At 47.3% G+C, this 72089-nt stretch overlaps 1 protein-coding gene across 1 annotated transcript; it reads right to left on the reverse strand.

The window, feature by feature from the left end:
* Window positions 1–24172: 24172 nt before the first annotated feature.
* Window positions 24173–34755, reverse strand: LOC123085964 (RNA polymerase sigma factor sigB). The gene is made up of 6 exons (XM_044507660.1): window positions 34350–34755; window positions 33303–33854; window positions 29084–29314; window positions 28847–28987; window positions 24693–24890; window positions 24173–24612 (listed from the first exon to the last, which is right to left on the reverse strand). The coding sequence occupies exons 1-6, from the start codon at window positions 34587–34589 to the stop codon at window positions 24319–24321; spliced, it is 1656 nt and encodes a 551-aa protein (XP_044363595.1). The 5' UTR covers window positions 34590–34755; the 3' UTR covers window positions 24173–24318.
* Window positions 34756–72089: the final 37334 nt, after the last annotated feature.

A 72089-nucleotide genomic window follows, 5' to 3' on the forward strand; every position in this document is an offset into this window, starting at 1 on the left:
GCGATGGGCCCAGACCCCTGCGCCATAGGATTTAGACCGGCGTGCTGACCTCTCTATTGTGCCTAGGTAGGGCTGCGACGTGTTGATCTTCCGAGGCCGGGCATGACCCAGAAAAGTGTGTCCGGACAAAGGGGATCGAGCGTGTTGGGTTATGTGGTGCACCCCTGCAGGGAAGTTAATCTATTCGAATAGCCGTGATCTTTGGTAACAGGACGACTTGGAGTTGTACCTTGACCTTATGACAACTAGAACCAGATACTTAATAAAACACACCCTTCCAAGTGCCAGATACAACCCGGTGGTCGCTCTCTAACAGGGCGACGAGGAGAGGACCGCCGGGTAGGATTATGCTACACGATGCTACTTGGTGAACTTACCATCTACTCTCTTCTACATGATGCAAGATGGAGGTGGCCAGAAGCGTAGTCTTCGAAAGGACTAGTTATCCCCCTCTTATTCCGGCATTCTGCAGTTCAGTCCACATATGATACCCTTATTCCATTTGATACCAATGCATACATATGTAGTGTAGCTCCTTACTTGCGAGTACTTTGGATGAGTACTCATGGTTGCTTTGCTCCCTCTTTTTCCCCTTTCTATACCCGATTGCTGCAACCAGACGTGGAGCCCAGGAGCTAGACGCCACTGTCGATGATGACTACTACTACTCGTGAGGTGCCTACTACTACGTGCAGCCCGCTGACGACGACCAGGAGTAGTTTAGGAGGATCCCAGGCAGGAGGCCTTCGCCTCTTTCGATCTGTATCCCAGTTTGTGCTAGCCTTCTTAAGGCAAACTTGTTTACTTATGTCTGTACTGAGATATTGTTGCTTCCGCTGACTCGTCTATGATCGAGCTCTTGTACTCGAGCCCTCGAGGCCTCTGGCTTGTAATATGATGCTTGTATGACTTATTTTATTTGTAGAGTTGTGTTGTGATGTCTTCCCGTGAGTCCCTGATCTTGATCGTACACGTTTGCATGTATGATTAGTGTACGATTGAATCGAGGGCGTCACAAGTTGGTATCAGAGCCGACTGCCTGTAGGAATCCCCCTTCCAAACTCCTTGGCCGAAGTTGAGTCTAGTCATTGCAAAACTTTTAACTAACATGGCTGTGCGGCTTACGGGCCCACGTCGCCATTGGGTGGTATTAGTATATTTTACTCCTCGTCTATACTCTGGGACTCTGATCTCTCTCCTATTCGGGTTAAATGATTTGCTAACTCTAACTCTAGGTTCTCGTAAATACTTTCTCCCGGAGAGCCCCTCAGTCCAAACGATCGACTGCTTCAACAAAAGATTCTGACAATACTCTCAGATGTACACCCGAGAACTTGTGTTGATTTCTTTTGCAATCCCTTAACACCGTTGAATCCTTATGGATAACCGTGTACCCTCGCCGTTCATACTTTCATCCCTAGTTGTTCTTGTTATTACAAGATACCCGAAAGAATTCTCCGACTTTCGAGAATCCTTTTTCAACTGCCATGCAGCTCTTTTCCGCCTAAATAACCCTACGAATAATTCCTCAAACTTATCAGGGGTTCGTTCATCCCCAGTTGATCATATGTCTCACAAAATTCTTCGAATGCAATTGGATCTCCTGAATATCCTCTGCAGCCTAGTGCTCCCGAAAGTCTTGTCTACCCGCATTATGGTTAAATCCATATGTCCAGCAATATTCATTAACATCCTTTTTCATTGTCTTCCTGAGCCTATCGATTCATTATGTTGCGATTGCTCGCAATCATCAGCCGAACCCTGAAATTTGACCTTCCTGCTCATACGTCATTCTAGACATGGCTGGACCTCGGCCAATCATGTTGTAATTGATTGTCCACCTAGTTCCCTTCAACTTGAATGTTGAATTATTCAGCTGTTTCTATAATCTAATGCCTTTGCATTCTTTCCCTCTTCTGATTGAGTACTGATACTCACATTAGATCCATTGAGGACCGCTGAATCCTTTGTTGAATTATTATCTGGCAATGTCCTTCATATTCAAAATCTCGTGCGCTCCTCCCCTGATACATATTGCCTTCGGTAAATTGTATCCTTTCCTTTTGTCAGCCATGCTTTACTTTCGAGCTTGTGTTAATTACTCCTGAAGCTTGTGTTATATGTTCCTAAGGTGCCCTGATGGGTTGAATATATGCCTTCCCTAAACTGTATGGACTCGAAAGTTTTTCACGAGTCATACTCTTCTAGTGTTATGCCAATTAAATTTTCAACACTATAACTTCTTTGAAAGCGAGAGGTGAATGGAAGGTTATGCATTGAAGAAGTGGGAGTCGACCTTGAACTTAGTGTTCATGCCCATGGACCCGATGTGGAACTTATCATCGAAGCTTCTTGCAAAACTTTTAATCAGTTGGATAATTCTTCCGGTGTCTTTGAATTGGATCCCTTGCAACTATGGTTTCGACCATATTGATATTCCTTGATTCCTTTTCTCAGACAAGTTAAAGTACTTGTCTTTTGCAGATTAATACACTTGTCAACCCTCTATTTTGCTCTACCTCCAAGTATTACCCTCTGGTATCTCGATAATATCACTGAACCATATTGCTTATTATGATCCTTCATCGAGTATTATCCCTCACCGATTCCAATGTTTCCTGGTTCTGAGTTGTTAGTCACTCGAGGACACCGATAACTAAATCGGGTTCGCACCACGATTAAACAACTCTTAGTAATCTCCTTTACTCATGAGTTTGTCCTCGAGCATGTCAATCCTAGCCTGATCAGCTATCATCTTGTGCTAAATTTAGACTGTGCCACCTGGTCCTTATTCCTAGAGCACAACTTTCGACGATGAGCTAAGCTTACGTCGATCTTCCTCGTCTTATCATTCACCTCGAACAACAAGCTTGGTTTCGAGTTGATGTCGTACCCATGGTTCCAAAAACCTTTCGCTTCATCATTCCTTTGACTTGATGTCGTTGCCGATCGATTACATCTTCATGAGATCTCTCGAAAAATGTGTCGTGATCATCAGCAGCATTCCGAGCTCTTCCAGGATATAAGTTATATTCATGATGAGAGATTCCATCCTTCTCCCCTTGATGATTTTTATTAACATCGACATAATTCTTGCATTCACTCCGACACAAAACTTGTTCATGTTTTGTGTTGCACCTAGAGTTCCTTTCTATCCAACTTATATTAGGATTCTATCTTGGAGCATTACCATCTTTTATGTCAAAGATGTTGAGAGAATTGCTCCAGCAATTAATTCTTGCTATAGTGATACTTCTCACCATCACCATTCTTTCTTGGTCCCCGTGTCAATTCTAACCGAGACACCAATAAGTGAACGATATTGTTTGGATTCTGCCCTTCTAGCCACCCTATTGCTTTGAAGTTAACGGTCGATGGTTTCATTCTAAGTCTATTTCTTATTGAATCATCATTCAAACATTGATCGTGCTACCCAGTCTAGATTTCAGGGTGCACCCTTCTATCATTGTTAAATTGTGTATGTTTTCCTCGAGCATACATCATTATACCATTTTATCTGACAAATGTTATCCCCTTGTTCACATGACTGTGGAAATCCATCTTTTTGGAAATCTCGATGAATTGTCGCTGAGTTCATCAGCCACCTCCTCATCCTCTCCTTGGTTTAACGATGAACTCTTGTTTCGGAACTCGCTTCCATAGTTCATTTCCCGAGAGTCTTACAATGACATCTCGTCAAATTTGTGTTGCACCTTTTCTTCTGAGGCATCCTGAGTCTAAGGTATCCTAACACCAATCAGATCTGAATCTTGGTTAGATATGATTGTTGGAACATATTCCCAATACTTATAACACTGGTCTTTTATATGACCCGGTAAGATGATGTCATGCCTAGCACACCTGGCCGTAGGACCTATTGATATAGTTCCCTTCTTAGCAAGGTTAGCGATTCTTCCATGAGGAAATCATAAGACTTATTCTATAAGTTGTTCCTGATGGATCCTTTGTGCGTCCAAATTCTAACCCTTACTTGATGGCCATGTCAATGCTATCTCGAAGCATGTCCGTGGTACTCCGATTTTTAACAAAATTATTTGAAGCCCAATGCTAAATGTTTCTTGCTCAATTACCCCAAACACCTTGTATGGGTAATGTCATGATATTTATCTCCCCTTTCCTAAATGGTTTTCTATGTTATATCCTATCATGGATATCATGCTCTGCTTGTCCTTGGGAAGGATATACCCCTGAAATATGTGTTTAAACACATTTTTCCTTTCTATTGTTCTGTTTAATCTGATGCTCACATTTTCCTTTCCATTGGTTTGTTTGACCTTTCTGGTGTTCTATATGATCTAAGCAGTAATATTCTCCTGCTTATGTAAACTCCTCGGTGTACAATTCCGTCAGCAAGACCCTATTACTATTGTTGTTGACATTTCGGTAACCACCGATGGACGAGAACTTTGCCTATGGGTCCGCCTTGTTCAACGAGCAGGAAAATGGTTCTCCTCGTCCCTCGCCCTTGGTACCGATATTGTTGCTGACATAACCGACAGACTATCCTCTGACATGCCTTGCTTACATGATCATGCAAGATGTCACCGCCCTTCCTACTTTTAACCCACATGGTGGGCCCATAACCCATAGTTCTACAAGATCAAAACCTGACTCTCCTGTACACCCTGTTTTCAAAGTTAATCCTCGCACTTGGCTTCGTATGCAATTCACGAGCCACATTCCTAGTGATCTATTTTGGTATCAGATGCAATACTTATTCATGTTGCCTTGAAACCCTTTCACCTTCTGACTAGGCATTGAACGATAGCCTGGTTGCTTGAAACTTCTTATTGTACCTTCGAACTTTACTCTCGATGTCTATTATTTGTTCAACTCGAGGGGTACTCATATGCTCATTCATGGGTTAATCCCATATTATTACCCTTATAGCATTCTGTCATTGCCGATCTGCCCCGTTACCTATTCGTAAGTATGATGGAACCCCCGAAGGAAGAATGGCGACTCCATAATGGTGACTTGAAGTAGTGGAATGAAGACATCAATATAATCGATCGATCCCTTCGAGAAGAGCAGCCAAGATCGAGAAGATCCGTTAGGATTTCGTAACCAGACTTTTCCCCCTTACTCCACCTCTTAAATCTCGGGACGAGATTTCTTGTAGTGGAGGAGATTTGTGACACCCCGATAATTAAGCTACAGTAACCACACGCTAATGGTGCCATGTCATCACAAAAATTTGCTAAACCTCACTTTGATTCTGACCCAATTCAAATTCAAGTTTAGATTAAAGTCAAAAAAATAAAGTTTTCAAGTGGCATAATAATAATGTTCGATGGGTTACAAGTATTCACTAACTAATTAATGTGTTAGGACCAACATTTAATGGATTTTTAAATTGCCTCTAGAAATAATTTAAAGTGGCCAAACATCACTTATTATGACCATTTAATTATAATCTAAATTTCAAACTTTTCCGTTTAACCTCGAACTTTTTGAGCAACACCAAAATATCGAAAAGTAATTATGGGAAAATTTTCAACATTTACTAAAACCATTTAGTACGAAAACTATAGGCTAAATAGTAGAGAAATAAATAAACAGTAAAAGAAAAGAAACGGAGGACCTAACCTACTAGGCCACTTGGCCCACCTAACTATAACTGGCCCAGCCCACCCCCTGTTTTCCCCTTCCTCCTGCTACAGGAGGCAGAGGAGATCGTGGAGGCCATCCATGGCACCCCGGCCAGGTGCCGGCCATCCACGACCTTCCCCATAGTCTACAAGACCCTGGCGCCCTTCCCCCAAACCCTAATCCCCTCCCTGGCTGCCCCCAGATCCATTTCTCCTCTCCCTCACTCGTCCTCATCTCCGCAGCGATCGCAGTCGTAGCCGTTGCCACGGCTTTATCGTCCTCGCGGCCGTCGTCATCCCCGCGTTGAGCTGGGACGTCCAGGGGCTTCACCACCATCTCCTCCTTCATCTACGCTATTGGGTTGGATCGGGGAGGCCCTGTACGCCCGCCATCATCGTCATCTCCGTCGCGTACATCTCCGGTCGTCGTCGTCGATTCCGACAGCTCCAGTCCACCCCGGCCTCCTCGACCGCGCCCACGAGCTCGCTGTGAGCTCCTCTCCCAGACCCCTCATTTGCCTGCTTCAATTTGTGGCCGTTGAGTCCGCAACCGCCTCCGACCGCCACTGCCGCACCTGCTCTGCTCCGCGCACTGCATGTGCCGCTGTCGCACGCCGCCGTGCCGCACTGCACATCGCCGTTGCCGCGTGCTACCGTTGCTCTGCTGACGCTCGCTACCCCGGCTTCCGCTAGCCGTGTCGGCCGCGCCCCGCGCTCACCCGTGCCTGCCTCGCCTTCCCCAGTCGAGCCTGCGCCACGCCAATGCCCACCGCTCTGCTTATACTGCTGCTAGTTACTCTAGTATGGCTAGCTTTATGAATATTACACTGAGTAACCCTCTGGGCAGCCCCTAAACTGCGGCTAAAAAATTGTTAACAGGAGTAAGAATAATATTTGTAGGTAATATACTTGTCAAAGCTTAAATGTTTCCATTGGACCAAATCAATTTGATGCATGGATTAATTCCCATAAAAATCACAAAATGCTATCTTTTCTAAACAGAGAACAGAATTAATCCCTAGCACTGTGTGTGTGCGTGTGTTGTGTATGTATGTGTGTTGTGTGTACAGCGTGCGTGTGTGTGGTGTGCGTGTGTGGCCGGCTGGACTCTGTTTACTAATGGCCGGCCCTTGTTAATTAGGCTATGTTTAGCTTAGGATTAGTTTAGTGCTAACTAGCCCTTTTAGCAAATGACAAGTGGGTCCCATTTAAATAGATTAGACAAATAGTTTGGAAATTATTAAATCAGTGTCATATGGGCCACCACCTCTCCTTTTGACTAGTCACATTGACTTGGTCAATTCGGATTTAAATTAAACAGAAAATTCTAGAATATTGATAAAACTTTGGAAAATTATAGAAAATTAACCGTAACTCGATGGAAAAACTTTGTACATGAAAGTTGCTTAGAACGACGAGACGAATCCAGACACGCGGCCCGTTCGTCCGCCACGCATACCTAGCAGAGCGAACATGCAACTTTTCCTCTCCGGTTCATCTGTCCGAAAATGCGAAACACTGGGGATATTTTTTTGGATGTTCCCCCCTCATCGGTACCACTTCATACCGCGTTAGGGCACACCTAGCATCACGCTTTGTCATGTCATGCATCGTCATGCATTTGTTTGCATTATATTTATTGTTTCTTCCCCCTCTTCTCTCGCTAGACACCGAGGCCGACGCTGCTGCTACCCAGTACGACTATAGTGTTGACGACCCCTCTCTCTTGCCAGAGCAACCAGGCAAGCCCCCCCTGATCACCAGATATCGCCTACTCTTCTCTCTACTGCTTGCATTAGAGTAGTGTAGCATGTTACTGCTTTCCGTTAATCCTATTCTGTTGCATAGCCTGTCTTTGCCACTACTATTGTTACCTTTACCTGCAATCCTAAATGCTTAGTATAGGATGCTAGTATTCCAACAGTGGACCTACACTCTTGTTCGTCTGCCATGCTGTACTACTGAGCCGTGATCACTTCGGGAGGTGATCACGGGCATATGCTATATACTTGATACTGTTACATTACTTAAGTTACTGTTCGGGGATGGGGGCTAAAGGGGCAGGTGGCTCGATCCCGGTAGAGGTGGGCCTGGGTTCCCGACGGCCCCCGACTGTTGCTTTGTGGCGGAGCGACAGGGCAGGTTGAGGCCACCTAGGAGAGAGGTGGGCCTAGCCCTGGTCGGCGTTTGCGGATACTTAACACGCTTAACAAGATCTTGGTATTTGATCTGAGTCTAGCTACTGGCCTATATGCACTAACCATCTACGCGGGGACAGTTATGGGCACTCGACGTCGTGGTATCAGCCGAAGCCTTCGTGACGTCAGCGACTGAGCGGCGCGCGCCGGATTGGACTGGAACGCCTGCTAGGCTAGGTTTGCTTCCGGTCGCCCTCGCAACATGCAGGTGTGCAATGGGCGATGGGCCCAGACCCCTGCGCCATAGGATTTAGACCGGTGTGCTGACCTCTCTATTGTGCCTAGGTAGGGCTGCGACGTGTTGATCTTCCGAGGCCGGGCATGACCCAGAAAAGTGGGTCCGGATAAAGAGGATCATGATGAAGCCATGTACCTAGGGTAGGGGCACGGGCCTGTCCAAAGAGCCCTACCCTGGGACATCCCTAGGAGAAGTCACCTTTCAATCGACTTGAAGGTATCCCACTCGACGGGTTCAAGACACTCGACCATGAAGCCAACCACTCGACCATGAAGCCAACCACTCGACTGCCAGGAGACCTAGAGTCACTCCGCAGGCAAACGGTCGGCTACTAAGTAGTCTTTATGGTCATTATCACACTTTATTAAGGGCGTTACCGGTAACGCCCAACCTTAAATATACCTTAAACCCTGCATTACCGAGGGCAGGAGGGGGCCGGCGAACTCTACATAAGCCACCCCCTCCTCAGTATGAAGGGTTCGCACCCCTGTTATTCACACGCCAGTAATCCAGTCGACCGCCTCCGGGCACCGAGACGTAGGGCTGTTACTTCCTCTGCGAAGGGCCTGAACTCGTACATCTTGGTGTGTTTACAACTTCCCAATAGCTGAGATCTAGCCTCTCCATACATACCCCCCTACATCACTGTCAGAGTTAGAACCACGACAGTTGGCGCCCACCATGGGGCCGGAATCTTAGCACCTGATTGGAGAAGTTGCGATTTTTCTGATCCCTTTGATCATGGTTTCGTGCGGAGTTTTGGTGGTGGGCCGCGAGATCCGCCTTGGCGCGCTGACGTTCATCGCCGACGACTCCGCCTGACTTCAGGAGGCGCCACTCGACATCGACGCGCTCCCCGTCCGCGGTGCGACGCATTTCCGCGCATGCGTTCCTGGCGTCCTCCTGCGGCAGTCGTCGACCCAGTATCGGTCGGCCCCCGTATCGTCTCCCGGCTCTGTCTCCCACCGGCGCAAGCGCTCCGGTCGGTCGAGACTTCAGAGGTGGGTGAGGCATGTCGTGGCTCGCCAGTCAGCCACCCCACAAGTCGCGGCAATCGAGCCCGACGAATCCCTCTGCGGCCTGTTCGACCTGTCGACTGGCTCCGCGGAGACCGCATCCGAGTGCGACATCAGCGACCCAGCGGCTGAGATCCTGGCGGTCGATGGAACGCACAGTCCTCTCGGTTTCCCTCGCGTTGATGGAGGCGCGGGTGGGGGCGACCTGTCGCATCCCCACGATGAGTATCTCCCCGAACCTCTCACGTCATTACAGCAAGAGGAGTTTCACCGCCGGAACACGGACGCACTCCGCACTCCTATCGTCGGAGAATCCCCCGAGGCTCGGGCCTTGGAGGACGCGCGCTTGGCTAATTTGGCCGAGCGCACTCGACTGGAGAATCTCCAGCGAGCACTCGACGAGCAAGCGCGTCAGCGGGCTCCCGAGTCTAGTCGACGCCAGCTCTTCTCGCTGACGCAGGTATACCGAACCCCAGTTCAGAATTTGGCCGCCGCGGCCCGTATAGCAGAATCGATTCAGCCCTCCCAGTCGGAGGCTGGCAGGGGCTTGTTACAGATCAGAGCGTTGCTCCGGGCGGCGGGAAACCAGAATTCCGCTGTTTCTCAATCGCGGAATAGGATCCACAGTCGATCCGTTGCAACAGATACAGTCCAGTCGGCTCACAGCCTGTGGTCGCCTCCGAGGCGTGAGGGACGTAGCGACCGGCATGATCAGTACAGAAGGAATGAGCAGTATGATCACCGATCCGATCATGATGATCGACGTCGAGTGCCAACCCCTCCCCCGAGGAGTGGGTCATATGCGCCTCGACATCGAGATGACAGGCGCCCTCATAGCGTTGGGCAGAGGATTCCCGTCGACCCCAGGGACCCAGGCTTTGACGCGAGATCTGTCCTCGTTCAAGGCTTGGTTGACAGGAACAGGGCTCATCGGGAAGGCCAGAACAGAGATGCGCCCGCCAGCAGCAGAATACGTGTTTCAGGGCCAGAGTGTTTCAGTCGAGCCATCAGGGCCGCGGTGATTCCTCCCAACTTCTGGTTGGCGACTGGAGTCAGCAAGTTCACCGATAAGTCTAAGCCTGACACTTGGCTCGAAGATTACCGAGTGGCTGTACAGATTGGCGGTGGCAATGATGAGGTGGCTATGAAGCATTTGCCTCTCCTGTTAGAGGGCTCGGCCAGAGCGTGGCTGAATCAGTTAGCACCCAGCAGCATCTACACTTGGGAGGATCTCTCTCGAGTGTTTGTCACAACCTTTGAGGGAACATGCAAGCGACCCGCAGGCCTTACAGAATTGCGGTCTTGCGTGCAGAAGCCGAGTGAAACTCTGAGGGATTACATCCAGAGGTGGATCACTTTGCATCACACAGTTGAGAACGTACCGGATCACCAAGCAGTTTGTGCCTTTAAAGAAGGCGTCAAGAACAGAGAGTTGAACCTGAAGTTCGGTCGGACCGGAGAAATGTCCCTGAATCGGATGATGGAAATTGCCACCAAATACGCTAACGGAGAAGATGAAGATCGACTCCGGAGTGGCAAGCAGAAAGCAGTCGCCCAGGAAACCGGAGGCAATTCCAGTCGGAAGCAGAAGCGGAAGGCCGAGCCAGCCGCCCCTGGGGAGGCCCTGGCCGCAACCCAGGGAAATTTCAAGGGAAAACCCAAAGGCCCCTGGAAGCCCAAGAAAGTCAAGGATCAAGATGGAAATGATGTTTTGGATCTGCCATGTCACATCCACACCAAGAAAGATGAAGAGGGTAATTTCATTTACCCAAAGCATACCACTCGACAGTGCCGGCTCCTGATCCAGCAGTTTCAGGGCAAACAGCCCAAAGATAAGGAAAAAGAGTCGGACAGAGTCGAGGACAAGGAAGATAGCGACGACGGATACCCCCAAATCAATTCCACCCTGATGATTTTTGCTGATGTCGAAAGCAAAAGTCGACTGAAAGTCATTAACCGTGAGGTGAATATGGTTGCTCCGGCGACACCCAGTTATCTGAAGTGGTCTCAGACTGCCATCACATTCGACCAGTCCGATCACCCTACGCACATTGCCACCCCTGGGAGGCAAGCTTTGGTGGTCGACCCAGTTGTCGAAGGCACTCGACTGACCAAAGTCCTGATGGATGGTGGCAGTGGCCTGAACATATTGTATGCTGAAACATTGAAAGGGATGGGCATTCCGATGTCCAGGCTCAGTGCCAGCAACATGAGCTTCCATGGAGTCATTCCTGGAAAGAAAGCCGAGTCACTCGGCCAGATTGCTCTCGACGTGGTTTTCGGTGATTCAAAGAATTACCGCAGGGAAAAGTTGACATTTGAGGTTGTGGACTTCCAAAGTGCTTATCATGCTATTCTGGGCCGGCCAGCTTATGCACGCTTCATGGCTCGACCATGCTACGTGTATCTCAAGTTGAAGATGCCCGGCCCCAGAGGTGTGATCACCGTTACCGGCAATTGGAAGAAAGCAGAAGAGTGTTTTCAGAAAGGATCGAAGATTGCTGACGCTCAGATGGCAGTTGTTGAGCTACAAGAGTACCAAAAGACTGCCGATCCGAGTGAATTGCTACGAGCCAAGAAGCCTGCTTCAGAATCTGCTTTTCAGTCGTCCGGTGAAACTAAGCCAACTCACATTCACCCGACCGACCCCGACGCTGCTCCGACTCACATCTCGACGACGCTCGACTCCAAATAGGAAGAAGCGCTCATCCAGTTCCTCCGTGAGAACTGGGACGTCTTCGCATGGAAGCCTTCTGACATGCCTGGAGTTCCCAGGGGGCTGGCTGAGCACCGTCTACGAGTCGACCCGAAGTTCAAGCCTGTGAAAGAACATCTTCGATGGTCCGCCGTCCAGAAGAGGAAAGCTATTGGCGAGGAGGTGGCTCGGCTCTTAGCAGCGGAGTTCATCCGAGAGATTTACCACTCCGAGTGGCTCGCCAATGTAGTCATGGTCCCCAAAAAGGACAAGTCACTTCGCATGTGCATTGACTTTAAACACATCAATCGGGCCTGCCCGAAAGATCATTTCCCTCTCCCCCGCATCGACCAGGTAGTGGACTCGACCGCGGGGTGTGAGCGTTTGTCTTTTCTAGATGCTTATTCAGGGTACCATCAGATCCGTCTGTATGGACCCGACGAGATCAAAACGGCTTTCATCACCCCATTTGGGTGCTTCTGTTATGTCACCATGCCCTTCGGCCTCAAGAATGCTGGAGCCACGTTCATGAGGATGATTCAGAAGTGTTTACTCACTCAGATCAGTCGGAACGTAGAAGCATACATGGATGATATTGTGGTTAAGTCACGGAAAGGTTCCGACCTACTGACTGACCTTGCCGAAACCTTTGCTAACCTCAGGGGATACGATATCAAGCTCAATCCATCAAAGTGCACATTCGGAGTTCCAGGTGGAAAGTTACTCGGTTTTCTCGTTTCCGAACGAGGAATCGACGCCAATCCCGAGAAAGTTGGCACCATACTCCGGATGAAGCGCCCTGTGCGTGTACAGGATGTCCAGAAACTTACAGGTTGCTTGGCCGCTCTAAGTCGATTCATTTCTCGTCTCGGTGAAAAGGCGTTGCCTCTTTACCGACTGATGAAGAAGTCTGACAAGTTCGAGTGGACTCCAGAAGTTGACGCAGCGTTTGCAGAGCTCAAAGCTCTGCTCTCCACCCAGCCGGTGCTTGCTGCCCCAATCAGTAAAGAGCCTCTGCTGCTGTACATTGCGGCCACGGGACAAGTTGTCAGTATAGTACTCACGGTCGAGCGGGAAGAAGAAGGAAAGGCCTTCAGAGTTCAGCGCCCAGTATATTATGTGTCTGAAGTTTTGACCCCTTCGAAGCAAAGATATCCCCATTACCAGAAGCATGTATATGGGATCTACATGACCACGAAGAAGGTTGCACACTACTACTCTGACCATTCCATTACAGTCGTCAGCGACGCTCCACTGTCAGAGATCTTGCACAACAGAGATGCAACTGGTCGAGTGGCTAAGTGGGCGATTGAACTCCTCCCCCTAGATATCAAGTTTGAAGCAAAGAAGGCTATCAAGTCCCAAGCAATTGCAGATTTCGTCGCCGAGTGGATTGAACAGCAACTCCCGACTCAAGTTCACTCGGAGCACTGGACCATGTTCTTCGATGGATCTAAGATGCTGAACGGTTCCGGTGCTGGGGTAGTATTGGTCTCCCCCCGAGGAGATAAGCTCAGATACGTTCTCCAGATTCACTTCGATTCCTCCAACAATGAAGCAGAATATGAAGCACTCTTGTACGGGTTGCGCATGGCCATTTCACTCGGCGTCCGGCGCCTCATGGTCTACGGCGACTCAGATTTGGTGGTTAATCAGGTGATGAAGGAGTGGGACGTCAGAAGCCCAGCTATGACTGGCTATTGCAACGCAGTAAGAAAGCTAGAAAAGAAATTCGAGGGGTTAGAGCTTCATCACATCCCCCGACTGAAAAATCAAGCAGCAGATGATCTGGCAAAGATAGGCTCCAAGAGAGAAGCCATTCCCAGCAATGTGTTTTTGGAGCACATCCGCTCGCCGTCAGTCCAGGAGGATCCCTTCGCAGAAGAAGCCCCGCAACCGAAAAGTGCCACAGATCCGACTGAAGTCGAAATTCCTGCTGTGGTCGACCTAGTCATGGAGGTCTTGGCTATCACTCCTGACTGGACGGTACCATACATCGCGTATATCTTGAGGAAAGAACTCCCGGAGGACGAGGAAGAGGCTCGACAGATCGTCCGCGGATCCAAGGCCTTCACAGTCATAAAGGGACAGTTGTATATGGAAAGCGCGACTGGAATCGGTCAGAAATGCATAACACCAGAAGAGGGTCAGATGATCCTTAATGATATCCACTCGGGGACCTGTGGTCACCATGCGTCCTCTCGGACCATTGTGGCTAAAGCATACCGAGCAGGATTTTACTGGCCAAGAGCAAATGAGATGGCAAAAGAGATAGTCGACAAGTGTGGAGGTTGCCAGTTCTACTCCAACATGTCACACAAGCCTGCATCAGCCCTGAAGACCATTCCACTCGTCTGGCCCTTTGTTGTCTGGGGACTGGACATGGTCGGTCCACTGAGAACAGGCAGGAGCGGATTCACGCATGTGCTTGTGGCAGTCGACAAGTTCACCAAATGGATTGAAGCCAAGCCTATCAAGAATCTTGATGCTTGCACTGCTATCAGTTTCGTCAGAGGGCTGGCGTTCAGATATGGGGTCCCGCATAGCATCATCACCGACAATGGGTCGAACTTCGATTCAGACAAGTTCAGAGCTTTTTGCGCCTCTCAAGGCACGCGAGTCGACTACGCGTCGGTCGCGCATCCTCAGTCAAATGGACAAGCTGAAAGAGCAAATGGTCTGATTCTCAAAGGATTGAAGCCTCGATTGATGCGTGATCTCAAGCACGCAGCAGGCGCTTGGGTCGACGAACTTCCGTCGGTTTTGTGGGGGCTGAGGACCACCCCAAACCGATCGACCGGAAGAATGCCATTTTTTCTGGTTTACGGAGCCGAAGCCGTCCTGCCGAGTGATCTACTTCACAACGCCCCCAGAGTCGAGCTTTATAACGAAGACGAAGCAGAGCAAGCCCGGCAAGACGCAGTCGACCTCCTAGAGGAGGAGAGGGAAATGGCTATGATCAGATCGACCATCTATCAGCAAGACTTGCGTCGATTCCATGCCAGAAATGTGAAGAGTCGAGCCTTCCAGGAAGGAGATTTGGTCCTCTGAGTGGATCAACAGAAACCACACAAACTTGCTCCTACTTGGGAAGGTCCCTTCATCGTCACCAGAGTCCTCCACAATGGAGCATATCACCTCTACAATGTTGATCACCAGACCGACGAGCCACGAGCTTGGAATGCGGAACTACTCCGCCCCTTTTACACTTGAGTTCTCCCTTGGACGAGATGTAATAAGAAAAAATTTCTGCAGTTCATTTTTACCAAAGACAAGAGCGTCCCAATAATTGCTGTCACTCTTGTTTGCATACGAAATCCCCCAGTGGGTGACTTAGCTGCGAATCCGTTTCGCCTAAGTTTGAAAAAATCCTACCGAGTGGAGAGCAATCCTCCCACTCGGGGGCTTAGCTGCAGTCCAGTACTCGCCTAAGTTCTCTCACTTAGAGACTTAGCTGCAGTCAGGCACTCGCCTAAGTTTGAAAAAATCCTACCGAGTGGAGAGCAATCCTCCCACTCGGGGGCTTAGCTGCAGTCCAGTACTTGCCTAAGTTCTCTCACTTAGAGGCTTAGCTGCAGTCAGACACTCGCCTAAGTTTGAAAAAAAATCCTATCGAGTGGAGAGCAATCCTCCTGCTCGGGGGCTTAGCTGCAGTCCAGTACTCGCCTAAGTTCTCTCACTTAGAGGCTTAGCTGCAGTCAGGCGCTCGCCTAAGTATATAAAAATCCTACCGAGAGGAGAGAAAACCTCCCACTCTGGGGCTTAGCTGCAGCCCAGTGCTCGCCTAAGTGTTTAAAAATCCTACCGAGTGGAGAGCAAACCTCCCACTCGGGGGCTTAGCCGCAGCCCAGCGCTCGCCTAAGTGTTTAAAAATCCTATCGAGTGGAGAGCAAACCTCCCACTCGGGGGCTTAGCTGCAGCCCAGCGCTCGCCTAAGTATATAAAAATCCTACCGAGAGGAGAGCAAACCTCCCACTCGGGGGCTTAGCTGTAGCCCAGTGCTCGCCTAAGTGTTTAAAAATCCTACCGAGTGGAGAGCAAACCTCCCACTCGGGGGCTTAGCTGCAGCCCAGCGCTCGCCTAAGTGTTTAAAAATCCTACCGAGTGGAGAGCAAACCTCCCACTCGGGGGCTTAGCTGCAGCCCAGCGCTCGCCTAAGTGTTTAAAAATCCTACCGAGTGGAGAGCAAACCTCCCACTCGGGGGCTTAGCTACAGCCCAGCGCTCGCCTAAGTGTTTAAAAATCCTACCGAGTGGAGAGCAAACCTCCCACTCAGGGGCTTAGCTGCAGCCCAGCGCTCGCCTAAGTGTTTAAAAATCTTACCGAGTGGAGAGCAAACCTCCCACTCGGGGGCTTAGCTGCAGCCCAGCGCTCGCCTAAGTGTTTAAAAATCCTACCGAGTGGAGAGCAAACCTCCCACTCGGGGGCTTAGCTGCAGCCCAACGCTCGCCTAAGTGTTTAAAAATCCTACCGAGTGGAGAGCAAACCTCTCACTCGGAGGCTTAGCTGCAGCCCAGTGCTCGCCTAAGTACAAGACACAACCCAATCCGCGAGTCGACTGCTACCTTCCCCTTCGGAGCTGTGCCGCAAATACAAGGTTATTCCGAGTGAAGATCAAGATCCACTCGATGAATCAAACCATGAAGATATTCAACGAGAAATCAAGATCAGATAAAGCCTAAAAGGTCCCAGACCTCAGATCAAAGTACTCAAGCCCTCGGCTCGGCGGAGTTTAACGGTTACAAATCCACTCGGCATTCCGAGGCAAATTTAAAGTGAAGCATAAAAGTTTTTCATTCCTCAGGAGGAGGACTGGAAGGGGCGACGAACTCGTCCAAGTCGATCCCGTCTGCAATACGAGTGGCAGCAGCAATAAAAGTCTCCATGAAGTCCTAAAAGTTATGCTTCCTGGTATTGGCAACTTGGATGGCGGCCAGCTTTTCTTCTCGCGCCTCCTTGCAATGGACGCGGACCAGAGACAGAGCGACATCAGCACCACATCTAGCAGAAGATTTCTTCCATTCCGCCACTCGACCCGGGACTTCATTCAGTCGGACCATCAGGGACTCGAGGTCGTTCTAAAGTATCTTTCCAGGCCAGAGTGATGTGTCGATCCGCGACATTGCAACCTTCAGCCGAGCAAGATAATCAACAACGCTGGTAACACGAGACTCCAGTCGGAGCACGTTCATAGCAGCCTCGTCCTTCATGAGAGAATTGGTGGGATCCAAGCCTGGCTCCACTCGACTGGTTTCCTCTTCAAAGCTCTGGCAGAATTCTGCAAACACGATTCAAGAATAAGACAGTGGTCGTACGCGGGCTCGGCAACTACAAGACAGCCGGGTTGGAATAATTACCTTCGAGCATGACGAACAGCTTCTTGGCGAGTCCACCGAGATAAGCCTCCAGATCTTTTACCTTCCCCGCCAGCTCACCCGCCTTGTCGTGCAGAGCCATCTTTTCTTTCTTCAGTCGACTGGCATCTCGATTAGCTGTCTCGAGAGCAGTTTTCAGTCTGGAGTTCTCCTGTTCAAGAGTTCCGACCGAAGCCAGTTTCTCTTCTGCGAGCTTCGTTTTGCTCGAGGCCTCCTTCTGTGCCTCTGCAAGGTCTTGATCCTTCTTCTTCAGAGCTTCCTCCAGTTTATCTGCGGCGCGTCGAGTGGAACCAACATCAAGAATGGACAAAAAAGAAAAGCCACCCGTTAAGAATGGAGAACCTCACCAGCCATACCTTTTGCTTCTTCTTGCACCTTCTTCAAATTCTCCTGAGCAAGCTTCAAGTTAAGATTGAGCTGGATCTGCTGATTCTCCAACTCAGTATAGCGAGCTACAAGTTCGCAAGATTTCTGTAAAAAGAAAAATCAGTCGACAGACGTCCAAGACAAGTTGCTTCCGAGCAACCAAGAGACAATGATGACGTTTCTAAGACTACAGCCGAATCAAGAACATTCGACAGTAGTCTCGGGGACTACACCCAGTGGGTGCACTCAGCGTGCCCCCACTGTAAAAAAAAGAAGAAGTCGACTGCCCGTAGTCGACCGGATACAGTCCCATTCGACATGGCCTGACCAGACCGAATGAAGAAATACAGCTACAGCAACACAATATAAAGACTACAGTCGACTGCCCGCAGTCCATCGTAGTCTCGGGGACTACACCCAGTGGGTGCACTTAGCGTGCCCCCACTCGTCCAAGAATTGGCAGACACGCCCAGTGGGTGTACAGATACAAAGATCTTCGGAAAAGAGATTCTTCAAACAGCATATCATAACAGACCAAACGTTGAGTCGACTGACCTGGACGTTGCTCTGAAGAGCCGAGCTCGCGTCATAAGCTGCTTGGCTGGCCTCCCGAGCCAACTTCACTTGCTCCATCATGATCCCCGCCTGACGTATAGCCTCTTTTGCAGCAGCCACTTGGTCCTCAGGGACGGGGTATGCGGCAAAAAGCGAAGACGGATCCGCAGTCGACGACGAGGGCCGCGCACTCGCCAGAGGAACGGCGAAGGTCACACAAGCCCGAGTGGTGTCACCACCATCCCGAGCCAAGGCCTCGGACGCCGGAGCGGATTGGGGGGTCTTGTCAGCCGACGCCCTCTTGTGCCTCCTCACTCTCAATGGACCGTTGTCGTCGTCATCCGGGAGGTCGATAACATGAGGAGGGGCTACAAAGGGAACGTTCAATCGACCAGGGTTGCAATAAATGTTTAGTCGACTCAAAGCGGAACGTCAGTAATCATACCAGGGTTGGAGGTAACAGCATCCTCCATCTCTTGGTCGTCGTCCTTGGCAGAGATCTCAGAAGTAGCAGCACTGCAAGCCTCGAAAGTCAGTCGGTTGGCTCAATGGATCGACCAAGGATCCGTCCACGATCGACAAAGGAAAACAAGTTTTATTATTACCCAGAAATGGTGGGGACGGCCATCTTCATCTTGGGCAGAGCCTTGGGCGGCTTGGACGGCACTGCGCGCGGGTGCTTGGGAGCCTTTCCAGTCGGCGTAGGAGAAGAGGTCCGAGGGCGTTTCGACGACTGCCCAACAGGAGCAGTCGCACTACCACACTCCCGCGCTGGATCGTGTGTGAGCTTGGATCGCCCCTCCGGGCGGGGGGGTTCAACCTCCTCCTCCTCCTCTTCGCTGGAGTCGACGTCATCGCCTCCCTCTCCTTCACCGTCGGACTCCCACTCGCCTTGATCGTCCCCGCTCTCACCTCCGCTCACCTCCCCTTCCTCAGTTGGCCCCTGTGCCCCATTGGGCGTCGAGTACATCTCAGTAGTCGCCTGAAAAACAATAGACAAGACAAAGGTCAATCGACCAACTCAAAGAAGACCAATGAAGAAAAACAAGATCTCAGTCAGGAGCATAGAGACATACCTGGTCCACGTCGTACGAGTTGTCGAGTGGAATTACCCTCCTGGCTCCTGGGGGGTTGTCCTTGTTTCCTGTGATGCTCGACAGCCACCCCTCCAGCATCTCATCAGTGACCTCCTCCGGGTGGATCCGAGTGGTGTCGTCAAGACCCGAGTACAGCCACATCGGGTGGTCACGAGCCTGGAGCGGTTGGATGCACCTCCGGAGGAAGACTTCCAGCAAATCCATGCCCGTCACGCCCTCACGGACAAGCTCAACCACTCGACCGGCCAGCACTTTGACTTGGGCCCTTTCCTCCGGCGCCACTTTCAGAGAAGCAGGTTTTTCAGCTCGGTCGAGTGAGAAAGGGGGGAGACCAGTCGACTGTCCTGGGGTCGCCTGGTCTTGACAGTAGAACCAGGTCGCCTGCCAGCCACGGACCGACTCCGGGAAAGTGATAGATGGAAAACAACTCTTTCCCCTCGTCTGGATCGCCAGGCCCCCGCACAGCTGGATCACCTGCGTCCTTTCATCACTCGACTTGGCCTTCTTGACCGATTGAGAACGACAGGTAAAGATGTGCTTGAAGAGACCCCAATGGGGGCGGCAACCCAAGAAACCCTCACACATGGAAATGAAAGCAGCAAGGTATACGATGGAGTTGGGAGTGAAGTGGTGAAGCTGCGCTCCAAAGAAGTTCAGGAAGCTCCGGAAAAAAGGATGGGGCGGCAAAGAAAACCCGCGGTCGACATGGGTGGCTAGGAGCACGCACTCACCGTCGCGGGGCTGAGGTTCGATCTCTCTCCCCGGGAGATGCGCGGCTTCGTGGGGAATGACCCCCCCCCCCCTCGACCATGTCGTCGAGATCTTCTTGCCGGATCACCGACGGCATCCAGTCACCTTGGACCAGCCTCGGGGCAGAGCAGACCTTGAGGAGGATCTGCCCCGCGCGGACCTCTTCCCTTTCCCCTGCGCTGCCGCCTTCTTCGCGCGCTCCAGGGCGGATGTCTTGTCCTTCGCCATCGTCGCCGGCAAATCTTGCACGGACCCGCGACGCTAGGGCGAGAACGGAGGTGGCAGAGGAACTCACGAAGGGAGAGAGGAAGAAGGAAGCGCACTGTTTGGAAACCCCGAGCCAGCAACTTATAAGGGGCCGCTCCCGAGTGGCTGACTGGTAGGCCCAGGCTATCCAGTCAAATCCCGCAACAGACGCGCGCGCAGTACGTGGCGAAAAAGGCGACGCGAGGATCGAGGAGCTTCCACTTTATCCCTTCCGATTACTGCGGCCGCTCCCGTCCCGCGCGCTTCCCGAAATCTGAATCCCGCGACACCCGCGGGCCGCAGAACAACTTGCTAAAACAGAAGACCCCGCTCGCGCCAACACTCGGTATGTCACACATAAAGAAATTCACTCGACGAAAGGCCTGGAATGGAGCAAGGCGACTGAAAGAGGTTGATGAAGTCATCCGTGACGGTTGGCCCAAGACGAGGCGCTCACGTAACCCAAAGAACCGGTCGGAAAGATCTCCAACTCTTTCCCCACTCTAACCTCGATCCATTCGGGGGCTAATGATGAAGCCATGTACCTAGGGTAGGGGCACGGGCCTGTCCAAAGAGCCCTACCCTGGGACATCCCTCGGAGAAGTCACCTTTCAATCGACTTGAAGGTATCCCACTCGACGGGTTCAAGACACTCGACCATGAAGCCAACCACTCGACCATGAAGCCAACCACTCGACTGCCAGGAGACCTAGAGTCACTCCGCAGGCAAACGGTCGGCTATTAAGTAGTCTTTATGGTCATTATCACACTTTATTAAGGGCGTTACCGGTAACGCCCAACCTTAAATGTACCTTAAACCCTGCATTACTGAGGGCAGGAGGGGGCTGGCGAACTCTATATAAGCCACCCCCTCCTCAGTATGAAGGGTTCACACCCCTGTTATTCACACGCCAGTAATCCAGTCGACCGCCTCCGGGCACCGAGACGTAGGGCTGTTACTTCCTCCGCGAAGGGCCTGAACTCGTACATCTTGGTGTGTTTACAACTTCCCAATAGCTGAGATCTAGCCTCTTCATACATACCCCCCTACATTACTGTCAGAGTTAGAACCACGACAGATCGAGCGTGTTGGGTTATGTGGTGCACCCCTGCAGGGAAGTTAATCTATTCGAATAGCCGTGATCTTCGGTAACAAGACGACTTGGAGTTGTACCTTGACCTTATGACAACTAGAACCAGATACTTAATAAAACACACCTTTCCAAGTGCCAGATACAACCCGGTGGTCGCTCTCTAACAGGGCGACAAGGAGAGAACCGCCGGGTAGGATTATGCTACACGATGCTACTTGGTGAACTTACCATCTACTCTCCTCTACATGCTGCAAGATGGAGGTGGCCGGAAGCGTAGTCTTCTAAAGACTAGCTATCCCCCTCTTATTCTGGCATTCTATAGTTCAGTCCACATATGATACCCTTATTCTATTTGATACCAATGCATAGATATGTAGTGTAGCTCCTTGCTTGCGAGTACTTTGGATGAGTACTCATGGTTGCTTTGCTCCCTCTTTTTCCCCTTTCTATACCCGATTACTGCGACCAAACGATGGAGCCCAGGAGCCAGACGCCACTGTCAATGACGACTACTACTACTCGGGAGGTGCCTACTACTACGTGCAGCCCGCTGACGACGACCAGGAGTAGTTTAGGAAGATCCCAGGCAGGAGGCCTGCGCCTCTTTCGATCTGTATCCCAGTTTGTGCTAGCCTTCTTAAGGCAAACTTGTTTACTTATGTATGTACTCAGATATTGTTGCTTACGCTGACTCGTCTATGATCGAGCTCTTGTATTCGAGCCCTCGAGGCCTCTGGCTTGTAATATGATACTTGTATGACTTATTTTATTTGTAGAGTTGTGTTGTGATGTCTTTCCGTGAGTCCCTGATCTTGATCATACACGTTTGCGTGTATGATTAGTGTACGATTGAATCGGGGGCGTCACAACATGATATGTCTCGCACATCAGCTATAGGAGCATGGTAGTGCTACAGGGAGCTCGTGGTCGAGCTGGCGACCACCCTGCAGCAGACAAACACGGTGTCTATGTGCGTGGCCAGGCTGACGGTCTCCTAAAGAAGGTTCATGGAAATTGCAATGGTTGGTGGAAGGGGATGATGAACAATGGATGTGCGTCACATGTTGCCGAGTTATAGGCTGTAGCACCGGGCGGTGTGCAGAACAGGTGGAACCTGGATCGGCAGTCGTCGAAAAGGGCAATGTGGCTGCACTGGCGAAGGAGCTTGACAGGGAGGCGGTGACGGCACGCAAGGTAGCAGCCCGTGGTCAAAGGTGCAAGAGCTTCGCGTGCTCTGGGGCGAGTTGACCTTAGCAAGTGAAGCGAATAAGCCGTGTTGTGAGCAGTGGTGCATAAAAACTTGAGAACTTGATTGACAACAAACGATCAATGGAAAATTGTTCGTGCACAACTTACAAACACGCCACAATTTCATGCACGAGTGATGCTTTTCTACTTCCAAACACTTAAGTTCTAGTATTTGTTATTGGATTTACTCACGTTCTTAACAACCAAAAGGAGGACAATGGAAATACTTGGAGTCAGAGCAAAGCTACTGAAGCACATTGCAGTTTAGGTGTTGCGTTTTGGTCGATGAAACATGAAAACCAAAAGGAGGACACTGAAAATTCTTGGAGTCAGAGCAAAGCTACTGAAGCACATTGCAGTTTAGGTGTTGTGTTTTGGTCGATGAAACATGGAAACTGTACATGGCTTGGGTTATTTAGTACTACACTCGCAAGTGTCTTTTTTCATCACAAAGAATGTCCTGAGGCAGCAAATGACTCGAGACCGATAGCGTCCTTAGAACAGTTCAAAAGTCCACAAAATGTTTTGTAAATAGTCTGTAAAATATAGTTCAGCCAGTACAAAACACTACTTGGATATTCAAGCAAGATAACTACAAATTGTTTTCATAAATTTACTGCTTACACCTCTATCACAAGCCCAATGAGGCAGTATCATATAGCTTACTTTCAAAAGGGAGAGCATTGAGTCATTTTGGACGTACTCGCATGGAAAGATTCTGAGACCAAATGGATCAACCTGGTGGAGATGACTTTTGATTCATCAACGGTTCACCAATTGGATTAACCTGGTGGAAATAACTTCTGATCATCCTTTTTTATTTGTCCTAGCAATAAGCATATCAACTCTGGACCATTCCGAATAAAGCAATGTAATTCATTCTGAATTAAATTAAACATCAAGCCAGTTGTCATAAATTCAAAATTCTAAAATGTTTTCCCGTTGCAACGCATAGACATATGTGCTAGTATACACTTAAGTGGCTTGCCATCCTCCAGCAGACCTAATCTGGCAAGAGCTTGAAATGTGGACTAGGGCCGGGGCCACCGGAGTAGCTACGTTTTGTGAGTAGTTGGCTAGGGTTTGTGAGTGAAGACTATGGTAGGCTGGTGTGTCATGCCTACCTAGCGAAAATGTAATCTCTTGTAAATATTTTTCTTCCTTCTATAAAGTTAAGGTTCGTCTTTGGCGTACCCTTGAAAAAAAAAGCGTCCATCCAACAGCTTTCTATTCTTGCACCGTAGATTCAGATTCTATCCTGGTCGTTCCCGTTTACTTGTTGCAGGTTTAAACCTCTGTAATCCATAGATCGACGTGGGTTGACAGAAACAAAAAGGTTAATTGATAACAGTAGCAAATCTTGGTACCGCTAGTTTTTCGCTGCTCTGCGGTACCACGCCCGGTGCATGCGCTGCTGAAGGAGCTGTGTCTCCCCGCGGACGTTAGGATTCTGTGCGCACGCTATCTTAGATTTTTCCCGTTAATCTTTCACCATTTCTTTTTTTTTTGACAGTAATCTTTCAGCAATTCGTTACGTCACATTCTCACTTGTAGGGTGCTGATACGAGTTATTTCAGCAATTCAGCAATTTGGTTTGGTTTGATTATTATTCTTGAAGATATTCGGTGAGAAGATATGGAACCGCGCGGCAAGGGATGCATGATATTTCCACAGCAAGAATCTTAAAAAATAAATTGCTCACCAAAATTTATTGATTCCTTCATTTGACCTACACTATATAAGGGGTGGCTACGTAAATGGTACAAGTAATGGATTCTCAAAAACAAAACTAAATCTGAAAGAAAAATACTTTGTGCAGACAAACAGTTCACCAATTGCCTACAGGCACCAGATAATCCATCAAACACTTCACCTTTTTCTTGCCCCTCAGTTTCCGAAATGCACCCGATTCAATCTGCCGAATCCTCTCCCTGCTGACACCCATGATGTTGCCAATCTCCTGCAAAGTTCTTATCCTACCATCATCGATTCCAAACCTAAGCTTGACGACTTGTCTCTCACGTGGGCTCAGAGTATCCAGTGCCTGATGCACATCTTTCTTCATTGACATTCTATTCAGCATTTCTTCAGCTGTCTCGGCGCTGGGATCAGCTGTGACCTCCTGAAAATGGGAGCACGTTCTTGTTTAAGTTCTATATACAGCAAGCGCTGGTGAGATACAAAATACAAATGAGACAGCACCTGGTAAGTCATGTCTGTGCTTCCAATTTTGCTATCAAGGGATACACTATACTTCGGGAGGTTCACTGCTGCTTCGACACGTTTGACTGGCATACCAGTGTCCACTGCTATTTCCTCATTAGAGGGTCGCCTTTTAAGTTTACGGCGAAGTCGTTTTGTGCACTCCTTCACACGATAACTTGCCTCAACCATGTGAGCCTGGTAATCAGAATAAACCAGTGTAAGAAATATACCAGCTAAGAGAACCAGCATGAGAAAATACAGGTTTCAAATACAAATTGGCATTCATTCCTACCGTCTGTAAGATCCATGCCTACTGTCTGGTAAGTTGAAGCTGTTAGAATAAATTCAAGTCATACCGTCGATCATCCGAGGACCAAGCAATCACATGAGCACGACACCGTCATTTGTTAACGAGGTTCACCGATATGGCTACACCCCCAGGACCTGACTACGAGCGCTCCTTCCCGTGACACTGTCACAATACCGCACACCGGCCACCTGGGCGCCGGCACACGCCGCCTGCTCCCCTTTGCATGCCTGTGCTATTATGTTGGTATAGGTTACATCGTGTGTCTATCCCCGCTATATATGAGAGGCCTAGGATACAAGTGTCCTATTAAGACAGGACTCCATATCCTATCTAAACACAATACAACTCAGAGTCTAACTGTAACCTATGTTGTACACAATATTCGACACAACTCTAACAAACTCCACCTTGGCGAATATTCTCCACCACCTGAATTCGTCCATGCGTCAAACTTTCATGTATATTGGACTTGAGCTTATCCCATGAGTACCGCTGCTACTCCAAAGACTCCATATGACTCCACCTGCAACTTGTAGTCCCTTCTTTTCTTGACCACAGTCAACATTCGAGCAAAATTAAGTTCCTTATTACTCTAGTTTGCGCTCCAACTTCCAGAGTATTCATCCACGGCATCACACACTGATCACTGACCTACGTGAAAATGAACAACTCACATATTGGATGTCACACGTAAGAGCTACCTGAACCCAACATCACTGCTCCTTTCTTGACCGCTTGTCTAAAACTTGAAGGAATTTCACCATTGTTTGTAGTCATCCCGAGTCAAATTCGTAGTTGCCTCACCAATGTATGACCACCAGAGCCCTGGCCCGTCTCCATGCCCCGTGTGCGTCGCACGCCTCGCCGTTATTACCGCGTCGAGCCTCTGCTGTCCCGGTCGAGTCTCAAAGGGTCGTGAACCCGCACCACTCAACCCCTACTGCAGAGCACCACCGATCATCACCGATGACGAGTTTCACGCTTCCATCAGACCATTGGGCTCCAGTCCGAATTACGCGTCCCTCGCTTTTTCCCAGCTGAATAGGCTTCGATTCTCTGGATCCTTACACCGTAGCCCCTCAATCCAACTGCACCTTCAACATGACTCCATGGTAGATGATCAGTCCACCCGCGTGCCCTGTCGACTTCAAGCTCTCATGTGCACCGTCTTGAATCAACCCCGCGCCATAACCTTGTCGAAGCCACACAAGCCTTCAGGCCTGCGTCACGTGTTTCCACGCCCAGAAGTCGGTCACCATCAGCATCACACTTCTATGTCGTCGTTGCCGATCTCAACCACCGTCTTCTGTACCAACCGACCTGCGTCGATCCGTCAGACTATCTAGTCCAACCAAGCCGAACTTCACCGACTGCATGACACGCTCGAGGCTCCCAAATCATCTTCCGCGAATTTCAATCCATCACCTAATAATTCCATCTTAGCTGACATGACTTCCTGCAACGCCTTCAAGCATCCTCATTGTGCCAACAAATCTTTCACCCTTGTCTGCCATAACCCAAGGTTTTTAGTTTCGTTGAACTTCTCCACCTCAAACCCGATGCCCGATGGCATCATGACGTTGTGAAAAATTAACCGAGCTTCCACTACAATGCCCGAAGTACACGAGCAAAACCTGATGAGGTACACCCCCATGTACTAGTAGCAATCCACCAAAATTTTGGCCTTCACGTGATCTGCTCCCTTGACTCAACTCTTGACGCTAGTGCTGCTCTTTTGTCAAATCCGTATGCAAGTAGTACTCCGATGGATATGTATCGCTTACTGATTTGCCTGCCTCCGCGTCATATACGAAGACTAAGTCTCCTACCTTTTTGTCCAAAACAAATCCGGCTAACTTGCTGCATCCGATTGCACCGAGAGAACCGCCGAACCTGCCGCTGCCTCCCACATACGCACGCCCGCGTTGGGCTCTGCCGGCCCGCCTCCAGCCGCCCCGTGCTGGACCGCACCTTGGCCCAACTGCGTTGCCGCACATGCTACTGCTGCAGTCTGCAGATCACCTGTCAATCTCGTCGGACTCCGAATCCAACCAAACGCTGCTCCACGCAATTGTGTTGCCGCGCCGTATTTTCCGATTCCATCGCCGACGCCTGATCCTTCTGCAGTATCTCCATCTCTTCTAGATTAACCAGACAATCACCTCGTAACCTAGCTCATGATACCACTTGTTAGAATAAATCCGAGGCATACCGTCGATCATCCGAGGACCAAGCAATCACATGAGCACGACACCGTCATTTGTTAACGAGGTTCACTGATATGGCTACATCCTCGGGGCCTGACTACGGGCGCTCCTCCCCGTGACACTGTCACAATACCACACACCGGCCACCCGGGCGCCGGCACACGCCGCCGGCTCCCACTTGCGTTCCTGTGCTATTATGTTGGTATAGGTTATATTGTGTGTCTACCCCGCTATATATGAGAGGCCTAGGATACATGTGTCCTATTAAGACACGACTCCATATCTTATCTAAACACAATACAACTCAGAGTCCAACTGTAACCTACCTTGTACACAATATTCGACACAACTCCAACAGAAGCAAATGAACTGAGACGGTCTCAGAGAATCAAACATAAATCGTAGTTAACCGGAATCATCAATTAACAGAGAAAGTCAACAGGAGTAATATTGCAGTAATGTGCAATGTCTTTTCACTATATGAAAGGAAAGAAGACAACACTAACTACCAAAAGTACCAAAGACGTCTGACCCAAGTAATACCCGTAATCATCATATGAATCATTCTTTCTCCTGCTCCCATGACCTAGGCGACAGGCGGTAGCCAGTCTACCCTACTCCCCGGTGAGACCGAGGGGCCCCTCTCCCTCTGTGCTCAAGCGCCGGGGGAGGGGGGGCAGGGACTCTAGGGCTTTGGTCCGGTGGTGTTACGAAGAAAAATAGGGTTTGTCTCCGATCGGAGATGACGAGACGATGGCATCATTGTCAGCATGGATAAGGTCTCTACGCCTCGCCATCATTCTGGCGGTTCTTCTTTGTGGCATGTGGGAGAGTAGAACCAGATCTGCTTCTTTTGCTTTTCTTCTGCAGTTTTGTCTCGGTCGTGCTGTCCTGCGGAGTGGAGAACGTAGTTGTGCATCTCGGTCCTCCAGCTCCAGTTCTGACCGACGAAGATTGGCTAGCCTTGGCCTCAGCAGGGAGCGTGTGAGATTTGTGTTCCCCGACTCTATGGCCGGGGCCTGTGGCATTCTACAGGCCCTTTCCGGTGTGTTCTTCTCCGGGTCGGCGATTTGCTGCGCAGATCACGGCCGCCGGCGTCTTCTAGTCTACACCAACGACTTCCTGGCGTTGCTTATACAAGCTTGTGGGCTTCAACAAGTTTGCTACATTGAGACAGAAGCCCAGAGGCGGCAACGAACTTTGCTTAAGGCGCACGGCCGATGGATGCAGGAGGAAGAATTGGCAACCCCAGGGACCTGGATGGATATTCCAATTTCTGTAAAGGTGTTTTTGTAAGGGTCTGCTCAACTTAATATGTGGCCTTTGGCCTTTCCGGAAAAAAAAACCCATCAACTGTACCATGTGTCTCATTGCACCAAGAAACTAGCATCAATGCGTTATGCTACAAAATTATCTCGCATATGCACATAGACTAGCAGTGTCACCAATTTGAATGGGTTCACTCGTACTGCAGAATCTCAGAAATTGTCTAACTTAATTCAGCTTGCACTCATGCATGATAGTAATATTAGGCACCAAGTCACAATCAGTATGACCACAGCAGCCAGCAGGTGGGTACACAGAATAGTGCAACAAACATAGAATAACTAAAAGGACAAGGATGGCCAACATACTGGTAAGCGAAATATCTGGGTTTGCTCAGAGACAGATTTTCGCATTGCTTGTTTGATCCACCAGTGAGAATATGTAGAGAACCGAAAACCCTTTGATGCATCAAACTTTTCAGCACCTCTTATAAGGCCCTGCATTCCTTCCTGTAATGAAGACCTAGAAATAAAATATCCATGCTAAATACAGCATAGAAGTAACCATACTTATTAACCACAACAGCTAAAGAAAAGTCCATGTACCTGAATAAGATCATAAAGCTCCAACCCTGGACCTTCAAATTCTCTGGCAATAGAGATTACAAGTCGCACATTAGATGTTACCATTCTGTTTTTGCAATGAATACCATGATCAAGACGTTTCCGCAAAGTGTTCTCATCAGTTCCAGCTGCAGCTGCCCACTGTGGGAACGTTGGTTGACCACCATTGTACTCTGCAAGCTCACCTTGAATTACCTCCAGCTTCAAGAGATCCTGCACCAATTCAAGGTAATCTTGCATATTTAGCTCCAAAACTGGCTCTAAATGAAAAGAACAATACTACATCCATGTAAGCACTCCATCTCACTAGGATTTCGATTACTAGGTCCAGCAATATCTCGAGTACAAGCAACGCGGCATTGGTGTTCGTCGAGCTCTCGCCTAAACCCACGCCTCTCTCCTTTCCTCTCGGTTTCTGGCCAGCAGTTTCACCACCGCCACCTACTCTCCAGCGCACACACGCACTTAGTTCACCAGGTTGTGCACCAGTTCAGATGGTGCGTCGCTCCATTCAACGAGAACTTAAACAAGAGAATCGGCACTGCGGCAAAGAACTCATTGCTGGAGCACCTTCCCAGGGACCAGCAAATGAGCATCAGGTGAAGGCAACTGAGGTAATACTTGATAGTCCGGCTTTAGAACCTTGTGGAGCAAAGAAACCTGAAAACAGGAGAAACTTTGGTTGACGCTGGCAGGGCTAGCCAATAGGCCACTTCGCTGACGCTCTCGAGCACCTCGAAGGGACCAAAGAACTTGAAAACCAATTTGTAATTTGCTTGGGGAGCGACAGAGGCCTGAATATAGGGTTGGAGCTTCAAGAAGACCTCATCACCAACAGCAAAAAATCTATCAATGTGATGTTTGTTGGCCTGGCTCTTCATCCGCTGCTATGCGCACAAGAGGTGCTGACCAACCGAGTCCATAATGAGGAGGAAATGTTCAAGCCACTGCTGAAGATCAGGAATAACAATGGTGTCATCAGGACGAATGCTGAAGTGTCACAGATGATGCCCATAGATGACCTCAAAGGGGGTTTTGCCAATTGCAGGGTGCAATTGCTATTTTACCAGAATTCACAAAGAGGGAGCGACTGAGACCAACCAACGAGTTGGATGGGTACTGACACAACAACGGAGATAACCCTCCACCTGTTGATTTACACACTATGTTTGTCCATCTGATTAGAGGTGGCGAGGCAGGATCATACGTAGCAGGTGCGAGTGCATTGAAACAACTCTTTCCAAAAGGCAGTGGTAAAGATGCGATCACGTTCAGAGACAATAGGAGAGGTAGCATACAATTTGTAAATCATGTCGAGAAAGGCATCAGCGAGAGGTAGAGCAGTAAAAGGGTGATGCAAGGAAATAAAATGGCCGTATTTGGACAGCTTGTCAATAACAATCAGGATATAGTCGAAACAACCCAAAGCTGGCAACCTTCAATGAAGTCCATAGTTGGGTCGTGCCCATGTACGTGAACCTATAGGGTCACGCACTTAAGGGGGCAGAAACCCACTCAGATGGGATCCGGGTGGACCATTCGGACTCAGGTTAGTCCACAAGGGCAAGGGGAAGACTACCAACTCTGGCGAGGGCCCATCATCACACTCTGGCGGGGGTGGTTCAGCCCCTCGCCCTGCTGCTCCCGCACCGGCGCCCTGGACCGGCATGGTCCACGCTTGGCCCATGCCCTGGCGGCCCCGTGCTCCTGGTGCAGGCATCCTCATCCCGTGCCCCGGGAGCTCCACTCTGTTCCCCAGCATGGCAGTGCACCATGGGGTCCTCCACCGGCGCTCGGCTCGGCTCCACCTGTTGTCTGGCACACCTGCCGTGCTCCTGCCCACCCCCTCTATGGTGCGGTGGCTGGCGGATCCCCCAATGCCACCCCTCCGACTTGGGACCAGACAGCCCTCATCCACGCCTTGAACAATATGAGAGTGCAGCAAGGTCAGGCTTCCTCGCCAAGCACGGAGTGGTACCTCGATAATGGAGCTTCCACTCACATGGCGTCCTTGTCTGGTATACTCTCTTCCTGTCATCCTTGCTACTCTTCCCGCATTGTAGTTGGCAATCGTTCCTCGCTAGCAGTCACACACACTGGCTACCACAACATCCCGACAACAACCAACCAACGCCCTCTCCCTTCATAATGTTCTAGTCTCACCTAATCTAATAAAAAATTCATACCAGCCAAAGCCCCAGCTCATGACAACCCCATTAATGTTGAATTTGATGATCATGGACTCTCTGTTAAGGATCAAAGAATGAAGCTGGTGACCCTCCTCCTGACGATCTTTACCCACTGGAACCCACGACCGAGCCTCAAGTCATCACACCCTCACCACCGTCTCCCGCAACACCTGGCATCGTCGACTCGGGCACCCTGTCGATGATACCCTCGATCAAAACCTCCGACGCTCATCTCTCGCCATCACCGAGAGCTCCTGCCCGACATGCCACGCATGTCAATTAGGGAAGAGTGTTAGGTTACCTTTTAGTTCATCGGATCATGTCTCTTATTTTCAGTTTCAGCTCTCCGGTTTTCAATACTACACACTGTTGCTTCGCGCCAATGGCATGTACACCAAATGGACATCAACAATGCGTTGCTACATAGACATCTCTCCGAGCGCGTCTACTTCCAACAGCCGTCCGCCTTCGTCGACGACACCCACCCCGACCATGTCTGCCTCCTCGACAAGTCTCTAGGCCTAAAATAAGCGCCACATGCCTGGTTTGCTCAGTTCGCCGCGTTCATCCGCAACATCGGCTCACAGTCAGATCCCTCGATGTTTGTCTTGCACAATAGCTCAGGAACCGCCTATCTTCTACTCTACGTCGACGACATATTCCTCGCTGCCTCTACTACAACTCTTCTTCACCATCTCCAATAACAGTTGTTCACCGAAATCTCAATGAAGGATGTCAGGCCACTACACTACTTCCTCGGCATTGCCATGACGAGAACCAAAGCCGGCTTCTTCCTGTCCCAGCACACCTACCGCCGAGGTGCTTCTGGACCATGCCAACATGCAGGACTGCAAGCATGTGTCCACGTCGGTCTGACACACAATCCAAGCTCTCGGCATCTGACGGCGCCCCAGTACAGACGCCTCCAAGTACCGCACCCTCCAATACACGACAATGAAGCGCCCCGACATAGCCTATGTCGTCCAGCAATGTTGCCTCGTCATGCACGACCCTCGCGCCGCTCACCTTGCTCTCGTGAAGCGGATCGTGCGCTATCTACGCGGGACAACCGCTCATGGTCTGCATCTACACCGCTCGGCATCCTTCGACCTGGTGGCCTACTTCGACGCGGACTGGACCGGCTGCCCGAACACACGACGATCCACCTTCGGCACGTCATGTTCCTCAGCGACTCCCTGGTATCCTGGTCCAGCAAACACCAGGCCACGGTCTGCCTTTCAAGCGCAGAGGCAGAATACCGCGTTGTCGCAAATACGGTGGCCGAGTGTTGCTGGCTCAGACAACTTCTCGGCAAACTTCACGTTCCCCTGCCCAACGCCACCTTCGTCTTCTGCGATAGCATTTCCTTGGTGTATATAGCTGCAAATCCCATCAATCACCGACGGTCGAAGCACGTCGAGTTCGACATACACTTCGTCCAGGAAGAGGTAGCCCTAGGCAAGCTCCGCGTGCTGCATGTCCTATGAAGCAGCAATTCGACAACGTCCTAACAATGGGTCTTCCAATGCTGGCGTTTCAGGATTTCCGGTCCAGCTTGTGCATCCGGCTACCGGATGCTTCAGCTGCGGCAGGGTGTTAGCAATCCTCCCTCCCTCCCTCTCTCACTCTCACTGTTGCACATGTACTATATATCTTGAATAGATGAGCAGCACCCAAGGTGCACTGTGTTCTCTCGTCACATGTCTCCAATCTTCAGTGTGTGCTTTCAGAGTTACAGTAGTGATTTCTTCACGATGGGCCAGACTAGAGCACAAAACGGTTTTTCCTCTCCAAGCTCAGTGTTGTTGATTCACCATGAGTATGGGAGTGGTGTTACAGTTGTATATATTAGCCGTGTAATAGTCCCCATTATATAAGGGATTTTCTGCATGTTGTATCACACATATATTTGTATACATACTGGCGTATGGCCTCATAGGAATACAAGTTGCTATTTCCCTAGCAACAAATCCAATAGTTCATACAAATTAATTGTAAAATGGTAGCCTCACCTGAATACCATTCGAGAGCTCAACCTCTTCCTTTGCTGTAAGAAGTTTTCGGCCAGTCATCTTCCACAAGGAACCTAAAGGATTCATGGTCGATGGACCCTTGGATCGCTTCTTCTTCGATGATGTTGCTAGTTTTGGGGAACTACGGACTATTGTAGCTGCCTTTATTGTTGCTCTTGTTCTCCGAGCTCTTCTCTCCAATTGACGTGCAGACTTAACAGCTATGTTATCAGCGTCCTGTGTATGATCTAGTTCTGCTTCATCACTCAGAACGCCATATGGTTCTAAGACCCCCGATAGAACACCATCACTATATTCATTTGCCCTGCTCGATAACATTTCTGTGCGAAGGATTTCTTTCGCCAAGTAATTTTCCACTTCCCCTTTTTTTCTGAACACGGGCTGGGAACTACTCTTCTGTACCATGTGAACAACTTCTTGGGCAGCTTCAGCTGCTGCTCTTGCAAGGGCAACTGCCTCTGCAGCTGCAGCAGTTACAACAGCCTCTTTGTTCAGAACTGTTTCTGATGCCAGAGTTGACTCAAAATTTCTCTGTTGAAATTTTTACAAAATAAACGAATGAAAAGCATGATCTGACATAACTAGTAAGAGTTGCTAATGCTACAAGTCCTATAATTAGTACCAGATTGCGGTATTTGAAAGTAAATTAACGATCCTGGCAGTGGAAGTAGCTACAGACGCATGCATACGTAATGTGAAATACTCCCTCCGTCCCATAATATAAGACGTTTTTACAAGCTAACATATCTTGCAAAAACGTCTTACATTGTGGGACGGAGGTAGTACGATCTACCTGTAGTGATATAATATGCTATTTCAAATCAAATTCCACCTAGAGTATCATTAGTCCATGTCCATCACATTTGTTGACCATAATAGGCCAACTGATTAGCTCCACTCAGAAACAACTTAGTGTAAGAGAACAACAACATTCGGCCAATCACGCCCACTCCTAGCTCAACCAAACCTTCTTTAGCAGTTGAATGTAAAACGCAATGCAAAAAATAACCGAGCAGACTACGTCACCTGGAGAACCGGCGCCGAGTCCGGAGACGAGTAAACGAGGTGGAGCGGCCCACCAGCCGCGTGGTCAGCATCGACGACTGCTGCAACAGCAGAAGTGACAGCGCACTGGACACGGAAGGGGCGGCGGCCGGAGCACCTGCCTGAGTTGGAGGATGAGGACGACGAGGAAGGGTGCCGGTACGCGTGGGTGGTGGAGAACGAAGACGGGGCCCACTTGAAGTGCGGCGCCAGACACGCCATTGTGGAGCCCGGGCTGATCGAGAGGCTCACCTCGGGTCGGTGATCTCCATTGGCGCGGTAGGGAGGAAGCGGGGGGACGGAGGTGGAGAGACAAGGCGACGGCGCGGATGGATTCTGGGATTTGTTTGGTCTCTCCGGATAAGGGCAAAGTGATCAGCTCGGCTGAGGCGCGCTCCACGATACACAGAGGCTGTCCAAACTTAGTTTCTGCAAAAAAGCAAACTCTAAATTATTATTATTATTGAAATTCCTAAAAAAATTCACAGGATTTTTTTTTCTCGAATACACACGAGTGTGCATATCATATATTAAAGAAGAAGGTCAAAAAAATGCCTTCATCATAGTTACAAATGATTTAAGTAACTCTACTCTTCACGTCTATCCCACCTCGCTACCCGACTAAAGAAGGGGTTAACATCCCCTTTTAGTAGGCCTACCGATAACCACACTAAGCCCTCAAGCCTAATTTTACATAGCAACACCCTAGACGAGGGTTGGGCACCGTCAATGGCATCAGGATTTCAATGATGCAAAAGTACATCAGTTGTTCAATAAAACCATTTTTAAGGTATTTGGATCAAATTAATGTGTTCTTCAAATTAATCCAGTTTGTGAGCTAGTTCAAATTCATGTGTGCTTCAAATTAATTCAGTTTATGAGTTAGTTCAGATCTAGAGATCGGGGTACCTTACAATTGATACCAAAGACAACAAGTTCTAAAGATTCTGCGACACTGCCATGGTACTGGATGGCATGAACAAAGGCGAGCAGAAGCCATGGAGAAGTTCTCGGTCGAGGGTTGTAGCGTGTATGAACTTCTTCAAGTGGAGTTCACCAACGATTTGGACCATAAGTTCAGAGATCATGGTGAGTTACTTGTCACATCCATGGGCAGGTTATTAGAGACGAACACCGTCGTGCTCGACGGCCTCATCGCGACTTGATGTCGTTCGAGAGGAGGTAGCGCTTGACATCGAGCAAATCTGAACAAGGAGAGCTCGCCCTATGAAGATGGTTCTTCCTCATCGCGGAATGTTGGGAACGGTAGCGACAATGCTATGGTCGACACCCTTGCCTTCGACCACAACCACTGGGAAAGGCACATAATGTTTATGTCCCTCCTCCGGTTGGAGGTGCGCATGAATCAATTTTGTTCCCTTTTTCTCATTCGCATGAGCTCCCTGGTGCAAATACTGCTGATAATTCCACTTTTGGTTTGCGTCTAGATGTTCCTCCTTGCGATGGCACTAATCTGTGTCTCTGACAACCTTGATGTGAAGATCAATTCTGCCTCTGGAGCACACCTAGTTATTAGCGGATTTCACTTGATACAACACAGTTTCAAGGAGCACCATCATGTTGGTTGGAGTCTGCTTAGCACCGTCCGTCGCATGCGACATTGATGAGTCCAATTTATGTGATGATTTTGATAGTTATTTTGTGCCTACATGGTAGGCTTTATGGAATTTTACCGCATTTGCGCACCTCCTTTTGTTGATAACCCTCAAGTAACGCTTTTTGGACCATTTAGCACTTTATGGAAGGAATCCCAGGAAGTGGCAATGGAATCATGTATTTAATGTGATAATCACCTACTGTATAAGAATCAAGCAAGGAGGCCAAAAGGAGGAGCCGTCGTGGCCCTTCTAGAGCAAAATAAGGTGTTTCATATGAGCGTGGCTGCTCGTATGGGCGGTTGTATGAGGTGTCAGCGTCGTCGCCTCATCGACTACTTTCACCCCGTGAGATTGAGTCGGGGATCATACACCTAGAGACACCAGAAACTCGTCCAGAAGACAGACCCTAATCTTTGGAGGTCATCCGGAGGAGGGATTGGCAAGGAGAAGAGGGCCATCTTCATCACCAAGCATAAGGAGGGTACACCATCATTACCACTGTCATCGTCTTCAACATCATCACCATTGTCATCGTCATCACCATCCGCATTCTTATCATTGTGACAATAGGGACCCTGGTAGAGCATCATGTGTGTTACTTGTATCATTCACTCATGTTTGCCATCACCCTCATCATGATGTTTGTTGTCTTCATGTGTGAGTAGACCCATAGTTCTCGGGGATATGGATGAACCGCGGGGATATAGGATTTGAATTGTTATTTTGGATATGAGATCCTTTATTAAATGCTTAGTTTAATAACTTTGTGAATGTTGTGAAGGGAACCCACTCAACATTATTGCCTTATGGCCACAAAGTATATCACTATCGTTGTAAAGGGGTAGGACGTGAAGGTAATTCGAGGTGACAGTAAAGGCCCTTACTCCTAACATTTGTAATTGATAGAGAAATTATGGAGAACCCTTAGAGAGGTCGCACCCATGGGGTGTGACGCCCCGAGACCGTTGCGCCAGGTGTCTTTAAGTTATTCGCTGTTGTTGCCTTGTCATTTGCTTGCGTGTTGCATCTTGCCATGTCATCATGTGCATTGCATCATCATATTTTCCAAAACTTGCATCCGTCCCGGTCTCCCAGTTCTTTCCGTTGTCCGTTCTGAGTCCAGACACACTTGCACGCGCCCGCGGCACGTCTGAAATATTATTTTATAAGTGGCCAGAAAATGTTCTCGGAATGGGATGAAAGTTGGCATGCAGTGTTTTTTTGTTGTTAGTAGACCGCCTACCAAATTTCATCGCATTCGGAGTCCGTTTGACGCCCCAACGGATAACTATAGCGGCAATATAGTCGGTCAAATTGTCGGACGTTTTCGGTCTCCGGAAACAGTCGCCGGGCCTTTCTCTCTTCTCTTCTCTCAGCCTGAGGCCTTCTGCACAGTCCACTACCTACCGCCAGGCCCAACCTAACCTCTCTCGCCAGCCCGCGGCCCTCCTCGCGCGCGCGTCCGAAAAGCTGTCCCGGACCCGACCCGGACATTCGTCACCGTTGGGTCCGGATCATCCCCGAACATCTATAAAATATCTCTGTTTTATTATTTGGACTCCCTAGCCTATTTTTCTCGACCGCCCGATTTCGATCGGAGGGTCCAACCTCAATCCATTTTCATATATATAGACCAACCCCTACCAAATCAAGCCAACCCTAATTTCTAGGAGTTTTGTCCCGTGTCGCCGCCGCCACTCCACCAAATCCATCTTCCTCGGGATCCATCGCGAGCCAACCACCTCTCCACCTCGCTTTCCCCACCGGACCAATCCATCCCAGCCATCCCAATCCCCATGAAGATCCTTCTCGCCACCGCCCGCAACCTCCCCTCCTTGCTACGCGGGCTGCACAAGCACAGCAGCCGCTCGGGCACCAGACCCCGCTCCCGCCTAGATCGAGACCACCGCGAGTGTCCCCACACCGCGCGTCCTCTGACTCACCGTCGTCTTCGCATGCCACGCTGGAGCAGAGCTCATCCTGCCAACGCCCTCCGCCTCCCAGGAAAGCCCCGTCGCGCCCCCTTTTTACTTCTCTTCCTTCCTTTCCCCTGGTTCCCTTAACTCCCTCTCGTCTCTCTCTACAGGGACCCGCCATGGCCGCCCTTGGTGCTTCACGTCGCGTGGCCCTCCTTCCATGCCTCCTCTGCTTCTCCTTCGCCGGAACCGCGCCATCCTGCCGCTCGCCGGAGTCCCTCCGCCTCGTCCCGCTTGCCCGCGTCAGTCGCCGTGGCTCCCGTTGGACCTCCTCGTCGCCCGCGCGATTGCTGGACCCTGCATGCTCTGCATCCTGCCGGCGGCATCAAAGGGATGCCCCTGCATCAACCGCCCCTGCCTCGCCTCTACTACGAGCACCGCTGCGTCGTCTCCTGCCTCGCCAACAAGTCCCTGCGTCGCGTCCTTGCACCCGCCGACCTCCCTATTTTCTGCTCCCTGAGACCGCCGCCGCTTCTTCATGTACGAGAGGAGGACGAGCACGTCGCTCGCAAACCTCCTATGCCCGTTGACCGCACGTGGACCGCGCCCCTCCTCAAGGCCCAGCAACCGGCCTGCCAAGCCTCTTCCCCGACTAGGCTTGGCCCATGTGAGCAGCAGCCCTTCTCTCTATCGGGCCAGCCAGATTCGGCCTGTTTAGTTTTTTCCCCAGATCTGTGAATTAAGTTATTTTTTTCAGAGAACGCAGTTTTGCAGAAAAACCCTTGTCGTTCATGCATATCATAAACTCACTAACCGTGCATCGGATTAAAATAAATTATATATGAAATATGACTAGAATTTCATCTAGTTTCATAATATGCAACTTTCATCTATGTTTAAAATGTTTAACCTTGCTGTTTGTTTATTTTGCTCATATGCCATGTTAAAATGCTTTAATTCATAACTAAATAACCGTAGCTCCAAATTTAATAAACTTTATATGTAAATGGGGTAGAAAAATGCCTAGTTTAACATGGTTCACTTTCTTTGCATGTTTAGCAACCCTAAAATTGTGTTTAGGGCAAAACAGTACCAAATCCATTAATATGCACATGAGGAGTTTCCGAACTTGTTGCTTGTTGTTCCGGCCTCATTTAAACTTGCCTAGATAGGTAGTTTTCATATGCTTCACTTCTTGCCATGCTAACCAACATTTAATATTGTTGAGTACATAAACGAGATCAAACTAAATAATTGTCGTGGTGTTTCGTCAATATGCAACGGAGTTGCATATTGAGCTCCATTTAATTTGTAGGATTGCTTGTGCACTTTGCCATGCCATGCTTCATTAAACCGGACATGCATCATACTTGATTGTGCATCATGCCATGTTTATGTGGTGGTTGTTTACTATGTTGTTTGCTTCTTTCCGGTGTTGCTTCTTCGGGTTAGTTCCGATAACGTCGCGTTTGTGAGGATCCGTTCGACTACGTCCGTTTGCCTTCTTCATGGACTCGTTCTTCTTCCTTGCGGGATCTCAGGCAAGATGACCATACCCTTGAAATCACTTCTATCTTTGCTTGCTAGTTGTTCGCTCTATCGCTATGTCGCGCTACCTACCACTTGTTTATGATGCCTCCCATATTTCCATGTCAAGCCTCTAACCCACCTTCCTAGCAAACCATTGTTTGGCTATGTTACCGCTTTTGCTTAGCCCCTCTTATAGTGTTGCTAGTTGCAAGTGAAGATGAAGTTTGTTCCATGTTGGGACATGGATATTGTTGGGTATCACAATATATATTATTTTAATTAATGCATCTATATACTTAGAAAAGGGTGGAAGGCTCGGCCTTATGCCTGGTGTTTTGTTCCACTCTTGCCACCCTAGTTTCCATCATACCGGTGTTATGTTCCTTGATTTTGCGTTCCTAACGCGGTTGGGTGTTATGGGAACCCCTTGACAGTTCGCTTTGAATAAAACTCCTCCAGCAAGGCCCAACCTTGGTTTTACATTTGCCTAACAACCTATTACCCTTCCCTTGGGTCGGCCAACCCAAGGTTCATCCTTATTTTAACCCCCCGGGCCAGTGCTTCTCTAAGTGTTGGTCCGAACCGAGCCGCCTGCGGGGCCACCTTAGGGAAACTCGAGGGCTGGTTTTACTCGTAGCCTGTCTCATCCGGTGTTACCCTGAGAACGAGATATGTGCGACTCCTATCGGGATTGTCGGCACATCGGGTGGCTTTGCTGGTCTTGTTTTACCATTGTCAAAATGTCTTGTAACTGGGATTCCGAGTCTGATCGGGTCTTCCTGGGAGAAGGAATATCCTTCGTTGACCGTGAGAGCTTGTGATGGGCTAAGTTGGGACACCCCTGCAGGGTTTGAACTTTTGAAAGCCGTTCCCGCGGTTATGAGGCAGATGGGAATTTGTTAATATCCGGTTGTAGAAAACTTGACACTTACCTTAATTAAAATGCATCAACCGCGTGTGTAGCCGTGATGGTCTCTTCTCGGCGGAGTCCGGGAAGTGAACACGGTTCTTGTGTTATGGTTGTGCGTAAGTAGTTTCAGGATCACTTCTTGATCACTTCTAGCTTCTCGACCGTTGCGTTGCTTCTCTTCTTGCTCTTATTTGCGTATGTTAGCCACCAGATATGCTTAGTGCTTGCTGCAGCTCCACCTCACTACCCTTTCCTACCCATAAGTTTAAATAGTCTTGATCTCGTGGGTGTGAGATTGCTGAGTCCTCGTGGATCACAGATACTTCCAAGCAGTTGCAGGTGCCGATGATACCAGTGCAGATGACGCAACTGAGCTCAAGTGGGAGCTCGATGAAGATCTTGCTTGTTGTGTTGTGTCTTTTCCGGTTGATCAGTAGTGGAGCCCAGTTGGGACGATCGGGGATCTAGCAATTGTGGTTGTCTTCTTTTATTTTGGTTCCGTAGTCAGACCTTGATTGTATTCTGGATGATGTATGTTTAACTTGTATTTGTGTGAAGTGGCGATTGTAAGCCAACTCTTTATCCCTTTCTTATTTCAGTACATGGGTTTGTGTGAAGATTACCCCTCTTGCGACAAACCTACCATGCGGCTATGCCTCTAAGTCGTGCCCCGACACATGGGAGATATAGCCGCATTGTGGGTGTTACATGGGTAAACCATTAATTATCATAGTTTTAACCCTATAGGGGAGACTATGGTGGTGGCTTGCGCGGCATGAAGTGTACTTCAACTAGAACGTGTTATGTACCCGGCTGGGCGACATGAAGGTAATTCGACATGACAGTAAAAGCCTTTACTCCTAACAATTATAATTAATAGGGGAATTAAGGAGAACCCTTAGAGAGGTCATGTCCACTTGGTAAACCATTAATTATATTAGTTGTAACCCTATAGGGGAGACTATGGTGGTCGCATGCGTGGCACGAAGTCTACTTCGAGTAGAACGTGTTCTGTACCCGGCTCTGCCCAGCATAACCATCAAGAGTGGCTCAAGTATCCATACCATACTATGCCCATACATAGTATGCTTTAGAAACATACCATTGGGGATTCCAGACTCCCTGAGAACGCCTTACTCCTCTGCTATTCCATCAGTTACTCAAGCTAATGTTTTCTTATTACTTTTATGTTATTTACTTTAAAAGCTTGCTTCACAATTCAATCACAATTTATCTTTGCCCTCACTCTGTTTGGAGTCTATTATTATTTGCAGGCACAAATAATAATTCATTACAAGAGGCAAAAGTCTAATTCATGTGCTCCATGTGGGATCGATACTCTTACTTTGAAAAGGCTACAACTAAATCCTGTGCACTTGTAGGCTATCAAGATTTTTCTAGCGCCGTTTGCCGGGGAGCTGAGCGCTTTTGGGATTTGTCTCAAGTCTTGAATTATTTTGTGGTTTTTGTAGGTTGCAAGCAACAATGGTCCTTCAAGAAAAAAATTCCAGGTAGGTGTGAAACTAGTATCGGGACCAGTTCAAGGAGAGAACTTCATATCTATCGGTCCTGACCTATCCGATAAAGTATTTGATAAATCCTCGGTTACTTGAAATGATTAAAAAGAACACATTCTGAGGTGATGGAACTGAAAGTCCTTATAAACATATTAAAGAATTTGAATTTGCGACTGGCACCTTTTAGTTGCAGGATTTGACTAATGAAGAGATAAAGGCGAAATTGTTTCCTTATACTCTTAAAAAGGAAGCTGCCTAATGGCTATTGTAGCAGCTTGCAAGTACCTTGAGTAATTGGAAGTTATCATCTGTGTTCGATGCTTATTTTTATCCTCAAAGAAAACTATATAAGTAAACATGCATTAGATATTGCTTCTCAAGTTTCTTTTATGGGAACCGAGATTTCACAAGCCTGGAGTTTGCTTGACAGAATTCGGCACAATGCTGAGAGTTGGTACTTCTATTCAAAAGAGAAGACAAAGATTGATCCTGGTTATGATAGTATTAAATCCTTCTTTAGAGATAAGGAGATGAAAAATCTTCGTCATGATCTTAATATTGGAACTGACCCTGCTTTACGCATCTTGAAAGATTTTTCTGAGTTTTTGCAGTTAATAGGTGAAGGGTTTGAAGGAAATATACCCTAGAGGCAATAATAAAGTTGTTATTTATATTTCCTTATATCATGATAAATGTTTATTATTCATGCTAGAATTGTATTAACCAGAAACTTAGTACATGTGTGAATACATAGACAAACAGAGTGTCACTAGTACGCTTCTACTTGACTAGCTCGTTGAATCAATGATGGTTATGTTTCCTAACCATAGACATGAGTTTTCATTTGATTAACGAGATCACATTATTAGAGAATGATGTGATTGACTTGACCCCTCCGTTAGCTTAGCACGATGATCATTTAGTTTGTTGCTATTGCTTTCTCCATAACTTATACATGTTCCTATGACTATGAGATCATGCAACTCCCGAATATCGGAGGAACACTTAGTGTGCTATCAAACGTCACAATGTAACTAGGTGACTATAAAGATGCTCTATAGGTGTCCCAGATGGTGTTTGTTGAGTTGGCATAGATCGAGATTAGGATTTGTCGCTCCGAGTATCGGAGAGGTATCTCTAGGTCCTCTCGGTAATGCACATCACTATAAGCCTTGCAAGCAATGTGAATAATGAGTTAGTTATGGGATAATGCATTATTGAACGAGTAAAGAGACTTGCCGGTAACGAGATTGAACTAGGTATTGAAATACCGACGATCGAATCTCGGGCAAGTAACATACCAATGACAAAGGGAACAACGTATATCGTTATGCGATTTGACCAATAAAGATCTTCGTAGAATATGTGGGAGCCAATATGAACATCCAGGTTCCGCTATTGGTTATTGACCGGAGACGTGTCTCGGTCATGTCTACATAGTTCTCGAACCCGTAGGATCCACACTCTTAACGTTCGGTGACGATCGGTATTATGAGTTTATGTGTTTTGATGTACCGAAGATAGTTCAGAGTCCCGGATGTGATCACGGACATGACGAGGAGTCTCAAAATGGTCGAGACATAAGGATTGATATATTGGATGGCTATATTCGGATAACGGAAGTGTTCCGGGTGATTTCAGAGAAAACCGGAGTGTCGGGGGGTTACCGGAACCCCCCGGGGAACTAATGGGCCACATGGGCCTTAGTGGAGAGAGAGAGGGCCGGCCAAGGTAGGGACGCACGCCCCTCCCCCTCTAATCCGAGTTGGACTAGGGAAGGGGGGCAGCGCCCCCCTTTTCTTCTCCCTTCTCCTCTCCTTCCTCCCCCCTTCCTCCTCCTAGTTGGACTAGGAAAGGGGGAGTCCTACTCCTACTAGGAGGAGGACTCCCCCCTCCTTGGTGCGCCCCAAGGGCTGGCCGGCCTCCCCCTTGCTCCTTTATATAAGGGGGCAGGGGCACCCTAGAACACACAAGTTGATCATTGATCCCTTAGCTGTGTGCGGTGCCCCTTCCACCATAATCCACCTCGGTCATATCGTCGTAGTGCTTAGGCGAATACCTGCACTGGTAGCTTCATCATCACCATCATCACGCTGTTGTGCTGACCAAGCTCTCCCTCGACACTCAGCTGGATCGAGAGTTCGTGGGACGTCATCGAGCCGAATGTGTGCAGATCGCGGAGGTGCCGTACTTTCGGTACTAGGATCGGTCTTATCGTGAAGACGTATGACTACATCAATCGCGTTGTCATAACACTTTCGCTTACGGTCTACGAGGGTACGTGGACAACACTCTTCCCCTCTCATTGCTATGCATCACCATGATAGATCTTGTATGTGCGTAGGAATTTTTTGAAATTACCATGTTCCCCAACAGTGGCATCTGAGCCAGGTCTATGCGTAGATGTTATATGCACGAGTAGAACACAAATGAGTTGTGGACGTGGGTATATACATATTGCTTGTCGTCACTAGTTGATTCTTGATTCAGCGGTATTGTTGGATGAAGCGGCCCAGACCGACATTACGCGTACGCTTACGCGAGACTGGTTCTACCGACGTGCTTCGCACACAGGTGGCTGGTGGGTGTCAGTTTCTCCAACTTTAGTTGAATTGGATTCAATGAACAGGGTTCTTTCTGAAGATCAAAAAGCAATCACTATACCGCATTGTGGTTTTTGATGCGTAGGTAAGAACGGTTCTTGCTCAATTCGTAGCAGCCACGTAAAACTTGCAACAACAAAGTAGAGGACGTCTAACTTGTTTTTGTAGGGCATGTTGTGATGTGATATGGTCAAGACATGATGCTAAATTTTATTGTATGAGATGATCATGTTTTGTAACACGGTTATCGGCAACTGGGAGGAGCCATATGGTTGTCGCTTTATTGTATGAAATGCAATCGCCATGTAATTGCTTAGCGATAGTCGTAGAAGCAATAGTTGGCGAGACGACAACGATGCTTCGATGAGATCAAGGTGTCAAGCCGGTGACGATGGTGATCATGACGGTGCTTTGGAGATGGAGATCAAATGCACAAGATGATGATGGCCATATCATATCACTTATATTAATTGCATGTGATGTTTATCCTTTATTCATCTTATTTTGCTTAGTCCGGCGGTAGCATTATAAGATGATATCTCACTAAATTTCAAGGTATAAGTGTTCTCCCTGAGTATGCACTGTTGCTACAGTTCGTCGTACCGAGACACCACATGATGATCGGGTGTGATAAGCTCTACGTTCACATACAACAGGTGCAAGCCAGTTTTGCACATGCAGAATACTTGGGTTAAACTTGATGAGCCTAGCATATGCAGATATGGCCTCGGAACACTGAGACCGAAAGCTTGAGCGTGAATCATATAGTAGATATGATCAACATAGTGATGTTCAGCATTGAAAACTACTCCATCTCACATGATGATCGGACATGGTTTAGTTGATATGGGTCACGTGATCACTTAGATGATTAGAGGGATGTCTATCTAAGTGGGAGTTCTTAAGTAATTTGATTAATTGAACTTTAATTTATCATGAACTTAGTACATGATAGTATTTTGCATGTCTATGTTGTTGTAGATAGATGGCCCCTGCTGTTGTTCCGTTGAATTTTAATGCGTTCCTAGAGAAATCTAAGTTGAAAGATGATGGTAGCAATTACACGGACTGGGTCCGTAACTTGAGGATTATCATCATTGTTGCACAGAAGAATTACATCCTGTAAGCACCGCTAGGTGACAAACCCGCTGCAGGAGCAACGCCAGATGTTGTGAACACCTGGCAGAGCAAAGCTGATGACTACTCGATAGTTCAGTATGCCATGCTTTATGGCTTAGAACCGGGACTTCAATGAAGTTTTGAACGTCATGGAGCATATGAGATGTTCTAGGAGTTGAAGTTAATATTTCAAGCAAATGCCCGGATTGAGAGATATGAAGTCTCCAATAAGTTCTACAGCTGCAAAATGGAGGAGAATAGTTCTGTCAGTGAACATATACTCAGAATGTCTGGGTACCACAACCACTTGACTCAACTGGGAGTTAATCTTCCTGATGATAGTGTCATTGACAGAGTTCTTCAATCACTGCCACCAAGCTACAAGAGCTTCATGATGAACTATAATATGCAAGGGATGGATAAGACGATTCCTGAGCTCTTCGCAATGCTAAAGGTTGCGAAGGTAGAAATCAAGAAGGAGCATCAAGTGTTTGTTGGAAATATGCCCTAGAGGCAATAATAAATTGATTATTATTATATTTCCTTGTTCATGATAATCGTTTATTATCCATGCAAGAATTGTATTGATAGGAACTCAGATACATGTGTGGATACATAGACAACACAATGTCCCTAGTAAGCCTCTAGTTGACTGGCTCGTTGATCAATAGATGGTTATGGTTTCCTGACCATGGACATTGGATGTCATTGATAACGGGATCACATCATTAGGAGAATGATGTGATGGACAAGACCCAATCCTAAGCCTAGCACAAAGATCGTGTAGTTCGTATGCTAAAGCTTTTCTAATGTCAAGTATCATTTCCTTAGACCATGAGATTGTGTAACTCCCGGATACCGTAGGAATGCTTTGGGTGTACCAAACGTCACAACTTAACTGGGTGACTATAAAGGTGCACTACAGGTATCTCCGAAAGTGTTTGTTGGGTTGGCACGAATCGAGACTGGGATTTGTCACTTCGTGTAAGCGGAGAGGTATCTCTGGGCCCACTCGGTAGGACATCATCATAATGTGCACAATGTGATCAAGGAGTTGATCACGGGATGATGTGTTATGGAACGAGTAAAGAGACTTGCCGGTAACGAGATTGAACAAGGTATAGGGATACCGATGATCGAATCTCGGGCAAGTACAATACCGCTAGACAAAGGGAATTGTATACGGGATTGATTAAGTCCTTGACATCGTGGTTCATCCGATGAGATCATCGTGGAACATGTGGGAGCCAACATGGGTATCCACATCCCGCTGTTGGTTATTGACCAGAGAACGTCTCGGTCATGTCTGCATGCTTCCCGAACCCGTAGGGTCTACACACTTAAGGTTCGGTGACGCTAGGGTTATAGAGATATTAGTACGCGGTAACCCGAAAGTTGTTCGAAGTCCCGGATGAGATCCCGGATGTCACGAGGAGTTCCAGAATGGTCCGGAGGTAAAGAATTATATATATGAAGTGCTATTTCGGCCATCGGGACAAGTTTCGGGGTCACCGGTATTGTACCGGGACCACCAGAAGGGTCCATGGAATCCTCACTTGACTAAGCATAAGCGAAAACGTGGCTGAGAGTAAGCAATCCCCTTTCCTAGTGGTTGAGGGGGGTCCACCGGGTGGGGCCACCTGCCCCGGGGGGCACATGGGCTGTAGGGGGTGCGCCTTGGCCTATATGGGCCAAGGGCACCAGCCCCAAGAGGCCCATGCGCCAAGAGAAGAGGGAAAGGAAGAGTCCTAAAGGGGGAAGGCACCTCCGAGGTGCCTTGGGGAGGAGGGACTCCTCCCTTGGCCGCACCCTTCCTTGGAGGAAGGGCCAAGGCTGCGCCCCCCTCTCCCTTGGCCCTATATATAGTGGGGGGAAGGGAGGGAAAACTAATCTAAGGCCTGGCGCCTCCCTCTCCCTCCCCTGACACATCTCGCTCCTCCCGCAGCGCTTAGCGAAGCCCTGTTGGAATCCCGCTACTTACACCACCACGCCGTCGTGCTGCTGGATCTCCATTAACCTCTCCTCCCCCCTTGCTGGATCAAGAAGGAGGAGACATTGCTGCTCTGTACATGTGTTGAACGCGGAGGTGCCGTCCGCTCGGCGCTAGGATCATCGGTGATTTGAATCACGACGAGTACGACTCCATCAACCCTGTTCTCTTGAACGCTTCCGCTTAGCAATCTACAAGGGTATGTAGATGCACTCTCCTTCCCCTCGTTGCTAGTCTCTCCATAGATAGATCTTGGTGACACGTAGGAAAATTTTGAATTTCTGCTACGTTCCCCAACAGTGGCATCATGAGCTAGGTCTATGCGTAGATTCTATGCACGAGTAGAACACAAAGAAGTTGTGGGCGTTGATTTTGTTCAATATGCTTGCCGTTACTAGTCTTATCTTGATTCGACGGTATTGTGGGATGAAGCGGCCCGGACCAACCTTACACGTATGCTTACGTGAGACCGGTTCCACCGACTGACATGCACTAGTTGCATTAGGTGGCTAGCGGGTGTCTGTCTCTCCCACTTTAGTCGGATCGGATTCGATGAAAAGGGTCCTTATGAAGGGCAAATAGCAATTGGCATATCACGTTGTGGTTTTTGCATAGGTAAGAAATGTTCTTGCTAGAAACCCATAGCAGCCACGTAAAACATGCAAACAACAATTAGAGGACGTCTAACTTGTTTTTGCAGGGTATGCTATGTGATGTGATATGGCCAAAAGGATGTGATGAATGATATATGTGATGTATGAGATTGATCATGTTCTTGTAATAGGAATCACGACTTGCATGTCGATGAGTATGACAACCGGCAGGAGCCATAGGAGTTGTCTTAATTTATTTATGACCTACATGTCAACATAAACGTCATGTAATTACTTTACTTTATTGCTAACCGTTAGCTGTAGTAGTAGAAGTAATAGTTGACGAGACAACTTCAAGAAGACACGATGATGGAGATCATGATGATGGAGATCATGGTGTCATCCAGTGACAAGATGATCACGGAGCCCCGAAGATGGAGATCAAAAGGAGCAATATGATATTGGCCATATCATGTCACTATTTGATTGCATGTGATGTTTATCATGTTTATGCATCTTGTTTACTTAGAACGACGGTAGTAAATAAGATGATCCCTCATAATAATTTCAAGAAAGTGTTCCCCCTAACTGTGCACCGTTGCAACAGTTCGTCGTTTCGAAGCACCACGTGATGATCGGGTGTGATAGATTCTTACGTTCACATACAACGGGTGTAAGACAGATTTACACACGCAAAACACTTAGGTTGACTTGACGAGCCTAGCATGTACAGACATGGCCTCGGAACACAAGAGACCGAAAGGTCGAGCATGAGTCGTATGGTAGATACGATCAACATGAAGATGTTCACCGATGATGACTAGTCCGTCTCACGTGATGATCGGACACGGCCTAGTTGACTCGGATCATGTAATCACTTAGACGACTAGAGGGATGTCTATCTGAGTGGGAGTTCATAAGATGAACTTAATTATCCTGAACATAGTCAAAAAGGGGCTTCGCAAATTATGTCGTAGCTCGCGCTTTAGTTCTACTGTTTAGATATGTTCCTAGAGAAAAATTAGTTGAAAGTTGATAGTAGCAATTATGCGGACTAGGTCCGTAAACTGAGGATTGTCCTCATTGCTTCTTAGAAGGCTTATGTCCTTAATGCACCGCTCAGTGTGCTGAACCTCGAACGTTGTCTGTGGATGTTGCGAACATCTGACATACACGTTTTGATAACTACGTGATAGTTCAGTTAAACAGTTTAGAGTTGAGGCACCGAAGACGGTTTTGAAACGTCACGAAACATATGAGATGTTTCGAGGGCTGAAATTGGAATTTCAGGCTCGTGCCCACGTCAAGAGGTATAAGACCTCCGACGATTTTCTTAGCCTACAAACTAAGGAGAAAAGCTCAATTGTTGTGCTTGTGCTCAGATTGTCTGAGTACAACAATCGCTTGAATCGAGTGGGGGTTGATCTTCCAGATGAAATAGTGATGGTTCTCCGAAGTCATTACCACCAAGCTGCTAGAGCTTCATGATGAACTATAATATATCAGGGACATATATGATGATCCTTGAGATATTCGCGATGTTTGACACCACAAAAGTAGAAATCAAGAAGGAGCATCAATTGTTGATGGTTGGTGAAACCACTAGTTTCAAGAAGGGCAAGGGCACGAAGGGATACTTCATGAAACGGCAATTCAGCTGCTGCTCTAGTGAAGAAACCCAAGGTTGAACCCAAACCCGAGACTAAGTGCTTCTGTAATAAGGGGAACAGCCACTGGAGCAGAATTACCCTAGATACTTGGTAGATGAGAAGGCTGGCAAGGTCGATAGAAGTATATTGGATATACATTGTGTTGATGTGTACTTTACTAGTACTCCTAGTAGCACCAGGGTATTAGATACCGGTTCGGTTGCTAAGTGTTAGTAACTCGAAATAAAAGCTACGGAATAAACGGAGACTAGCTAAAGGTGAGATGACGATATGTGTTGGAAGTATTTTCAAGGTTGATCAAATATCGTACGCTCCCTCTACCATCGAGATTGGTGTTTGCGTTGAGCATAGACATGATTGGATTATGTCTATCGCAATACGGTTATTCATTTAAGGAGAATAATGGTTACTCTGTTTATTTGAATAATACCTTCAATGGTCTTACACCTAAAATGAATGGTTTATTGAATCTCGATCGTAGTGATACACATGTTCATGCCAAAAGATAGTAGTGATAGTACCACCTACTTGTGGCACTGCCACGTAAGTCATATCGGTATAAAACGCATGAAGAAGCTCCATGTTGATGGATCTTTGGGCTCACTCGTTTTTGAAAAGTTTGAGACATGCGAACCATGTCTATTGGTGTATATGCATGAAGAAACTCCATGCAAATGGACCGTTTTGACTCACTTGATTTTGAATCACTTGAGACATGCAAATCATGCCACATGGGCAAGATGACTGAAAGCCTCGTTTTCAGTAAAATGGAACTAGAAAGCAACTTGTTGGAAGTAATACATTTTGATGTGTGCAGTCCAATGAGTGCTGAGGCATGTAGTGGATATCGTTATGTTCTTACTTCACAGATGATTTGAGTAGATGTTGAGTATATTTACTTGATGAATCACGAGTCTGAATTATTGAAAGGTTCAAGTAATTTCAGGGTGAAGTTGAAAGATCGTCGTGACAAGAGGATAGAAGATCTATGATATGATCATAGAGATGAATATCTGAATTACGAGTTTGGCACAGAATTAAGACATTGTGGAAATTGTTTCACAACTAATACAGCCTGGAACACCATAGTGTGATGGTGTGTCCGAACATCATAACTGCACCCTATTGGATATGATGCATACCATGATGTCTCTTATCGAATTACCACGATAGTTTATGGGTTAGGCATTAGAGACAACCACATTCACTTTAAATAGGGCACCACGTAATTCGATGAGATGACACCGTATGAACTATGGTTTAGAGAAACCTAAGCTGTCATTTCTTAAAAGTTTGGGGCTGCGACGCTTATGTGAAAAGTTTCAGGCTGATAAGCTCGAACCCAAAGCGGATAAATGCATCTTCATAGGACACCCAAAACAGTTGGGTATACCTCCTGTCTCAGATCCGAAAGCAATAAGGGATTGTTTCAAGAATCGGGTCCTTTCTCGAGGAAAAGTTTCTCTCGAAAGAATTGAGTGGGGAATGGTGGAGACTTGATGAGGTTATTGAACCATCTCTTCAACTAGTGTGTGGCAGGGCACAGGGAGTTGTTCCTGTGGCACCTACACCAATTGAAGTGGAAGCTTATGATAGTGATCATGAAACTTCAGATCAAGTCACTGCCAAACCTCGTGGGATGACAAGGATGCACACTTCTTCAGAGTGGTACGTGATCCTGTCTTGGAAGTCATGTTGCTAGACAACAATGAACCTACGAGCTATGGAGAAGTGATGGTGGGCCCGGATTCCGATAAATGGCTCGAGGCCATATAATCCGAGAGAGGATCCATATATGAAAACAAAGTGTAGACTTTGGAAGAACTACTTGATGGTCGTAAGGCTGTTGAGTACAGATGGATTTTAAAAGGAAGACAGACAATGATGGTAAGTGTCACCATTGAGAAAGCTCGACTTGTCGTTAAGATGTTTCCCGACAAGTTCAAGGAGTTGACTACGGTGAGACTTTCTCACTCGTAGCGATGCTAAGAGTTTGTTGGAATTATATTAGCGATTACTGCATTATTTATGAAATCTTGCAGATAGGATGTCAAAACATTGTTTCCTCGACGATTTTCTTGAGGAAAGGTTGTATGTGATACAACCGGAAGGTTTTGTCAATCCTGAAAGATGCTAATAAGTATGCAAAGCTCCAGCAATCCTTCTAAGGACTGGAGTAAGCATCTCGGAGTTGGAATGTATGCTTTGATGATGATCAAAGATTTTGGGTGTATACAAAGTTTATGAGAAACTTGTATTTCCAAAGAAGTGAGTGGGAGCACTATAGAATTTCTGATGAATATATGTTGTTGACATATTGTTGATCAGAAATGACGTAGAATTTCTGGAAAGCATATAGGGTTATTTGGAAAGTGTTTTTCAATGGAAAGCCTGGATTAAGCTACTTGAGCATTGAGCATCAAGATCTATAAGGATAGATCAAAACGCTTAATGGTACTTTCAAATGAGCACATTCCTTGACATGATCTTGAAGGTGTTCAAGATGGATCAGTCAAAGAAGGAGTTCTTGCCTGAGTTGTAAGGTATGAAGTTAAGACTTAAAGCTCGACCACGGCAGAATAGAGAGAAAGGACGAAGGTCGTCCCCTATGCTTAAGACATAGGCTCTACAGTATGCTATGCTGTGTACCGCACCTAAAGTGTGCCTTGCCATGAGTCAGTCAAGGGGTACAAGAGTGATCCAAGAATGGATCACAGTACAACGGTCAAAGTTATCCTTAGTAACTAGTGGACTAAGGAATTTTCTCGGTTATGGAGGTGATAAAGAGTTCGACGTAAAGAGTTACGACGATGCAAGCTTAACACCTATCCGGATAGCTCTGAGTAGAGATACCGGATACGTATAATGGAGCAACAATTTAGAATAACTCCAAGTAGAACAATTATTTGAAATGGCTCCAAATAGAGCGTGGTAGCTGCATCTAGGAGATGACATAAAGATTTGTAAAGCACACACGGATCTGAAAGGTTCAGACCCGTTGACTAAAACCTCTCTTACAAGCAACATGATCAAACCCATAACTCTTTGGGTGTTAGTCACATGGGGATGTGACCTTGAGTGTTAATCACATATTGATGTGAACTAGATTATTGACTCTAGTGCAAGTGGGAGACTGTTGGAAATATGCCCTAGAGGCAATAATAAATTGATTATTATTATATTTCCTTGTTCATGATAATCGTTTATTATCCATGCTAGAATTGTATTGATAGGAAACTCAGATACATGTGTGGATACATAGACAACACAATGTCCCTAGTAAGCCTCTAGTTGACTGGCTCGTTGATCAATAGATGGTTATGGTTTCCTGACCATGGACATTGGATGTCATTGATAACGGGATCACATCATTAGGAGAATGATGTGATGGACAAGACCCAATCCTAAGCCTAGCACAAAGATCGTGTAGTTCGTATCCTAAAGCTTTTCTAATGTCAAGTATCATTTCCTTAGACCATGAGATTGTGTAACTCCCGGATACTGTAGGAATGCTTTGGGTGTACCAAACGTCACAACGTAACTGGGTGGCTATAAAGGTGCACTACAGGTATCTCCGAAAGTGTCTGTTGGGTTGGCACGAATCGAGACTGGGATTTGTCACTCCGTGTAAGCGGAGAGGTATCTCTGGGCCCACTCGGTAGGACATCATCATAATGTGCACAATGTGATCAAGGAGTTGATCACGGGATGATGTGTTACGGAACGAGTAAAGAGACTTGCCGGTAACGAGATTGAACAAGGTATAGGGATACCGACGATCGAATCTCGGGCAAGTACAATACCGCTAGACAAAGGGAATTGTATACGGGATTGATTAAGTCCTTGACATCGTGGTTCATCCGATGAGATCATCGTGGAACATGTGGGAGCCAACATGGGTATCCAGATCCCGCTGTTGGTTATTGACCGGAGAACGTCTCGGTCATGTCTGCATGCTTCCCGAACCCGTAGGGTCTACACACTTAAGGTTCGGTGACGCTAGGGTTATAGAGATATTAGTATGCGGTAACCCGAAAGTTGTTCGGAGTCCCGGATGAGGACGTCACGAGGAGTTCCGGAATGGTCCGGAGGTAAAGAATTATATATAGGAAGTGCTATTTCGGCCATCAGGACAAGTTTCGGGGTCACCGGTATTGTACCGGGACCACCGGAAGGGTCCCGGGGGTCCACCGGGTGGGGCCACCTGCCCCGGGGGGGCACATGGGATGTAGGGGGTGCGCCTTGGCCTATATGGGCCAAGGGCACCAGCCCCAAGAGGCCCATGCGCCAAGAGAAGAGGGAAAGGAAGAGTCCTAAAGGGGGAAGGCACCTCCGAGGTGCCTTGGGGAGGAGGGACTCCTCCCTTGGCCGCACCCTTCCTTGGAGGAAGGGCCAAGGCTGCGCCCCCCCTCTCCCTTGGCCCTATATATAGTGGGGGGAAGGGAGGGCAAACTAATCTAAGGCCTGGTGCCTCCCTCTCCCTCCCGGGACACATCTCCCTCCTCCCGCAGCGCTTAGCGAAGCCCTGTTGGAATCCCGCTACTTCCACCACCACGCCGTTGTGCTGCTGGATCTCCATTAACCTCTCCTCCCGCCTTGCTGGATCAATAAGGAGGAGACGTCGCTGCTTCGTACGTGTGTTGAACGCAGAGGTGCCGTCCGTTCGGCGCTAGGATCATCGGTGATTTGAATCACGACGAGTACGACTCCATCAACCCCGTTCTCTTGAACGCTTCCGCTTAGCGATCTACAAGGGTATGTAGATGCACTCTCCTTCCCCTTGTTGCTAGTCTCTCCATAGATAGATCTTGGTGACATGTAGGAAAATTTTGAATTTCTGCTACGTTCCCCAACAGTGTTGATGGTCAACAAGACCACAAGTTTCAAGAAAAAGGGTAAAGGGCAGAAGGGGAACTTCAAGAATAATAGCAAGCCAGTTGCTGCTCAAATGAAGAAACCCAAGTCTGGACCTAAGCATGAGACTGAGTGCTTCTACTGCAAAGGGAATGGTCACTGGAAGCGGAACTGCCCCAAGTATTTGGCGGAGAAAAAGGTGTGACGCCCCCGATTTGACCATACACTAATCATACACGCAAACGTGTACGATCAAGATCAGGGACTCACGGGAAGATATCACAACACAACTCTACAAATAAAATAAGTCATACAAGCATCATATTACAAGCCAGGGGCCTCGAGGACTCGAATACAAGAGGTCAATCATAGACGATTCAGCGGAAGCAACAATATCTGAGTACAGACATAAGTTAAACAAGTTTGCCTTAAGAAGGCTAGCACAAACTGGGATACAAATCAAAAGAGGCACATGCCTCCTGCATGGGATCCTCCTAAACTACTCATGGTCATCGTCAGCGGCCTGCACGTAGTAGTAGGCACCTCCCGAGTAGTAGCAGTCTTCATCGACAATGGCGTCTGGCTCCTGGACTCCATCGTCTGGTCGCAATAATCGGGTATAGAAAGGGGGAAAAGGGGGAGCAAAGCAACCATGAGTACTCATCCAAAGTACTCGCAAGCAAGGAGCTACTCTACATATGCATGCATTGGTATCAAATGGAAAAGGGATAGCATATGTGGACTGATCTGCAGAATGCCGGAATAAGAGGGGGATAGCTAGTCCTATCGAAGACTACGCTTCTGATAACCTCCATCTTGCAGCATGAGGAGAGAGTAGATGGTAAGTTCACCAAGTATCATCGCATAGCATAATCCTAACCGATGATCCTCCCCTCGTCGCCCTGTGAGAGAGCGATCACCGGTTGTATCTGGCACTTGGAAGGGCGTGTTTTATTAAGTATCCGGTTCTAGTTGTCGTAAGGTCAAGGTACAACTCCAAGTCGTCCTGTTACTGAAGATCACGACTATTCGAATAGATTAACTTCCCTGCAGGGGTGCACCACATTTCCCAACACGCCCGATCCCCTTTATCCGGACACACTTTTCTGGGTCATGCCCGGCCTTGGAAGATCAACACGTCGCAGCCCCACCTAGGCACAACAGAGAGGTCAGCACACCGGTCTAAATCCTATGCGCGCAGGGGTCTGGGCCCATCACCCATTGCACGCCCGCATGTTGCATGGGCGGCCGGAGAGCAGACCTAGCAACCTCCATTACAAAGGAAGTTACGTTACGCGGTCCAACCCGGCACGCGCCGCTCATTCGCTGACATCACGAAGGCTTCGGCTGATACCACGACGTCAAGTGCCCGTAACTATTCCCGCGTAGTTGGTTAGTGCATATAGGCCAGTAGCCAGACTCAGATCAAATACCCAGATCTCGTTAAGTGTGTTATTTTGAAGTAACCGCGAACGCCGACCAGGGCCAAGCCCACCTCTCACCTAGGTGGTCTCCGCCTGCCCTGTCGCTCCGCCTCAAAGTAACAGTCGGGGGCCATCGGGAACCTAGGCCCACCACTACCTGGGTGGAACCGCCTGCCCCTTCAACCCCCAACATCGGAATCACTTGCGGGTACTCAACGAGCCGACCCGACTTTAGTCACCACCTGTATAGCATGTATATATGTATGTATATACCCGTGATCACCTCCCGAGTGATCACGAACCGATAGTATAGCATGGCAGACGGACAAGAATGTAGGGCCACTGATGATAATCTAGCATCCTATACTAAGCATTTAGGATTGCAGCTAAGGTATCAACAGTTGTAGCAACAATGACAGGCTATGCATCAGAATAGGATTAACGGAAAGCAGTAACATGCTACACTACTCTAATGCAAGCAGTAGAGAGAACAGTAGGCGATATCTGGTGATCAAAGGGGGGGCCTGCCTGGTTGCTCTGGCAAGAAGGGTTCGTCGATGATGTAGTCGAACACACGTACATCGGCAGCGGTCTCGGAGTCTACCGGAAATAAGTAACAGAGGGGGAACACAATAAATAACAGAGCAATCAAATGTACCACATAGCAAGAAGCGGCAATACGTTGTGCTAGGGTGGCCTAACGTAGGGACAAGTGATACCGGTGAAGGGGGAAAACATCCGGGAAATTATCCCCGGTGTTTCGCGTTTTCGGACAGATGAATCAGAGGGGAAAAGTTGCGTGTTCGCTATGCTAGGGATGTGTGCCGGACGAACGGGCTACATATCCGGATTCGTCTCGTCGTTCTGAGCAACTTTCATGTACAAAGTTTTTCCATCCGAGCTACGGTTTATTTTATATTGATTTTTAAAAGATTTAAATTAATTTTTGCATTTATTTAATTAATTTAATTCAACATTATCCAGAACAGTGCATGCTGACGTCATTATGATACCAGCTTGACGTCAGCAGTCAACAGAGCGTTGAGTGGGTCAAACTGACGTGTGGGTCCCACATGTCATTGACTATTTAGTCTAATTAGGGTTTAACTAATATAATTACTATTTAGTTAATTAACACTAGTTAATTAGGTTAATTAAACATTAACTAATTAACTTAATTGATTTAATTAATTAATTAATTTATTGATATATTATTATTATTATCATTTTTTTATTATTCTTTATTTTTTCAAAACGTTCTCAGGGGCTGGGCCCCGCTGTCCAATGGCCCATGGGGCCTAAGCGGATCGGGCGTAACGGGCGAAGGGCGTGTGGGCCCCCGACCACAGACATCAGGTGCGGCGGCGAGGCACGCCAGGCGCTGGGCGTTGGGCGCTGCCCAAATGGCACATCAAAAGACGCTTCAATTCCATCCGCGAGCAAGTCAAGGAGGGAGACATATAGATTTGCAAGATACATACGGATCTGAATGTTGCAGATCCGTTGACTAAGCCTCTCTCACGAGCAAAACATGATCAGCACCAAGACTCCATAGGTGTTAGAATCATTACAATGTAATCTAGATTATTGACTCTAGTGCAAGTGGGAGACTGAAGGAAATATGCCCTAGAGGCAATAATAAAGTTGTTATTTATATTTCCTTATATCATGATAAATGTTTATTATTCATGCTAGAATTGTATTAACCAGAAATTTAGTACATGTGTGAATACATAGACAAACAGAGTGTCACTAGTATGCCTCTACTTGACTAGCTAGTTGAATCAATGATGGTTATATTTCCTAACCATAGACATGAGTTGTCATTTGATTAACGAGATCACATCATTATAGAATGATGTGATTGACTTGACCCATCCATTAGCTTAGCATGATGATTGTTTAGTTTGTTGCTATTGCTTTCTCCATAACTTATACATGTTCCTATGACTATGATATCATGCAACTCCCGAATACCAGAGGAACACTTAGTGTGCTATCAAACCTCACAACATAACTGGGTGACTATAAAGATGCTCTACAGGTGTATCCGATGGTCTTTGTTGAGTTGGCATAGATTGAGATTAGGATTTGTCGCTCCGAGTATCAGAGAGGTATCTCTGGGCCCTCTCGGTAATGCACATCACTATAAGCCTTGCAAGCAATGTGACTAATGAGTTAGTTACAAGATAATGCATTACGAAACGAGTAAAGAGACTTGCCAATAATGAGATTGAACTAGGTATTGAGATACCGATGATCGAATCTCAGGCAAGTAACATACCAATGACAAAGGGAACAACGTATATCGTTATGCGGTTTGACCGATAAAGATCTTCGTAGAATATGTGGGATCCAATATGAACATCCATGTTCCGCTATTGGTTATTGACCAGAGATGTGCCTCGATCATGTCTACATAGTTCTCGAACCCGTAGGGTCCGCACGCTTGACGTTAGGTGACGATCAGTATTATGAGTTTATGTGTTTTGATGTACCGAAGATAGTTCAGAGTCTCGGATGTGATCACGGACATGACGAGGAGTCTCGAAATGGCCGAGACATAAAGATTGATATATTGGACGGCTATATTCGGACACCAGAAGTGTTCCGGGTGATTTCGGAGAAAATCGGAGTGTCGGAGGGTTACCGGACCCCCCGGTAACTAATGGGCCACATGGGCCTTAGTGGAGAGAGAGATGGCCGGCCAAGGTAGGGCCGCGTGCCCCTCCCCCTCTAGTCTGAATTGTACTAGGGAAGGGGGGGTGGCGCCTCCCTTTCCTTGTCCCTTCTCCTCTCCTTCCTTCCCCCTTCCTCCTCCTAGTTGGACTAGGAAAGGGGAAGTCCTACTCCTACTAGGAGGAGGACTCTTCCCCTCCTTGGCGCGCCCCAAGGGGCCGGCCGGCCTCCCCCCTTGCTCCTTTATTTATGGGGGCAGGGGGCACCCTAGAACACACAAGTTGATCATTGATCCCTTAGCTGTGTGTGGTGCCCCCTCCACCATAATCCACCTCGGTCATACCGTCGTAGTGCTTAGGCGAAGCCCTGCGCTGGTAGCTTCATCATCACCGTCATCACGTTGTCGTGCTGGCGAAGCTCTCCCTCGACACTCAGCTGGATCGAGAGTTCGTGGGACGTCACCGAGGCGAATGTGTGCAGATCACGGAGGTGCCGTACTTTCGGTACTAGGATCGGTCGTATCGTGAAGATGTACGATTACATCAACCACGTTGTCATAACGCTTCCGCTTACGGTCTACGAGGGTACGTGGACAACACTCTTCCCCTCTCATTGCTATGCATCACCATGATAGATCTTGCATGTGCGTAGGATTTGTTTTTGAAATTACTGCGTTCCCCAATAGGGTTTATAAAGCATACTAGAGAATCCAAAGCAATTCACATGGTAGAATCCAAAGCAGTTCACATGGTAAAGCATACTATGGCATCTTTTGTTGAAGGAAGCAATTCACTGGATTGTGTGACCCTAGATCTCCAATTAATATTATTCCTTAAACTCTCTATGCAAAAAATTATGATGAAATTTCTCCATGTACCCTTGAGCCAACTAATGTGGTTATTAAGCTTGCAGATAAGACCGATAGAGTACCTTGTGGCATCATCAAGGATGTTAACATTATAATAGGCTCAATCATATATCCTATTGATATCTTTGTGCTAATGATTTCATAGGATAAATTTTGTCCTATTGTATTTGGAACCTCTTTTCTGAATGTTGAAGGGGCATATATTAAAACAAAACTATATCTATGAAGTGGGGTGCATAGATGATTAAATTCCCATTTTCTTATGTGACAATTTAACTGTATCAAAGAGAATCTCAAGATGAAGAAGAACTGAAATTAAATCAATGAGTTGAAACTTATCTTGAAACCCCAAATGACGAAGTTGAGAGGGTCCTGGTAAGGCCCGAGTCTCTATTTGAAGATGAAGAGAAGGAGGAAATTGAAATGATAATGGATGACGCCCTGATAGTTAGCCCTCGTTTGAATATAGTGTACGAGGTCCTTGAAAGGAAAGGAGATGAGGAACTTTCTCCTCCTATTCTTAAACTGTTACCCAAAGGACTAAGGTATGAGTTCATGGATTATACTGAAAGGTTCCTTATTATTGTTAGTGCTGACCTTTCAGGGAAAGAAAAAGAGAAGATATTGACCGTGCTAACCAGACACCGAAAGGCATTGGGGTACTCAATGAAAGATGTGAAGGTAATAGACCCATCTATCTATTCCCATGCTGCATATTAAAGAAGGAGCCAGACCAGTAATTCAAAGTCAACGAAATTGCACCATTCTTCCAAGAACATGGTAAGAAAAGAGGTAATACTTCTTCTTGACGCTGGGGTAATTTACCCCATCTCTGATAGTAAGTGGGTGAGTCCGGTTCATTGCATTCCTAAGAAAAGAGGGGTCTCCTTAGTAACTAAAAATAATAATGACCTAGTCCCTACTAGGGCTGTTATTGGATATGTAATGTTCCACTAGTACAACAAGGTGTGCTATACAAAAGGTTTTTAACTCCTTTCCAAGACGACATTTTGAACCGTCGTCAAGTGAGTGCGTGCGATAGGGGGGGCGTCCTTCCCACATGACTGAGAAACCGTCGGGGATATGGAGCCATGATGCAGAGGCCTTGCCAAATGTAATTATATGCGATGCAGCGCACACTAAATTCTTTCACACATGTGGGATCAGTGATTAAACGTTTCTAATGATGCAGTGAAACCAAACGGTGTGTCGTAATGAACCGTTTGGGAAACAGTATGTAACGCACACGGGCCAACATATGAACTGTGTGCGATATGTACCCCATCGCACACGAATTTTCTGCGGAACTCGTCTGCCATGTAAGACTCCATCGCACATGTTTCTAAACAATTACCGTGTGCGATAATGTTCTATCACAAATGGTCTAGGAGCCCCTTCGCACACATACAAGTGCTGCAGACCGTCTGTGATTTGTTGTGTATCATCGACTGTTGTGGTAAGAGTGACGTGTGCTTTTCGTTTGGGATCCCACACGTTTCCTGAAAAGTTTTCGACTGGGATTGTATTTTACATTGGGCACGTTTACTCCGAGCTCTCGTGTGTGATAATGTGATATCACACACGGTTCCGGAGCCCCTACGCACACGTAGTAGTGCTGCAAATCGTCTGCAATATGCTGTGTATCACCGATGGTTCCGCTATGATTGACGTATGCTTTCTGATGTGAATCGCACACACTCATTTAGTTGAACCGTGTGCGGAGCAATTGCCAGGTTAAAGCAAAAATAGCCCATTTGAATCAGCATGCAAAAAGCAAATTCGCCACAATATGCAATTGAACAAACAGTGTCCATAGGAAGAACATTCATCAAATTTGGCAACAATTGCAATTGAAAAAATGGTAGATAAATTCCAATGATCTGTCGACATATATATGCATTACATAATTAATCATAGTGTACGAAATATGAAGACCTCATCAGATGGAAAACAATGGATCCATGCGTATATGTTTAACGGCTAACTCTTACTCATTGTTTCAGGAGAAGGCATGCTGAAATCTTCATTATCACTAGTGGGACCTGTGACGCCCCAAGACCGGTGCTTCATATGCCTTCCATGTTTTTCCGAGTTTCGTCATGTGATTTGTTTGGTTCCTTGCATTCATCTTTGCATCATGTGCATTGCATCATGTCATCTTGCACCCTCTTTTTAAAACTCAACTAAATAAATTGCATGGATCTTCGGTCCATTTAAACCGAGGGAATTCACATGGTGATTCTCTTTATAACATATCCTCCCAATATTAGGGAGCTATAATAAATATTCCATTAGTTTGGAATTAACAGGAACACACTTGCAGTATTCCCCATGCCTTTTCTACTTCAAGTTTGACTTTCAAATCTTGTCCGCAATTCTTATTACTTTTACCGAGGTTCCTCCAAAAATCCGAACATTTTTGGGCACTGCTAAATCCAAGTTCTAGTTCAAACCCATTTGAATTAAATTCAAATGAGTTCGAATTTACATCCTTCAATCTTGGCCTTTTCTATTTTTCTCGGAACAAACTCATTTTTATGAGTCCAGGAAAATTATCCGCGTGCGCAAATTCTTTCCCTAACCCCTCCCTCTTTCTTTTTCTTCTCCACATTTGTTTTCTGCTAAAGAAATAAGCAAGAGGGAGAGAGAGAGAGAGAGAGCCCAACCATGCCACTTGGGCCTCCTGCAGCCCACCAGCCAAGCCCAACAAGGCCCCGACCTAATCCCTAAATCGATCGATCCCTACTCCTCGTCTCCTCCAACAGCGCCGCCACCTCTCGTCCTTCTCGATCCCATCTCCATCTTCCTCTCCTTCTCGTTCGTCCATCTCCTGGTGCCGGCCACGCCGCCAAGTTCAACTAGCGCCCTGCTGCCCCGTCGTCCTCGTGCAGCCGCAAGGCAGCAGGAGCGCCACCTCCCATCGGCAACCACCTCCACCATCTCTCTTGCCCCGCCGCCTTCATCACAGCGCCGCCACCTTCCCCACTCCGGAGTGGCCGCCAGCCACCAGAGCCTCCCAGCCGGCGAGCCCCTTCGTTGTCGGGCCTCCTCTGCTTCTCCTCGTGTGCGAGCTGCACCGTGCCGAGCCACCCGGTGCCCTGCTCCGAACCTCGACCTCGTCGAGCTACCGTCGACCTCCTCCTTCGTGCGCCTCTGTGCCCGCGAGTGCTGGGACGTCAGCCTCCTCTCGCGCCCGAGGGATCCCCGAGCACCTCGCCGCTCTCTGCTGCATGTCGTCGCCAAGACTGTGCGCCGCAGCGCCCGGAGATGGTCGAATCTGCTCTGGCCAGTCGTCTTGCGCCTCCACCGGTTTCCCCATCCACGGTGCTGCCTGTAGCCATGCCAAGCCGCCGATGTTGCCTCTGCTTTGCCCGCTGTCCTGCTTGCCGGCGCAAAGTTCGTCTTTAAACGCCTCTATACCCCTGCTTCTCCATGGGCTTGTGTTTGTCGTCGCTGTCAGCCGAGGCCCCTTGTGTTGCTTTGTTTGGACCGTCAAGACCTACAAGATCGACTATGTGGACGCAAGACCCATACCCAGTCCGTCAAGTATCTACTCCGGGATATTTCTCCAAGTACCACGACAACCATTGACATGTACCCCTACACCGCAACGAAACGCCGAGTTCCTCTCCGAACGTGTGTACCCCTACCGTCGACCTCGTGGACGTCAACTTCCTCGCCGCGACCCCGATCCTCTACGGAGTGTGTATGACTACGGCCCATGTACCACTACTTCCACGATGAAATGAGTACAACTACCGTCGACATGCATTTCACCAAGTACCACTACCATCGACCCCGAAGGGCTTGGAGTCATCAAGTACCTCTTCGAACGAACGTGAACGACTACCGTTGCAAGAACAAGACTATCAGATACCCCCTCGGATCAGCAAGTTCAACTACCGTCATCGTAAACTTCTTCCCGAACGTGAACCACTACTTCCCTCAACGAACTCAAACCGCTCCGTAAATGCACCTTTGGAAGGTATACCGCGGAGAACGACCGCTCGTGGACGAATGCATATGTTGCATGAGATGCTCGTGGTTGCACCGTGTCCTAGTTGTTCTTTGCGAGTTCCGCGTTTCCTTGCCGTCGGCATGTGGGAACCCAGTTTTCGGGAGCACCCCATCATCTTTCATGACACTCACACCCACTTCCTTTTGCACCGGTATCTCCGTGAGCTTCTGGAGCTGATATGGTGCCGTGGCATCATTTTCGGATTCATCACCGTGGCACCCTTTCTTTCCACCACGGTGACAAAATGCCCCATATCTTATAACATGCCAACATTTTCATAAATATTGCATAAAACTTGCACATGCCATCCGCATCATGATAATAACCTTTAAAATGTTTAAAATTGTTGTTTACTTTAAATTGCTAAATGCACATGAGGGTTTACCGGAATTGTTGTTTGATGTTTTTGGCTCATTTAAATTGCCTAACTGTGTATTTTACTCATGTTTCACCTCTTGCCATGTTAACAACATTTAATTTTGTTGAGTAATTTAAACGGGAGAGAACTAAATAATTAAATGTGGTGTTTCTTCAATATGCAACTCTTTGCATATTGACCTCCACTTAATTTGTAGTTTTGTTTGATGCTCTTTGCCATGCCATGCATATTTAAACCGGACATGCATCATACTTGGGTGCGCTTCATGCCATGTTTATGTGGTGGTTGTTTACTATGTTGCTTGCTTCTTTCCGGGTTGCCTCTCTCGTTAGCTTCGGTTTCATTCCAGAGTTGTGAGGATTCGTTCGACTACATCCGTTTGTCTTCTTCATGGACTCGTTCTTCTTCCTTGCGGGATCTCAGGCAAGATGACCATACCCTCGAAATCACTTCTATCTTTGCTTGCTAGTTGTTCACTCTATCGCTTTGTCGCGCTACCTACCGCTTGCTATATCATGCCCCCATATTGCCATGTCAAGCCTCTAACCCCACCTTCCTAGCAAACCATTGTTTGGCTATGTTACCGCTTTTGCTCTAGCGTTGCTAATTGCAGGTGAAGTTGAAGTTTGTTCCATGTTGGAACATGGATATGTTGGGATATCATTATTATATCTTATTTACTTTAATGCATCTATATACTTGGTAAAGGGTGGAAGGCTCGGCATTATTCCTGGTGTTTTGTTCCACTCTTGCCGCCCTAGTTTCCATCATACTGGTGTTATGTTCCTTGATTTTGGTGTTCCTTACGCGGTTGGGTGTTATGGGAACCCCTTGACAGTTCACTTTGAATAAAACTCCTCCAGCAAGGCCCAACCTTGGTTTTAACATTTGAAACCTAAGCCTTTTTCCCTTGGGTTCTGCGGACTCAAGGGTCATCATTATTTTAAACCCCCGGGCCAGTGATCCTCCGAGTGTTGGTCCAAACTAGGCGACGTCTGGCGCCCCCTGGGCAACCAGGGTTTATGCCAACCCGACGTCTGGCCCATCCGGTGTGCCCTGAGAACGAGATACGTGCGACTCCTATCGAGATTTTTCGGCACATCGGGCGGCTTTGCTGGTCTTGTTTTACCATTGTCGAAATGTCTTGTAACCGGGATTCCGAGACTGATCGGGTCTTCTAGGGAGAAGGAATATCCTTCGTTGACCGTGAGAGCTTGTGATGGGCTAAGTTGGGACGCCCCTACAGGGTATAAACTTTCGAGAGCCATGTCCGCGGTTATGTGACAGATGGGAATTTGTTAATATCCGGTTGTAGAGAACTTGACACTTAACTTAATTAAAATGAATCAACCGCGTGTGTAACCGTGATGGTCTCTTTCCGGCGGAGTCCGGGAAGTGAACACGGTCTTGTGTTATGCTTGAACATAAGTAGTTTCAGGATCACTTCTAACTTCTTGACCGCTGCGTTGCTTCTCTTCTCGCTCTTATTTGCGTATGTTAGCCACCCATATTTGCTTAGCGCTTGCTGTAGCTCCACCTCACTACCCTATCCTACCCATAAGCTTAAATGGTTTTGATCTCGCGGGTGTGAGATTGCTGAGTCCTCGTGACTCACAGATACTTCCAAACAGTTGTAGGTGCTGATGATACCAGTGCAGGTGACGCAACCCAGCTCAGATGGGAGCTCAATGAAGTCCTTGATCGTTGTTTTGTTTTGTTTCCTTTTTATCAGTAGTGGAGCCCAGTTGGGACGATCGGGGATCTAGCATTTGGGGTTGTCTTTCTTTATTTTGGTTCCGTAGTCGGACCTTTGTTTGTACCTTGGATGATGTATGATCTATTTATATATTGGTGTGAAGTGGCAATTGTAAGCCGACTCTTTATCCCTTTCTTATTCAGTACATGGGATGTGTAAAGATTACCCCTCTTGTGACATGCCTACCACGCGGCTATGCCTCTAAGTCGGCCCCGACACGTGGGAGATATAGCCGCATTGTGGCTGTTACAGGACCGATGCAGTGATTCAGGAACAAGTCGCGGATAAATCTTCGAACCATCAACAATTTACCAGTGGGGAGCGGTTCAGGGGTCCTCGGTTCTAAGATGAGCTGCGGTATTTTTAAGATCAGAATGTGCCATATGAGTGGAGTAGAAGATATTAATTAAGATAGACTTACTGGTACTAATTCACGAGCATATTCCCAACTATCAGCAGCTTTGCAGATGGAGATCATGTGTCTGCAAACATAGTATACAAAAAGGTTGGTCCCTGCTTGTTGCTGAGGACACTGAATTTTTTTGTACAGAATTAGTCATGTATTTGTCCTGTTAGGAACAACCTAACTGGTATTAGATGTATTTTTTTATTTGGACATAAATAGAAAGAGGTTTATTTAGAAGCTTGAACATTTGACTAGCATAAGAAAAGGTATTTGCAGACTATTGGATACATTTTCCAAAAATAACAGATTTTGGTGTGTTACCAGAGAAATGATCTCGTGCTGTAGAGGTAGTTCCCTCCTGAACAGGTTCCCTGGTTTAGTTTTCCACAATGTGAGCACACTGCAAATGAAGATGAATTTTGACGACATCAGTTATTGAACCAGATATGAATGCAAATTAATTTCAACATCATAGAATTCAATACCTATCCATGAATTGCTGAAGCTGCGTCAGATCCTTAGCGTTTGTTGACTCTCTGAGAGAATCCATGTAGTAAATTGTGTTCTTGTTTGGAACAATGAATACCAATATCAAGTGATTGCTACATATTAAGAAAGCCATGAGCTTACGAATTATGTCGAAATCTGAAAGACAATTAGTGTATGCATGGTTGTTTATTTGACTTACCGTTCATGATATGGCCAGAGAAATATTCTGCGTGAGACGTGTTTTCGAAGATACGGGTGACCATGTTAATGGCCCACTCCCATTTATACTTACCATGTAATGTTGTGCCATTTGCTAATGCAGGATCTATGAAATACACACTCTCTCTTTTTCTTCTCCGCGTGTTCAATCCCCTGAGAGGAATAAAATGCAGTTAGCTGTTTATCATTTACAACCTTGTATGGAGAAGTTGATCAGAGTTTGTTAAGTACTTACAAAATCAGGCATCTAACAAGAGTGGCATCGAGCTCGTTGAAGTTGAAGAAGAGATGTAAGTCCTCGATACTCACACTAATGGAACCAACATCGTGTCGGAAATGATCTCTATTGTAGTAGACTAGCAGAACATGATGACCTGCTAACATTTGATCCATGCAATTTTTATGTAACTCGCGGCAACTGGAGCTGCACTCATCAAAGTATTCGCCAACAAGAAATGGCTGGCCATGGATGTAATTGCGTGCTTCAAGTACGTATGCTTTATTTTTAGCAAGCAGCAAAGCTATTTCTTCACCATCCATGTCAGCAGAAATAATATTACTCTCTGATTCGAACAACTTGCTGTTAATTTGCTTCTAGGCGATGAGTGCTTTAAATAAGAGGCAATCTTCTCTTTCCTCTTCGCTCTCGAGGCGCACTTCCTCATAGGTGTAGCCTTTTTGCCCGCTTCCTTCTTGGTAATTGAAGCACTTCTGGTCCAAGGTATGGTTGGTTGAAAGGTAGATTACCGAGCAGATGGTAAAGCTTCGATGGACTGCTTAGTAGAAAATTTAGCTATGCCGTACTGCTGAGCTAGTGGTGCTGCTGTGACGGACTGCTGGGCTGTAGGAGCAGAGGCATCTGCTGACCATGCATTGAAGCTATGTAGGGTTTTTGCGCAGGTGGTGCCAACTTGTCAGTGTGCTGAGGAGGCCATGCCAACGCGTTGGTTTGCTGAGCAGGAAGTGCTGACGCATTGGTATGCTGATCACGCGATGCGGACCGACGGACTGATGAGCAGTTGGTTTTGGACCTACAGACTGCTTAGCAGGCGGTTCCGAAGCATCAGAGTGCTTAGCAGTCCGTTCCACCAGGTTGGTCTGCTAAGCATGTGCTGCAGCTGGGTCTCCCCCCGCTGCTTCAGTGACCGGCATCTGAACCGGTGGTGCGTCTTCATCAGTTGTAGGCCTTGCCACTGGCTGCTCTGGGGTGGACAATGACATGGCCTGTATGGCACAAAGTCGGGCGGGCTGATCACATGTTGATGCACCAGCCATCGGATTACGAGTATTAGGTTCTTTGGGGGAAGCACACGCGATATGATGTGGTAAGGAGAGCGTCATCGGTTGAGGGGCGACATTGGTTGCTCTTGGCAGGGCTTCAGGGATCTCATCCATGAAATCTATTTCCTTTTGTGGCCACTGGATGTGATGTAACAATGTTTCTCCCAAGGTCCTTTGCTCATTAATGTCTCCTCAGACATTCTTCAGGGCAAATTCATTGAATCCGGGCTTTACTTCAGTCATGTAGCACTTCACACAGCCCGACTTCAATGGCACATTGTCCAACAAGAGGCCCTCTTCCAAGAAGGGTGGGCAAACCAAGGCTGTTGCACATTTTAATGTACCTTCATAATGTGTAAGCACGCCCTTCAGTCCGTTTTTCATTCCAGATAGATCAGATATAGCATCATCATGAGCAGCTGCAGTCTTAGTGTCACTGGGGTTAGCTGATGCACATCTACTCTTGTGCGGTGTTGTCACACAATAACCAGCATCCTCCATGCCCACTTCCCCTCCCATCTGCTGGCTATCTGTCAGTGTTAGAGTCTTTTGCATCATCATTGACTCCTCAATTTCCTTTCAAACAGACGGATACATGTCCTTCCTCAACCTTTCATACAATTCATTCTGCTTCATTTCACTCCTCGCTTTTTCATGTTGAGCCTCTCTTCTTTGCTTAGTGTGAAAGCCCTCTTGTGCGGGACATTAACACCTATACACTAATGCAGGATACTGCTAACGCGACACTACGATCAGAGACCCTTTGACGAAACTGCGTACGATGCATTAATCGCAAAAGGTGGTGTAAAAAACCGTCAAAAAGGTGCATAACGTTAGTGATGGCGGAGCCATCAAACACGGTTCAGATTTTAGTTGCATGTGCGATGCAGGGCACATGGTTAATCCATTCGAACTGTTTGCGACAAGGCAGACCAACAGAAACGGGCAACCATATCAGTGTGTGTGTGATATACGGCATACGGTTCACTCGGATGAACTGTTTTCGATTAGGGAACACAACAGAAATGGTTCAACTTAACAAGATGTGTGTCATATGCGACATACAGTTCACATGGGTGAACTATTTGCGATGAGCCAAAAAGAACACAAATGAGTCATGTAAACAAGATGTGTGTGATACGTGGCAAACAACCAACTCGGATGAACTGTTTGTGATGAGAAATTACAACACAGACAATTAATACAGTTATTTCGTGTGCGATTCTGTGTGTACAAAAAACCTTGAAAAATGCAAACCAGTTTCTTGCGGTGGCTAGGAGTATCGCACATGACGTGTCTGCGAGTACTCATGTGCGATGATTAGTAAGTTACACATACGTTTCCTTATGTTAACATGTGTGTGAATTTGCAATATGGTCAGTTAATATGCAAATGCCTTCTGGACATCGGGCACACACTTAAACTCAATGAACTGTGTACGATACTAATACTTTCCATGAAAATTTAAGAACTTGGGTAAAAGCATTTTAGTAACATATATATAGTGGTTACACTATTCGACAAAAGGAGGATCTTCGTAACACAGTTTTGACAATCATATGGTCCATATCTACATACTTAACGTAGTAACAACTATCACATTTTAAGAGGCTAAGGGCCAACAACCATATGGTCCATATCTACATATTTAACATAGTAACAGCTAGCACATTTTAAGAGGCTGAGGGCCAACAACCACAACTATCCACTGGAAGTAGCTTCATCACGGCGACTCGGCATCTCGTTAATGAAAAGGAGGAGCCCTCCTGTGCCTTGGTAGAGCATGAGTAGAACAGTGTCTCCAATTTTCCAATATGGATGCATTGCCATGAAAAGCGAGAACTTGTTAATTTGAATGGTTCCATTTCTGCAGGAAATCCAGTACCTTGCAATCACTTTGGCATTATTAGCAGGCACAAGTGTAATTCGACCACGCCAGGAAATCGATCCAGGAACTGCTACAGCGAGCAATTTCTGTTGACATGTAGAATAAAAACCAATTGTAACATATCGTTGAAGATACATATAGTTTATGAGCATCAACATTAAAATAAGACTTTTTAATAGTGTTTTGTGCACACAATTGGTCTTGTTCAATGTGTGCATCATAGTATAATTAATCCCATCCAAAATCCAGTGTTCATATGTTGTTCTATCTCTGTCAGATTATCAACAAAGTTTATGACACGCTTCAAGTCCTTCCAGTGAAATTTGGTACGCTTAGTAACATACAAACTGTTCACTATGCATCCAACATATCCTGCTTAAAAGGTGGAAAAGTATTATTTATTCAGAACATGGCAGAAGAATATATAGTGCACATAAATTGGTAAATATAATTTGTTACTACCTAGGAACAGAGTCAGAAAATGAAATGACAATTGGTTGCTTAAATAGTGATCAATTAGTCAGAACAAATACCCTGATTTTGCTAAGTAATATGACAGCATGGAGAAAGTTGAAAGGACACTAACTGCGATCAGACTTTGATCGGCTGATGACGTTGGGGAGGTAAACATCCATGTTAATTAGACCTAGCTGTGGTACACGCACTAGAATTTTATTGCCAGCTTTCAGTTCATAACACTTAGAAAATTTTCTCCAAAGGTCCGCATTAAAATAGGAGTGACCATCTTTATCAAGTTTTACGCTAACCGTCATTATAAATCCATGCTGCATTGTCAATGTGACATCCTGGGAGTCATCAACAAAGTAAAGCCCAAGATTTCCTTCTACTCCTATTCTTGCAAAGCAAGGGATGTACTGCTTGAAATGAAAATTAAGATCAGAAATTAGATATATTGAATAACAGAGGAAGATGCAAATATGGGAGTAACTGATAGAACAGATCATTATATAGAAGAAAGCAAAGTACAAAAATGTAGAATTAAAAATAGATAATGTAACAAAGATTTGATGCAAATATATAGATAATGTAGAAATAGATGGTATATGTTCACAAATTTAGTCCATGCCGACCGTGGTAGGTTGAGAGTGAACATACCGAGCGCTCCCTGAAGTCATCCGGAATGGTGAGATAGAACTTCATTTCTGACTGGCCGCAACCACACTTGCCCCATTTGTGCTTGCACTATGGACACATGAATGAACACCCATGAATCAGCTAGAACAAAAATGATTCCACGGCGGTTTCTGTCGGTTGATTAACATCAACGCACGGACTGCGATAAGAGATGAGTGAATATTTCGCTAAGTTGATTACCTTCTCCATGAAAAAATCCCTGGCCCAATCACGTAGAAAACCCCAGTCGACCAGAGTCTCGAATGTCGGTGCAGATAGGCGGGGGAAAGCGGTAGGGGCGAAATCCCGTGCCTTTTGGAGCGCGACCTACGCTCGCTGACAACAACCATCAAGCTTAGGGTGGCCGCCGCGATAGAAGTTGATGAGGTGTAGAGTTACGGAGGAGTCCACGGCGAGTGGGGGGGGGGTTGAAGTGGGTGAGGGTTTTCTTTTTTCCTTTTGCATGTGTGAGTGAGGGAGTCCTGGATTAGGGGGTGTCCGGGTAGCCGGACTATACCTTCAGCCGGACTCCAGGACTATGAAGATACAAGATTGAAGACTTCGTCCCATGTCTGGATGGGACTTTCCTTGGTGTGGAAGGCAAGCTTGGCGATGCGGATATTTAGATCTCCTACCATTGTAACCGACTTTGTGTAACCCTAACCCTCTCCGGTGTCTATATAAACCGGAGGGTTTTAGTCCGTAGGACAACTTCATCATACAACAACCATACCATAGGCTAGCTTTTAGGGTTTAGCCTCCTTGATCTCGTGGTAGATCTACTCTTGTACTACCCATATCATCAATATTAATCAAGCAGGACGTAGGGTTTTACCTCCATCAAGAGGGCCCGAACCTGG

Source organism: Triticum aestivum, chromosome 4A, assembly GCF_018294505.1.
Source record: "Triticum aestivum cultivar Chinese Spring chromosome 4A, IWGSC CS RefSeq v2.1, whole genome shotgun sequence".
Taxonomy (NCBI): domain Eukaryota; kingdom Viridiplantae; phylum Streptophyta; class Magnoliopsida; order Poales; family Poaceae; genus Triticum; species Triticum aestivum.

What these genes read in the sequence shown, in the direction of transcription:
- LOC123085964 (XM_044507660.1), bottom strand. Translation starts at nt 34,589, where the DNA reads ATGGCGTGTCTGGCGCCGCACTTCAAGTGGGCCCCGTCTTCGTTCTCC. An exon ending in ACTCGGCGCCGGTTCTCCAG is followed by an intron (nt 33,855 to 34,349) that starts GTGACGTAGTCT and finishes AAATTTCAACAG; the next exon opens with AGAAATTTTGAGTCAACTCT. An exon ending in GCACAGACATGACTTACCAG is followed by an intron (nt 24,613 to 24,692) that starts GTGCTGTCTCAT and finishes TCCCATTTTCAG; the next exon opens with GAGGTCACAGCTGATCCCAG.